This window comes from Mytilus trossulus, chromosome 9 (assembly GCF_036588685.1).
Source record: "Mytilus trossulus isolate FHL-02 chromosome 9, PNRI_Mtr1.1.1.hap1, whole genome shotgun sequence".
Taxonomy (NCBI): domain Eukaryota; kingdom Metazoa; phylum Mollusca; class Bivalvia; order Mytilida; family Mytilidae; genus Mytilus; species Mytilus trossulus.
The window spans coordinates 72,640,152-72,703,863 of NC_086381.1; the positions used below are offsets into that span (position 1 = coordinate 72,640,152).

The 63,712-nt window shown below is 31.9% G+C and overlaps 2 protein-coding genes across 5 annotated transcripts; one reads left to right on the top strand and one right to left on the bottom strand.

The window, feature by feature from the left end:
- Positions 1 to 345: 345 nt before the first annotated feature.
- Positions 346 to 14,880, bottom strand: LOC134683364 (uncharacterized). The gene is made up of 6 exons (XM_063542626.1): positions 14,857 to 14,880; positions 11,733 to 11,825; positions 10,631 to 10,747; positions 9,730 to 10,074; positions 6,583 to 6,719; positions 346 to 1,462 (listed from the first exon to the last, which is right to left on the bottom strand). Exons 2-6 carry the CDS (start codon positions 11,823 to 11,825, stop codon positions 1,360 to 1,362), a joined length of 795 nt encoding a protein of 264 aa, XP_063398696.1. The 5' UTR covers positions 14,857 to 14,880; the 3' UTR covers positions 346 to 1,359.
- A 30-nt stretch (positions 14,881 to 14,910) lies between these two features.
- LOC134683363 (tectonic-3-like) lies at positions 14,911 to 36,145 on the top strand. Of its 4 annotated transcripts, XM_063542621.1 has the most exons (15): positions 14,911 to 15,198; positions 15,873 to 15,993; positions 16,560 to 16,666; positions 18,500 to 18,636; positions 22,083 to 22,182; positions 22,599 to 22,720; positions 23,188 to 23,281; positions 24,363 to 24,434; positions 25,586 to 25,636; positions 27,899 to 28,074; positions 28,748 to 28,873; positions 31,359 to 31,594; positions 32,583 to 32,793; positions 33,186 to 33,332; positions 34,557 to 36,145. In XM_063542621.1, the coding sequence occupies exons 1-15, from the start codon at positions 14,946 to 14,948 to the stop codon at positions 34,809 to 34,811; spliced, it is 2,208 nt and encodes a 735-aa protein (XP_063398691.1). In that variant the 5' UTR covers positions 14,911 to 14,945; the 3' UTR covers positions 34,812 to 36,145. The 4 variants fall into 4 exon arrangements, with proteins under 4 accessions (XP_063398691.1, XP_063398692.1, XP_063398693.1 ...); XM_063542622.1 differs by lacking the exon at positions 25,586 to 25,636; XM_063542623.1 differs by lacking the exon at positions 24,363 to 24,434.
- Positions 36,146 to 63,712: the final 27,567 nt, after the last annotated feature.

The following is a 63,712-nucleotide window of genomic DNA, read 5'->3' on the forward strand; positions in this document are numbered from 1 at the left end:
TAAGATTTTATAAGACTTTTACAAATGGCTCTTAATTATACATGTAAAATATTTATAAAAAGAAAAATGGGGGTCCATGGTCAAATTTTTTTAAGGTATTCAAATGGATAAAACCAGAGGATTTCGAAAATCTGACAAAAACTCCAAAACATGACAAGCAAACATCATTAAACTGGCATATTGAAATATTTTATATGAATTAAACCAGATTTTTCTCAAAATCATAAAAATTAAAATGGCATTTAAGTGTAGAATGACAAAGTCGAAATAATAAATGCACGCAATAATTTCTGAATTTACAGTAAACTGCCCGACAAATGTTCTCGCATAAACAACTAAAACTGCTGACAATATAAACTTTACTTCGTAAAAAATTACAATGAGAACACTAACAATATACAGATCTAACATTAAGACATAACAAACTTTACGAAATTCTCAATCAACAAGAAAATGTATAAAATCTGTTGTTTACCACACTATGAATATATAACCTCAATCTATCAGGCTTTAATGAGCAATAATTATAATGTTTAACACAATGTAGCACTGATTTATAAATATAGCTGCCCCTATGAATATGGCTTAGTGTAAATACAGATTCAGTATAGAACACTTCATTGGATGTGACAACTAGAACATATCAAAAGCTGTAACCCTTGAAGAAGACATTATTAAATGACAGGAAACATATAAAATTTAGTTGCAATGTTATCATGTATAAAATTCCCCTTTATACCATTCATTCGTAAATTAAAAATAATTCAAACTTTTCAATTTAAAAAAAAACATGAGTAAACAAAATTTTAAAAAAAATTCTGAACATAATACTAGAAATATCCTGATAAAATAAAGTTGTTGCATTAAAACAATCTGATAAAAAAACCTAGGTACAAGTATCTATTGAAAATTTACTCAATGAGAACTAGAATTTATGGTATTACTTAAAATTCTATTATTATGTTCCTTAAGTTTGAGCAACTATCCCTTTTTTAGCTTAAAAAAATATTAGGACAGTGATCTTTATTATGTAAAGTACTTCTATCAACTTTAAAAGATAATTTAAACCTCACCAATGAAAAAAACATTGTTGATATATGTATAAAATAAAATACTTTAAAAATAACTAATATAAACCTGCAACAAAATAGTCTTAACAATACGTATACTGGAGAAGGCTTCCATAGGCCTTTGGCCCAATACAATTTTTTTATTTTGAATAAAAAATTACCAAAACTTTGGTAACAAGAATATTGTGAATATATAATGGCAAATGAGACTAAAGTATGGAGTAAATCATGAACACGTGATCATCAATAGTTGACTGCCACATTCAGCTGCGTTTCCACGGTAAATTCATTAATAATAGTCTGACACATATGGTTTCATGTCAAAGGTGCCTTCCCATGATGGCCGACAGTAACACTTCACAAGATCTATAGTAGGTGTGGAATCTCCAACCCTGTAAAACACAAAAACATTTATACAACATAATCCAAACCCTACTGCATTATTTCATTTTATCAATACTATTGGAATAGTTACAATGTATTTTGATATTTAACCATTTTATACTGTATGTAATTTCTCAAATTGTAGATAAGACCAACTGCAACATTTTTTTTCTGAATTCATTGAAAACATGGAATAACCAAAAGACATGCTATGTTCAGCTATCTTTTGTCTGTACTAGTCAGGTATATGACAGTTGTTATTTGATGTGTATGAGCTTTTGATATTGTCATTTGCTTATGAAGGACTTTTCATAAAAGGTAGGTAGTTTTGTTATTTCACTTTTTGTTTCAGGTGTGTATTTGCTTCATCAAACATGAAATTCCAATGATATAAGATTTTATGCTCCATGTTGAAGTCCTTGGTATGACTTTCAGATGAAGAAAACAGCAATAAAATTACACATTCTTCACCTTATGGTTTTTCATATGCAAACTTATGTCAAGAACTCTTTTCCACTAAATTAAATACCTCAAATTCTTTTAACTTTTATATATTAACTTCTCTTTATTATCAAATATTTAACTTCCAAATACTAAAGGTCAAATTAAGGTTCTTCAAATGCTTGAATGGATTGAAAAAAATCTAGAGGTTTTCCTATAAAAATGTAATTGACCATAACTGAAACATGAATAAAATGGTAATATATTTGCTGTTGCTTAATAAAACAACTTGACTATAATTATGAGTTGACATGAGTGATGTGTCCAATGAAGACAAACCACCTATCTGGCTAATCCTCCATTTTAACATTTAACACTCAAAATAAGATAGTTTGGATTTAGTGCTTTAATTCATAACATGACTGGTTGTGTTCAACTTGTAGTCAATATTTATCAAAATAGTGCTGGATAATTATATTAACTGGAACAGGCTGCATGCTTCAGGCAAAGGGTGGAAAAATAATACAAACTATATATAATCTAAATGACAAAGCTTAAAAGTATTGGCTAAGATTGCTGTTTTTAAGGTGATATTTCATTTTATTTATTTCTTCAAATAAAAAGAAAATAGGTTGATTGATTGGTAAAACACCACTCTCAGCACTATAGGTTATTTTGTTGTGGCAAGTTTTTTTATTTGTGCAAGGACCCAGGGAGAACCATTGACCTTCTGCTGGAAACTTTCATATGATAAGGGACAAAATATCAGATTACTTATTATTATTAATGTCTTGATTTCAAAGTAATTATAGAAAAGAAAATAAGTTATATAAGTAAGTGGTTGTAATTAATAATCATAAAACTTGACAGTCAGATACAGAATGCATCTTTGGGCTCATTAGTTGAGATTGGTCCAGCATGATTTTTGTTACAACATCTTTGGGCTCATCAGTTAAGATTGGTCCAGCATGATTTTTGTTACAACATCTTTGGGCTCATCAGTTAAGATTGGTCCAGCATGATTTTTGTTACAACATCTTTGGGCTCATCAGTTAAGATTGGTCCAGCATGATTTTTGTTACAACATCTTTGGGCTCATCAGTTAAGATTGGTCCAGCATGATTTTTGTTACAACATCTTTGGGCTCATCAGTTAAGATTGGTCCAGCATGATTTTTGTTACAACATCTTTGGGCTCATTAGTTGAGATTGGTCCAGCATGATTTTTGTTACAACATCTTTGGGCTCATTAGTTGAGATTGGTCCAGCATGATTTTTGTTACAACATCTTTGGGCTCATCAGTTAAGATTGGTCCAGCATGATTTTTGTTACAACATCTTTGGGCTCATCAGTTAAGATTGGTCCAGCATGATTTTTGTTACAACATCTTTGGGCTCATCAGTTAAGATTGGTCCAGCATGATTTTTGTTACAACATCTTTGGGCTCATTAGTTGAGATTAGTCCAGCATGATTTTTGTTACAACATCTTTGGGCTCATTAGTTGAGATTGGTCCAGCATGATTTTTGTTACAACATCTTTGGGCTCATCAGTTGAGATTGGTCCAGCATGATTTTTGTTACAACATCTTTGGGCACTAGTTAAGATTGGTCCAGCATGATTTTTGTTCTTTGGGCTCATCAGTTAAGATTGGTCCAGCATGATTTTTGTTACAACATCTTTGGGCTCATCAGTTAAGATTGGTCCAGCATGATTTTTGTTACAACATCTTTGGGCTCATTAGTTGAGATTGGTCCAGCATGATTTTTGTTACAACATCTTTGGGCTCATCAGTTAAGATTGGTCCAGCATGATTTTTGTTACAACATCTTTGGGCTCATCAGTTAAGATTGGTCCAGCATGATTTTTGTTACAACATCTTTGGGCTCATCAGTTAAGATTGGTCCAGCATGATTTTTGTTACAACATCTTTGGGCTCATCAGTTAAGATTGGTCCAGCATGATTTTTGTTACAACATCTTTGGGCTCATTAGTTGAGATTGGTCCAGCATGATTTTTGTTACAACATCTTTGGGCTCATTAGTTAAGATTGGTCCAGCATGATTTTTGTTACAACATCTTTGGGCTCATCAGTTAAGATTGGTCCAGCATGATTTTTGTTACAACATCTTTGGGCTCATTAGTTGAGATTGGTCCAGCATGATTTTTGTTACAACATCTTTGGGCTCATCAGTTAAGATTGGTCCAGCATGATTTTTGTTACAACATCTTTGGGCTCATCAGTTAAGATTGGTCCAGCATGATTTTTGTTACAACATCTTTGGGCTCATCAGTTAAGATTGGTCCAGCATGATTTTTGTTACAACATCTTTGGGCTCATCAGTTAAGATTGGTCCAGCATGATTTTTGTTACAACATCTTTGGGCTCATCAGTTAAGATAAGTCCAGCATGAATTGATATAACATATTGTTATAACATGTAAACTTGACCAATATCATTCATAATTTCATGTGACTGAAGTTTTTTCCATGACCTTTCCTTACTTCTCAAGATGTACACTCTTACAACATACCACATTTGACAAGAAAATTAACAAGAGAGAAACTATTATTGACAGTGAAACGTCTGTCCTCCAAGCAAAAGTTAAAAGGATGATTAAAAATAAAATGCCACCACACAGCCTGTAATGTTCTTAAGGACAACATCAAAAGTTCAATGTAGGATAAAAAACTTAATTCACATAGTTTTTTCACTGATCTTAACTTAATTTGGGGAAAAATGATTGAATAATATGGTTATAGGTACATTAAATTTTGGATAAATAAAACTTGCAGCAATTTTGACCCAACTATTTGATTAAGGATTTTCATCCTACACTGATCTTTTGATGTCGTCCCTTATGATACTGCTTAATAAACACCAATATATTTTTGAACACAATTACTCTAAAGTCGAGACAACCATGACTCAACTCAAAAGAACAATTACTAACTTTCAATTTAGTATGATAAGCCTATCTAGAACATTAAGAGGATTTCTTGTTGATAAAACTTTTAAACTATAGAAATAGTATGCATATAGGTAAAGATATATATTATAAATCTGTATATATCATATATATCCCTGTAAACAGTATCTATGGCTAGCATGGAGATGAATGATTACATATTAAAATCAAAACCACTCCAACTGATTTAGAACTAGCAGTGTCCTCCCCAGATATGTAAGTCACCAAGCTACATCTGGTACTTATATTCTTGGCACTCTTTATTTGGTTTAAAAGGGTAAAAAGACAAAGTCTGCATTATCTCAGTTTTACTATGAATTAAGTCTGCATTATCTCAGTTCTACTATGAATTAAGTCTGCATTATCTCAGTTTTTCTATGAATTAAGTCTGCATTATCTCAGTTTTACTATGAATTAAGCAACAGTAACAATATTGAATAAAGCATTCTTCTAATTAATATTTTTCTACAGGCAAATTTGGTGAGGATAAAACTTAGCTTCGTTTAATATGTCTCTTCTACACAAATTCATAAAATTTCAAATCCTTGAAAAAAATGTGACAAATTGCTAGCTCATCTGTTAAGGGAAATGAATGCATATAAGTAATAATGCTAGATGAAATTAAAAAGTGTGGTGCAATTTTTGAACATTTTATCTAAAAATAGATTTGTGCAATGATTTCAGTCTGGAGAGAACACTGCTCTGGTTATAAGAGGTGATATAAGACGACTTACAACAGGAAGTGAGCGGTCACAAACCATGACTGAAATTAAACAACTTATTTGATAGAAAATCTACTTAATAATATGACCAAAAATATTGTTTTATTTGCTTTTTAATCAATGTGCATTAAATATAAAAATATTTTATACAAACACACTTACTTTTGTATTTAAGTTTTATTTCAAGAGAAAGATAAGATTTGTTTTTTGACACAGCTTAAGCTTGTGTGTAATCTTTTATAGCAAGTTATTTAATGTTCACAAAATTTCTTATAAGAAAAAAAGTTGGTTGTTATTTGATTTTGTGAAGTCCCCTTACCATGCACACGTGAAGTCCCCTTACCATGCACATACATAGAATAGCTCTTGTTATACTGTGGATTCAATGTGTTGGGTACTAATTTTGTGATGTTTGGGTATATATATATATATGTTAACCATGAACTGTAATGTTTAATGAAACATCAATGTTCCATAGGTTTGTATGCATACTTTGGTAAAATCATAAAATCAAATTATCAAGCAAATACAATTTTTCCTCAATCAAAAAAAAATTGGTACCAACAAAAATAGTTGAATCCACAGTCTTTAGTCCTAAAACACAGGCAATGATTTTCCCATTCGAAGAATATTTTTGTCTTTTTCAAAATTGATTTATTCTCAAATATTAATATCAATTTTAGGATACTAAACAATTGCATCAAAGTTTCTCAATGACAATAATTAAACATCAAAGATAATACCAAAATACACTTAATAAAGGGCATCTGTAGAGTAAGAGAGAAATGGAAAAGGAAGCTCTTTCTGACCACTATTTCAAAGTGTCATCTGTTTATCCCTAATTCCCATAGAAAAATAAATTATGAACAGCAACTTTCATTTCTCTTATCAAAACTATAATCATGATAATTTTTTGGGAGAACAAGAAATGGAGACCACCCCACACTTTTCCTGATATAGGTAGATAATAAATCATAATGGTATCATGTTTACTTACACAGAACTGTCTCTAGCATTATATTGTTGTTGATCAGGTACAAAGTCTGATTCCATAGAGGTACATGCCATTTCTTCATCAGACAACAGACTTGTACAAGAATAAATCTCTTCGTTTATATTCATGATCATGTTGTTCTGTAATTAACAACAGTACATGTACATAATCTAATGATCTGTCTAAGTTAATATGTAGTTGTGATACAGAATGCCGTATAGGTTAACAACTTGTTTAAATGCTACATAAAACATCGAATATGTCAGTTGTTTTCTTGGAAAACCTTTTATAAATTTTGGGTCTTCATGAATGTGACAAAGCTGGTCCAAAGAGCAGAACACATCAGATGGTTCTTCAACGCTGGCCCTGAAACTGGACCAAAGAGAAGAACACATCAGATGGTTCCTCAATGTTGGCCCTGAAACTGGTCCAAAGAGCAGAACACCTCAGATGGTTCTTCAACGCTGGTCCTGAAACAAAGCTGGACCAAAGAGCAGAAAACGTCAGATGGTTCTTCAACGCTGGTCCTGAAACAAAGCTAGACCAAAGAGCAGAACACATCAGATGGTTCTTCAACACTGGCCCTGAAACTGGACCAAAGAGAAGAACACATCAGATGGTTCTTCAATGCTGGCCCTGAAACTGGTCCAAAGAGCAGAACACCTCAGATGGTTCTTCAACGCTGGTCCTGAAACAAAGCTGGACCAAAGAGCAGAACACGTCAGATGGTTCTTCAACGCTGGTCCTGAAACAAAGCTGGACCAAAGAGCAGTTCTTCCGGGAAATACTGGCAAATACTGGGAAATACCGGCAAATACTGGTCGATTGAAATTTTGAGTGGTCATTACTATAAAAACCACTATCTACTTGGTCAATTATAATTACAATTAATTATTAATTTAAATAGAAAGTGTTCAAATCATTTTTTAATGCTTTCCTTTCTAATTCTATTGTAAATTCAAACAGGGATTTACATTGATTAATGTGTACTTAATATTATAGTAAAAGATAAAAACTTTTTGTCCCTGCTTCAAATTTCCATTTCCAGCATGAAGAAGGTTTTTCTCTCCCAGTTAATATAAATAGCTATAGACAGGAAATATTTTATTGTTTAAGGGATTCTTCATATATCACTTTTATTACTTTCAACCCATGTACTGTCAACTTTTATTGGAGGCTGTTGTTTTAGTAATTTAATTTTCACACCTAGCAATGCCAGGTGATAGGTAAAAAGACCTGTGTAACTCCATTTACCTGTAGTTTTATTTACCTTCAATTTTAATTACCTGTAAAATCATACATTTTGAATAAAAATATATTGATTTAAACATGTTGAAATAAAATATAAATTTGTATATATATATATCTTAAGTATGCAATATCATAATTCATAAAACTAAATTTTAAATCAGTAAGAATAAGTGTTATAAATGAATAAAACATATCAAATTCATTAATTTTATAAGCTGACACATTATATTGGACTTTTTATTAAGATTTTACTTAAATTAATAGTAGAAACAACCATGAAAATTTCAATTGACCAGTATTTGCCAGTATTGACCACTTGGGGAGTATTGTCCGGGGCGGTAAATACCGGTAAATACCACTGGTAAATACCGGGGGTGGTATTTACCACCCAACCTTGAGCAGAACACGTCAGATGGTTCTTCAACGCTGGTCCTGAAACAAAGCTAGACCAAAGAGCAGAACACCTCAGATGGTTCTTCAACGCTGGCCCTAAAACAATAATGTTTACTTCTTCAGCAAAATGGATGCCACATTAATTTCAGAAACAATTTTTATGGCTTGATACATCAAATATTTCATGGTTTTGAAAGGAGTAGGTCCATTAAGACCCTTTTTTGGCCTTAAAATAAAGCAGTTTTACAAAATTGTTAAAATGTACACTTTTAGTTATTTATTGGACAGTAGAATGCTTCTGCTACATAAATAAGAACTGTTTTTGACAATACAATGCACATATATCGGGTACTAACACCATTAAGTCATGCTAAATTACTGAAATCTTCACAATTCTAGCATTTTAGTTAAATTTTAGACGGTTTTCGTGTAAAACAGAAGTGGTCGCCTTCGTGTTCATCCTTAATATTGAAATGTATTTTATAATAATACATAATATATATAAAGGTTGAGGATGAACACAAATGTGGTCACTTTCATTTTTGACAAAAACCATCTAAAAAGTTACATTTTTCAGCATATTTGGTAGATTTTTCATATTTGAGCTTGAATCAGATCGTTTTTAATGACTAAATCAGTTAAAATCTTTCACATTAACCATGTTAACTAATTGTATCAAATGAAATAGACACTAAAGTGTTTAAAAACTGGTCAAAATCTTTCGTCAGATGAACCTGAAATTTGAGGCCAAAATCTGTCCTTACCAGACCTACTCCTTTGTTTTAAAAGTTTTAGCTTAAAGTCATATGAAACGAGTGACAGTTGAAAATAATGTTATTCCAATTTTTGAACCAATGCATACAAACATCATAAACTTAGTCTTCTGTGCAAGATTTTATCATTTTTTTTGCATAAATTGCGTATAATCGTCAAATTTTATTTAATTGGTCAGTGTTGTTATGAAAATATGGCAGTAATTCATTTTAGTGTATTGAAGCCGAAGTTTATTAATTGTCACTTGTTTGTCAACAATCAACAAACAAGCATGGACATTGAACAGGAGTTTAACATGTACCATCAGATAATAGTTTATTTTTAGACACATCCATGAGTAATGCGATCACCATATTTTTACGAGATGGGTCACACTGAGGTCACTTTGCATACGGAAAATATGTTGGGGAATTGTTTCCTGGAAGGAAGCAAAAAAAATAAGGTAAACTTCTTCTAAATATGAACAAATTAAAGAATTTTCTTCAGAAAAAAGTAGATGCACATAAGTTTTATAATGAAAATTATCCATTGAGTTATAAAAAAACATATGCATTATTTTTTTAATTTGAGGTTTTTTATGACTTTAATTCAAATTTTGATGAAAGGCAATCATAGGGACATTAAAGTTTTAAAGTTAAGTGGAACTAAATTTTATGATATGTAAAGACAGTTTCATCAGAACTTTTACACAAAACATCTATGTATTGAGATTCTAAAATTTAAATTTCTAACCTGTTGGTCATGCAGTGATGGAAATTGTCCAGTCTGACTTAAATAATCAGGATTTGATTGATGTGGTAAACCGCTAGAACTAGACTGTTGTAATAAAAGTCCCTGGTGCGATGGTTGTTGAGTTAAAAAACCTTGACCAGAAGGTCGAGATAAAAATCCTTGACCAGTTGGTTGTTGAGATAATCCTTGACCAGATGGTTGTTGAGATATAAATCCTTGAACAGATGGTTGTTGAGATAAAAATCCTTGACCGTCTGGTTGAGATGCTAGGAAACTAGGACATGTCAATTGCTGCTGTCCCTGTAGCCTAAGTACAGTTTGAGATTCTGACTCAGATCTGTCATTCTGAAAGGTAATAAAATATTCAAGTATGATTTGAGAATCAAGTTTTTCTAGAGTTCACAGTTTGAAGCACTTAAATTAGACAATGTTCAAAAACTGTATGGTTTGTGGGAAATAGAGGGACTACTCAAACACCACAAATGAAAGATAATACTTCACAGAGAATTGAATACAATCAACATGAAACCATAAAAAGGGGTGGAGGTGGAGACTTCAAGTGCTCAAGTAGAGAAAGCATGTATCACAATTGTTTCCCTCCATATTACAAATGTCAGTTCATTTCCCACAATGCAAGAAACAACTTTGGTGACTGTCATTATCAGTAATTTCCAAAATCATACATATTTAAATTAATAACTAGATCATTATACAAGCTTATTGCATTTATTCTTTTCAGATTTTTTGGATTTTTTGAATATTTTTTATGTGAATGTATAACCTGTCAAAAACTGTTATGGTCTAAACACATGTAAAGAAAAAAGATCCTGCCCATTTAGTTTTTATAAATATGAGTTTGACAAGAATTCATAAAGTATCATGCTATATCTTTGATGTTTACGTGTAATTGGCTGTTGTAGTTCTGTGATGACATCTCATTATGATTTTCATCGTCCATTTCACATACGTTGAAATCACCAGAAGGGGAAATAACTCTGCATTTTTTACTTTGTTGTTCCTGAAAGGAGATATAAAGAGGTTATTTGGAATTTTAAGGAACATGTAAGAACAAAATTATGGAGGTGAACATCACAAAAGGGAATACATTGTATGTAGGAAATTCATTTGCTTTTGAAATGTACCTTTATATGAGATTCGTACTTGTATGCATTCTATATTGTTCATTTTGTTTAATAAAGGCCATACTATGACCTACAGTCCTTAACTTCTACATCCAATGTTTGGTCTTTTGTGGAGTTATCTCATTAAAAACCACACCATATCTTCTTATTTTCATATCATACATATTTAGTTGTTTGTAAATGGCAGAAGCAAGGTCCAGTGAACTGACAATTTCATTGTCTACTAAGTAGACTAAGACTAATTCCTGCTAAAAGGTTGAAAACAGAAATGTGCTGTCTATGTATATTAATATATTATATACGTATATTACCTTTAAGTACCTATCTACAAAGTGACCAACATTCAGTCCTATTCACTGTGTTCAAAAAATATTTTGTTCTTTTATGCTGTAATACTAACAGATATATTGAATCGACTTGGACTCAAGGTTTTTAAGATATTTCTCTGTAATCAAAAGTTGTACAGTAACAATATTAACTTAAGTACTTCTTTGTTTTGTAATCAAGACTAATTTGGTTTTTCAACCTGTCTAACATCAAGAAGCATAACTCCTTAACAGTAGATATCAAAATTAAATGACCTGTGTTTTATCATCAATAACAACATATAAAATATCTTAAAAGCATTTGGTGATCAGAAAATAAGTTAATATTGCACAAAAACTGTTGGCAACCTTCCTCCGGCCATATTTCACCATTTCATTAACCTGAAATCTGACTTAAAATTTTTCCTTTAAAAATGCAAGCTACATGTATATGAGATAATATGACAGTATGACACATATACATGTATTTGCATGTGTTTTAAAGAATTTCCATTCTCAATTTTATTTCTCACTAACATGACTAATGTGAATTTACCAAAGATTGTTGAGAACAGGCATCACCAGAGATCTTTCTTTTAATTCCATTGGTGTGTGTCTGCACTGACCATATAAAGTCTGATAAAGGCATCTGTAAGCAGATAAGTATATACATTGATTAACTCATATAGAATCGTTGAAGGGACGAAAATCTATGAAATAAGCCTGAATATATTAAAATTGTTATGCCATACACATAAAATGAAATTCTGACCACCTTTATTGGAACATAAATGAATTGTGTCAAATTTAATTTGATATTGCCAACTGTGATGTTTTTTCATCATAATTCAAAGCTGTGATGAACAGGCAAATTCCACTCAGTTATGCCTAAATGAAATAATTTTTATTGTTAGCTTGAATATAAAATTTAAAGGTCAATTGTTCCTTTAGATTTTGATCAGGTATCCAGATGGGTTCACAAAAGAATGCAAGTTCTGATCATGACACTTTAGCAGAAAACTGGGCATCTCATTTCTAGTAGTGTGCAAAAATTGATACAAATAATATATAATGTTCTAGATTATAGCCATTATATTTGGTAAATGACATTTTGGCATTTTCCTGCTTTGAATCCATTTTTAACAAATATATTCCTCTATAGAGGGATAATTTTATTTAATCCGTGGCATAACCATTCACCCCCTTTCAAATTTGCACCCAAAGTCCATTCACATCCTACACATTCACAACAGTCACTCAACCATTTCTTTTTATAGGTTTTGTCTTTAATAGTTTTGTATTCAAGTTTTAAGTGTACTTTTATAAACATGTTTTTCAATTGTTAAAAAAAGTGAGATTCTGAAGTTTCTTTTTGTGTTGGATAACTCCTAATTTTTAGTTGGTTAATTAGTGTATTGTGGGATATATGAAAAAATCACCGTTTCTCAATAAAGTGAGATTCTGACAACAATTTTTTTTGTGCTGTTAAATCTCAAATTATGTTCAGTTGTGGTTAGTGTATTGCTAGAAATATTTTTTTTTCAAAATAATTGTTTCAAAATAAAGAAAGTGAGATGAAAGGGGCCAAGCTGTTAAAAACAATTATCTTTTGTGTTTTTCATTTAAAATCATACATGTACCAAGCTAAATCCATGTGGTATTTACATCAAAGTAAGATGAAACAACAATCACGATTTTCAAACACAAACAGTTATAATAATACCAATTAGCAGTAATCATACATTTATAACATTTAATTAATCATCAAAATTGAAAAAACAAGAATGTGTCCAAAGTACATGGATGCCCCACTTGCACTATCATTTTCCATGTTCCATGGACCATGAAATTGGGTCAAAAATCTAATTTGGTTTAAAATTAAAAAGGTCATAATCATAAGCATCAAGTGTACTAAGTTTCAAGTGAATTGGACTTCATTTTCATCAAAAACAACCTTGACCAAAAACTTTAACCTGAAACTCACACTTTCATTTTTTATGTTCAGTGGACCATAAAATTGGGGTCAAAAGTCTAATTCGGCTCTAATATTAGAAAGATCATATCATAAGCAACAAGTGTACTAAGTTTCAAGTTGTTTGGACTTCATCTTCATCAAAAACTACCTTGACTAAAAACTTTAACCTGCGGAAGAACGAATGGAGGGACGAACGAACACACAGATTAGAAAACATAATCGTAGGTGGGGCATAAAAATAATCATTTCACACAATAGTTTCCCAATTTTTATTCAGGAAAGTATCTAATAATAGACCATTTGCCAATGCACTTAATAGATCCTGTAATGTTAGATCCCTGTTTGGTGCCTACCTTATGACGGACATAAATTTGTATTGACAATAGAGAGCAAGGGGAAAGAGCAAACTTACCTGTAACATGGTAATGTGAGTAACCTATATATAGCTATGAGTTTTTGAAATCTTTTAATAATATTAATTTATATACTTTTGCCACCATAAGTTATGGTTCATGAAAAATAAGACAAACTGGCAATACATCACTTTCAACTTATCAAGCCAATTTTGTCCCTTATAGAACCAGTCTATGAATGACAAAGGGAAGTAACTTGTTTAAAAAGTGTGTAATAACAGAATCAAATTGGTAATTGGCAAAATGACTATTCATGAACTTGTATTTGAATATAAATTTGGTGCGAACGGACTTAGGGGACAAACATGTGAATTACAAACGTTTAGGGTGCAATTGGACATGATGGTGACGCCATTTTATTCCTCTATCAAGTCTATCATGATAGAAGGATTATATAATTATCTCTTGTACTATACAGGTATAAACACCATATGTAGGATTTAATTTCTTCCCAACCTGGTTTGCGTGCATTTGTTTATTACATTTAAATTATTATCACAACTTAGTAAGGGTACATGTATAAATGCAAGTTGGTGAGGTGGTGAAGGTACACAATACACCTTATCCCTAATCCCGGCTGCTTGAACTTTTGACGCAAACAACAATCACTTTTCCATTGTGGCATCAGATATTTTGTTCTATGGCGCCAAAATTTTATGGGAACCTGTGTGATTTCTAGTAATGGTGGACAAATAGCGATAATGTGTATGACATGCATCTGCTATAAGCAGATATATTATCTGCAGCTGTATGGAAGACTAAATTTCGTTGTAATAAGCCAAATTTATGGTTGTTTCAAATTCGTTTCTATACATGACACTATAAGCTATAACTCATTAACTGTAAGAGTTAAATCTTGCCACCAAAAGGTATATTGGGGTTCTTACCCCGCAAATTTGTAGTTACCTACAACATGGATTTCTAAATTCTAAATCGAAAATAGCAATATATATGATGACATCTCAAAGTAACTTGGCCGGTTCCAAATGTTTTATCTTTTAATTGAATAGATGTTTATATAAAATGCAATGTCATTTAACACGCAATTATACCAATAAAATACCACCTTTGTTTACAGTTTGTGTATGTCTGTCGGCTTCTTTTGATTTCACGCGCCGATGATCGTAAGAGGTCGGTAATTTCCGTAAGAGTAGTTTAAAAGATGTACTTCAGTACCAATCTCACATTTTATTTTACTTTTAAATGATTTTTGAGATCATTAAAACCATTAAAATCTTTAGAAAGCATAGAAAATGTTATATTCATATTAATATTTGCCTTAAATTACTCACAACAGAAATATTTTTTACAGTCGTTGCTCGGACTATTATGTCGACTTTTAGTTACACCTCACACCCACAATTCCTTGTTTGTATATATCATGGCGGCAAAAGGCGAACAGGTTCTTGTCTTGGCTTGTCTTCTGACAATTTTTCTAAACCATTCCATATTTGTTTCCTGCCAGACTTCTCCACTTAGCATCGAAACAACAACTAATGATGTTACAACAACTGGAGCCCAGACTACTGTCGAAGAAACGACAGTTACTACAGAAGCAGCCACGACACAGGCCCCAACAACTACCACCACACAGCTGCCTACATTACCACCAACTGTAGTTGCATCTGTCACAGGTGTTCACTTGTTTTAAACAGATATATTGATCATAATGTACTACCAAATCTTCACTGGTGTCTAATCTTTAAGTTTCGAAATCTTGGTCTCAGGTCCGTTCGCACCTCGCATGTACGCACTCTACAGGTTTGCGCCCAATTCTTATAAGAATACACTTGCCAAAACTTAATGACAAAGTTATCAAACACAAAACCAATTAAAATTGGGCGCGAACATGTAAGGTGTGAACAGACTTTGGGTGCAAACATGTAGGGTGCGAAAGTGAAAGGGGCGAACGTGAATGGGCGCGAATAGACTCGGATTAGGGGGAGGGGAATTCATGTTTGCCATTACTATATGTCTTTATACATGAATTTTGAGTTGGTCTTTTCACCACTGAACACAGTTGAATGGTATCTGGTTGTTCTGTCCCCAAACTGAGCTGGCCCGAAGTTGATCCTGCTCAAGTCGATCCATCTCACATCAATCCATAACTTGTAATTTTAATGAAATTTTGCAGTTTATGGTTACATGTATAATCTTGATAGGATAGTCAGAGATTACTCTGACGTCCAACGACTGTTTTGCCAGACAAGCTGGGAGAAAAAGTAAGGACTTATTATTTAACAAAAATTTAATGATGCAACAGATCAGTCTTCAATGTGATATAACTTCTGGTTATTATTTTTTGTAGATATCGCGCCTTGTCCATGTGATCTGACTGGGAATGCTTGTGATGTTAATTGTTGCTGTGATTTGGACTGTACATCAGCTGATAGAGAAGTATTTTCTGGCTGTGTTGAAAGCTCAGGGAAGTAAGTACATGTATAAAGACATTATTGGTTACTCAGTTTTACATTTATTTATGGGTTAGAAATTTGAGAACAGGTGTATTGCTATGCATGCAAAATTTGAAAAAATGAACCAAATTTTTAGCTGTCCGGTTTCCCCATATTCAAAGCTGAAACGAAAAAAGCATTTTATGGTACACAGAAGGTACATGACAGCTATTCAATGATAAAAAAATGTCAATGTCAAATTGTTAGGGATACAGGGATGAACTACATTTAACCAAAAACAATCTCAACTCTTTCCCCTGTAAACAGCTGGAAAAGAAGACAAACAAAAAGGACAAAAAATAATAAGCAGTTGAAAGAAGAAAAACACAAATACAGTTGTCAATGGCTGTATCAACAATACTATATAATCAATTGTATATTATTGTATTACACAATGTCAAATTTCCTAATTATAAGTGCCAATGCACTCTAACATGGAAAACAGAAAATACATTTATGATAGTGGCTGGAATCTATATTTGTCAAAATTCTATTAATTATCTGGTTGTTGACAATATTATTACATGTTTTGTGTTTGACAGTGTTGACGACAGAATCTGTGTACAGAAAGAAATTTTGCTGTTGGAGAATGCACCTTTTCCAAAGAACTATACACAAGATGGATTGTTTTGTATATATTTCGATAATTGTAAGTTTTCAATTTAGTAGAAAAAATGTAAATACAACCCAATATTATTAAGCTAGTATATATATAGCTGCAAATATATCATGCTTATTCAGGACAAAATTCTTAAATAAGTTCCATTTTGGTTTTTGGGCGTGCCCTTTTCTCTGCAAGTACATAAATCATTACAATATTTACATAACACACTCTTTTTCAAGTGGCTGTCCCAATTTTTTTTAAATAGATTGCAAAATATTTCTGAATATAGTTCTAATAATTTATTTCCTGATATATGTATTGTAATAAGAAGATTGGCTAGAATACTTTTAAAAGGTTTTTAAACATAAAATGAATTTGTTATGCATGTATTATTGTCGAGCCTTCGACTTTAGTCGAAAAAGCGAGACTAAGCGATCCTACTTTCCGTCGTCGTCGGCGGCGGCGTCCACATATATTCACTCTGTGGTTAAAGTTTTTGAAATTTTGATAACTTTCTTAAACTATACTGGATTTCTACCAAACTTGGACAGAAGCTTGTTTATGATCATAAGATAGTATCCAGAAGTAAATTTTGTAAAAATAAAATTCCATTTTTTCCGTATTTTACTAATAAATGGACTTAGTTTTTCTGCGGGGAAACATTACATTCACTCTGTGGTTAAAGTTTTTAGAATTTTAATAACTTTCTTAAACTATCCTTGGTTTGAACCAAATTTTGACAGAAGCTTGTTTATGATCATAAGATAGTATCCAGAAGTAAATCTTGTAAAAAAATAAATCCATTTTTTCCGTATTTTACTTTTAAATGGACTTAGTTTTTCTGAGTGGAAACATTACATTCACTCTAGATCTGTGGTTAAAGTTTTTAAATTTTAATAACTTTCTTAAACTATCCTGGGTTTGTACCAGACTTGGACAGAAGCTTATTTATGATCATAAGATAGTATCCAGAAGTAAATTTTGTAAAAAGATAACTCCATTTTTTCTGTATTTTACTTTTAAATGGACTTAGATTTTCTTCCAGTTAACATTACATACAGTCCGCAGTTAAAGTTTTCAAAACATTAATTAGATTCATTAACTATCCTAGATTTTTACCAAACCTGGACAGAAGCTTCTTACAATCAAAAGATAGTATCAAGAGGAATGTTTTTATTGATTTTTTTCCTCATTTTTTGTTGAGCCTGTGATTTACAGCAAAAGTAGGCGAGACACTGGGTTCCGCGGAACCCTTACAAATTTTTAGTTACACAGTGTGCAATTGTCCTAATATGAGAATTTATCGGGTCAATAAAATTCATGTGAGGCGAAGCCAAACCCGATATTAATTTTTTATTGACCATATAAATATCGTATTAGGACAATGGAACACTGAGTAACAAATTATCCTGATTTTGTTATATTACATATTATTACATTTGTATATTCAAATTCAAAATTAGGACAATATCAATCAAATATACATTTTAGATATTTAATCTAAAACTGTGAAAAATAAAAAAAAATATAGGAACTTTAAAGCAACTCAAATTTATTTGTTTATTAGGTCAATGGTATAAGGGAGATAATTCCAACTTGTTATGTAAGAAAATGAACAAAACACAACTCTGAGAGATCACATACATTTGACCTTCACATGTATGAATCTGCTTATAGATTAGGGGTCGTTTCATACAAACATACATAAGGATCATCTCATAATTTCGTATATTCTTTTAAGTGAAAATATAAAAGAAATTCTTAAATGACCTCCATAGATAATTCACCTGTTATATAAGTGCCTTCCCTGGGTACCATGGATGTTTTGATAGCATCGCCCTTGTCCTTTATTAAGATTTAACAGAACTTATATTTCAGATGATAAGAGGAATTATTACAACATACCAAGTTTAATCACAGACACAACAATATTTGAAAACTATGTCAGTAAATATGCTGGATATAACTATGCCACTCAACAAACTGGACAGTCAGCTATTAATAACTTTTACAAGGTATTTAACTGTACAGTTTAGGTGCTGAAGGACATATGATATCATGTGACATGTTCAGGGTTTCCCCATGGTCAATTTTCTTTTTTTCACCATCCTCAATTCCCAAATCAAAATATTTCGCCGCTTTCACTTTTATTTTTCACCAACTAACATCTAACATAAACATATTTTTCTATAAAATTTTCCTTCTTTCTAGCAAAAATTAATAAGTTTGTGCCATTGTTGTCTATAATAATTCTTCAAATTCCTTTTTATGCCCCACCTACCAGAGTAGAGGGGCATTATGTTTTCTGGTCTGTCCCTCTATTCGTCCGTTCGTTCATTTGCTTCAGGGAAAAGTTTTTGGTCGAGGTAGTTTTTGATAAAGTTGAAGTCCAATCAATTTGAAACTTAATACACATGTTCCCTATGATATAATCTTTCTAATTTTAATGTCAAATTAAAGTATTGACCCCAATTTCATGGTCCACTGAACAAAGAAAAAGATAGTGTGAAGCTCAGGTTAAAGTTTTTGGTCAAGGTAGTTTTTGATGAAGTTGAAGTCCAATCAACTTAAAACTTAGTACACATGTTAACTATGATCTTTCTTATTTTAATGCCAAATTAAATTATTGACCCCAATTCAGAGTTCGCGAAAACTTCGTTTGATCGGTCGGTCATTGGACCGACAAAGCAAAATTATTTGTCAGTCCTACAAAATGTTTGCCAGTCCTAAAAAAATCTGTCAATTTGATCCTAATATAAAATAATAACATATTTTATCCAAAAATATCTTTATTATTATTTTTAGCTTTATTTTTTCACAGCCACGGACAAATTAATAATGAAGGACACGTTCTGTTCTTCTGATTGTTCTTATAGTCATCTTAACTATCAATTTCATCAACTGAATCATTTTCTCAGTATTTGTTATCTCCATCTTAGATTTCAATCGCCGATTGTTTGCCAAGAACAAATTTAGCAGGCCACGTGTAGATCGGCACTAAGTTTTCCATAGGTTTCAGCTTGTCTATAATAACAGGAATCCAGTACCGGAAATAACCTGCAGGTACATCTGAAGACCGATGTAAATACGTATTGGAATTAGTTGCGATACAACTAATTACCGATAAAAAGGGAACTACAACGGCCGTTTTTACATCGGTCATCAGGACCGGCACTAGGTTTCAAAATACTGGTCCGAGTCTCATCTTGGCGGTCAGGACCGACAGGACCGACCATTTTCGCGAACTCTGCCAATTTCACGGTCCAGTGAACATGTAAAATGATAGTGCGAGTGGGGCATCCGTTTACTATGGACACATTCTTGTTTTAATCTGCATTGTAATGAATAACAGGGCTCACGCTACCAGGCGACTTGGGCGAAGAAGTCGCTTTCCCGACCGTCACTTCACTTTCCCCAACCCCCAAAAGCGAAGACAAGTCGCCCTGTTGTTTACGATACTTGCTTTCAGTGGCTTCCGTCATCGGACATTTTCAATTTTTACCAAGCTGGGAACATCAACTTTTTATTGATAATTAAAGAAATTTAGACATAAACGATTAATAATCCTATGAAATGAGGTTGAATCATCGTTTTCTGCAGTGTGTAGCAAGTTATTTAATAAAAATACAACTTTTTATCACTGGGTGCACTTCCGAAAGTTCCGGTGCTTGTTACTCGAAAACGTACATCAACCTAACTTTCGGCTGCAAAATAAGTTTGTTACTTCATTTAAACTTGATAAAAGTTGCCCCCAGTAAATGTTCAATCCATTTATTGCATTAAAAACGTCATGATCCTTTCCAAATAACTTGTCAAACATCGTTTATTTTTGTACATTTTCTTGCAATCGTCTGCCATTGTCTGAATTCTAAAATACGAAACGGAAACGGAGCAACTATGACCGAAATCCGTATTTTTACAAAAATTACTACAGACGCACGGATGGAACAGCTGACAGAAAAATATTGATCCCAAAAGGAAAAAATTACGCATTCCACACACATTAAAAGACTTTTGGTTACATCTAAATAAACTCATCATTGATTGGTGTATATAATTCCCTATAATTCATATGGATTGTTGTAAACTATTGTAAAGTTGCTCAACTCTTAGACTATTACACTAACATCAATATATTATGGCCCAGCTTACCTTAATATATCTTTTGATGAGAAACACTGATTTCATACACAGGATAGTTTTTATTTTAATTGTAATTGATATATATAAATTTACCTTTTTTTAAAAAAAAAATTTTTTTTTTAGTGCTAGACATTTAGTTGGTAGTTTCCCACAAGGACCATAGTAAAATTTAAACAACTTTTAATATGAAATGTTACTTCAATTGAATATGAATTGAACAATATAAAAAGAACATTATTTACAATTGACCTTTTATACTACAGTAAAATCCAAACATTGTAGCGCACCGCACGAGTGAGCACTTCTCTTTCAAATCTCACCACTTCTCCCTATCAGTTTCAAAAAGAGAAGTCACTTCTCCCTATAATTCTGAAGTAGTGTGAGCCCTGGAATAAATTGTTTTATTTCTTTCAACAATAATGAATTAGATCACAACAACTTTTTATGCCCCACCTACGATAGTAGAGGGGCATTACATGTATGTTTTCTGGTCTGTGCCTCCGTTCATTCATCTGTGCGTCCGTTCCCTTCAGGTTAAAGTTTTTGGTTAAGGTAGTTTTTAAAGAAGTTGAAGTCCAATCAACTTGAAACTTAGTACACAGGTTCCCCATGATATGATCTTTCTAATTTTAATGTCAAATTATAGTTTTGACCCCAATTTTATGGTCCACTGAACATAGAAAATGATAGTGTGAAGTTCAGGTTAAAGATTTTGGTCAAGGTAGTTTTTGATAAAGTTAATTATATATAAAGTCCAATCAACTTGAAACTTAGTACACATGTTTCCTTTGATATGATCTTTCTAATTTTAATTCAAAATTAAAGTTTTGACCCCAATTTCACGGTCTACTGAACATAGAATAAGATAGTGCGAGTGGGGCATCCGTGTACTATGGACACATTCTTGTTCTCTTTCTCAAAGTGTTAAAATAGCAATAGCCAGCAGAAACCCTCGACATGTTTGTTTTCAATAGTTTGGTTTGATTAATACTTAAAAAATCAAAGATTTGGCTAGTTATAGCTAAAAGGGAAGAAGGTTCTATAAGGATTTTCTACATTTGTAAGACCTTTCAGATGCCAAAACATTTTTCTGACAGGAATAAAAACAGTTAATTAATTTGCATAAATATCAGGTAATCTCTTGGATCTTGTGGTATATATATTTAATAGTTCCCTCCGAAATAAGTATCATTTTACACTAAGCCTCTTGCTGCAAGTCATACTCAATTTGTGCATTGTTTACAGGTTAAAGATTCTGATCATCTCTACCTTACACAAAAATGTTCCTCATAAAAATGATCTCATTTCTGTTTTACAGGTCGGGGATCCAGTGTACATTGTTTATCAAAGTCTTACCACTGGTTTTCTTGGACTTCCTAGCTCTCTTACATCAACAGGTTGTTCCAATAGTCCATTAGGTAAGTCCAGCGTTGCAGATAGTAATAATAGTCCAGTATTTAAGTCCAGCGTTGCAGATTATTATAATAGTCCAGTAGGTTAATCAACTGGCATAATAGTAAATTGCCATTCATTCACCTCACCTATCCTCTTCATGCCGGTCGGCATTTAAGGCCCTGATACACTCTTTCCATTTTACACGGTCTTTAGCTGCTGTTTTGCCATTCATTAGAATCATTATATGCAATCTGAAAAGGACCATAACAGATCAAGCTAGATTTGTGACCATCTTATGCTATGTCTTTTTATTCTAAAATCTTGTCATTAAGCAAATACATTATATTTTGGTTGCCAGAATATGAATGTCACTTTTTAATGGTAGTTTGACAAATCATGTACTGATTTGGGATAACAATGTATTATGCACTCATTTCAGCCTATTTGAAAGATGAGACATCTTCCTGTGTAAGACAGTTTACCACATTAGACCAGACTACCTGTGAAAGTACAACATCATTGAGTGCTCTGTCGTATTATACAGGATTCAGGCTTGTTACAGTAAGTCCACATCTTCTATTTTTTTTTTATCTTTTTAGCCTATTGTAACAACATTTATTTATGCTTTCATTTAAAAAATGGGAAAGATTCACGATGTTTCTTAGTATGTGGTTTAAGAGTTTTATTTTTCAAAGGTCAGCTGAGGTTTGTGGACCAGCCTTCGTGGACCAAAATCAAACTGACTGCTTTGTAATACACTATTAAAGTTTTCATTCATGTTAAAAGTAAAAAGTTTTGATATATTTCAGAAGTAAAATAACACAAAGTCTGCATGTTAAGTAACAAGTTATTAATTAAGATTTTATTTCTCTTAAAAATCAGTGTTGAAATTTTTTATTTGTTATAAGGCAACATTTTAATCAGTATTTCCAACAAAAAACAAAAACAATGTATTCTGTTACAAAATTAATCACTCTCCAATCTTGGGGAATATTGTTCACATATGTTATCTGTTTATGTGTTTTCAGACTCCTTATTTATTTACGTATATTGTAAATGGAACAGTTATTACAACAACTACACAACCTACAACCGTGACAACCACCACCCCGTCACCACCAGGTACGTGTAATTACACAACACATAACATCTATTTTTTGTGTATTTGATACACCAGGTACATTTAGATACACAACACATAATAATTCATTTGTTTATTTGTTAGACCATATTATATTCTTTATAACGAATTTGCATGTTTCAAAGTTTTATTTCACTCTTTCTTCAGTTTAAATAGTTTACATTTATTTTGTAAAATTGATTGATATATATGATAACTATAAGTCTCATAATTGAATTTTTATCTTCTAAAGTTATCTTGCTTCATATATTTGAAATATGGAAAGTTGACAAAGTTTTTGATATTTACTTGGTATTTAATTAACAAACGGAAAAAAAGTTAGTTTATTCAGAATATTAGGATAACAATGATAAACATATAAGCCTGTTTGAGTATATTATATAATACTGCTGCTAGACAAAGGAATAAATTGGAACTCAATCTAAATTCATTATGTCAGCAAAAAATCAATGTAAAAATTTAAAAAAAAATAAAGTTTAAGTATTTGAGCATTTATTTTAAGGATGTACAATGCATGTGTTTGTATAGAGCTTTGGCTATTATTTACATGTATATATATATATATAATTATTACACTGTGCATGATTTGCATGTTTTAAAATTTAATAGCTTTTTCTAACAAGTGAAATAAGGATCCAAAATGTTTGATTTTCACATGAATTCCATGAAAAAGATGACAATGAGCTTTTGAATATTTTTCTGTTGGAAACAAAAAGGTGTTTAGTTTTTTCATTGAATGAATAGGGGGAAAGTAAGGAATTTCCATCCCAACAAACAATAAAGTAATTGATTTGAAAAAAGTTGGGTGTTCATTATGCTAATTAATTATTTGGTGTGTATCCAAACATTAGATCTGTGTGCATTTTGTGTGTGTGTTTTTTTGTTTGTGTGAATCCAAACAATAGTTATGTGTACATAGTGATTTTGGTTTTACTTGTTTGGTGTTATCCAAACAAGAAGTTCTGTGTACATATTGTTTGGGGTGTGTAACCAAACAGTAGACCTGTGTATATAGTGTATGTGGTTTTGCTATTCTGTATTTTATATTGTGGTGATTTTCAGTTTCAACCGATAATTCAACATCAGCTGTGACAGTTCCTACAACCTCGACTACTGCTGCCACAACTACAACAGGTAACAGCACTCTAAAAAACACATATGAGTGAACCCTGCACATAACAATGATAATATACCTAATATGATGTTTATGCTCAAATTCAGCTGATTTAATCGATTGAAGTCCGTCCATGTACATAATCCACGGTGAAGGCATGTTACAGATAAACTATAGAATTTGATGTTTACCTGGTCTTTTAAAACATCTAGGTACAAACATCTGCTATTGAAAGAATTACAGTAGGGTAGCTACAAATAAGTTTATGAATTTTCTACCATAAAAACAGGAAGTTAACAGAATTTTCTCCCCTATTACACTGGACAATAAGCAAACAACACACATAATTTTGATATTATCCACAGTTAAAACCTATTTTCAGCAGACCAGTAGCTACAAATATAATCACATGCATGTGCTATGCTAGTTTTTGTTTTTGTTTGATATGTCACAGCCTGTGTTAATATTTAGCATAGTTCAATTGTAGATTTTTAGTCCTCTTACATGTAGGTGTACATACACAACAAAGTTTCAGTAATACTGCATAAACCATTTATGATTTTTATCTTTCTTAATATAATATACTAAGATTAGAAGTATAAATTTAATTGTTTTACATAGGAGCCAAATGAATGTTTAAGATCAATAACTCTTTGTCATTGCATGAAGGTGTGAAAGCAACAAGTTATATCCACTGAAAAATTCTGATTATATGTATGGGAATACATACACAAATAGTACATATTATTAATTTGCATGCATAGTTTCATAGATACAGAAGTCCATTTCCAGGAGAGATGTGCAACCTTCTATATATAGTAATAGAGATAACAATATACCTTTATCACTGTGGTCAGAAGAGGTTCTTTTAGATTTTTTTGAGATACAATCTAAATTCTGTCATAAATGGTGACATTGTGATCTTTAAAATCTCTAGCACAACTTGTTTATTTATAGAAATGAATGAAATTTCCCCGATATTACAGACAAAATAATAATAAGGCTTTTGGACAGGGAAGCTGCCAACAAAATGTCTAAATTATTCATTATGTTTTATGCTGATTTTAATTTAATTTTTAACAGTCTAATTGCATGCAAGAAGTGTTTACATATGATATAACTAGTGGGAGCAGGAACAAAACTTATTATTTATGCCCTTTAACCTTTGCAGATACTAACATTACGACTGTAACTATAGTAACCACAGAACTACCAACAACAGGTTTGTAAGGACAGTAGATCGCTAGCATGCTTGTCCTTACCTTGCCTAACCCAAAGCTTATTATTCACTATCACATGTACTAATTTACATTCCACCATCAAATGTACTAATTTACAATCCACCATGAAATGCACTAATGGCTATCTTTATTTCAGCGACATGTGTACATTCAGTTTAAACAATTAAGATTTTAGGTACAACTGGTTTAATCCCTCAGCCTTTTGTGCCTGTACTATGTACAGCTATCAGAGTATCTTGAGTTTTTAATGTTGCTTGTTTGTTAGAAGATCTTTTTTTATGCCTCACCTACGATAGAAGAGAGGCATTATGTTTTCTGGTCTGTGGCTCTGTTCGTTCGTCCATCCATTAGTACGTTCGTTCGTTTGTCCGCAGGTAAAAGTTTTTAGTCAAGGTAGTTTTTGATGAAGCTGAAGTCCAATCAACTTGAAATTTAGTGCACTTGATGCTTATGATATGACCTTTTTAATTTTAAAGCCAAATTAGACTTTTAATCCAATTTCATGGTGCATGGAACATGGAAAATTATAGTGCCAGTGGGGCATCTGTGTACTTTGGACACATTCTTGGTTGGTGGAGTTTAGTGTGTGTGGCTTGTATGCAATGTTGTTTTGTTGAATATTTATGTTAGCCATTTATTTTGTTTAGTTAGAACATAAAATCGAACGTAATTTTGATTATAATTTCCTTGCTGTTTTCATATAAAGTTTCTATTTAAAAATTAATCTATACCCAGAAAATAATTGATTGAACATTTAAAAAAAAATTGGGTTAACAGTACACTTAAAAATTATACCACCATAATTGAGAATAAAAAGAGATGTGTGCTAAGCTGTTCTGAGCAAGCAACACAACATCACAACCAAACTGAAGATAAAGAGATCAACACATACATTTCATCAAAGACAGTCATTTGACTTATCAAACTATGATAAATTCAATAAAAACTACAAGAAATCTGCACTTTATTCTGTATTTCTCTGGACATACTTTGGACTATTATCTGTATTTTTCTGGACATACGACTTTGGACTATTATCTGTATTTCTCTGGACATACGACTTTGGACTATTATCTGTATTTCTCTGGACATACGACTTTGGACTATTATCTGTATTTCTCTGGACATACAACTTTGGACTATTATCTGTATTTCTCTGGACATACGACTTTGGACTATTATCTATATTTCTCTGGACATACGACTTTGGACTATTATCTGTATTTCTCTGGACATACGACTTTGGACTATTATCTGTATTTCTCTGGACATACGACTTTGGACTATTATCTGTATTTCTCTGGACATACGACTTTGGACTATTATCTGTATTTTTCTGGACATACGACTTTGGACTATTATCAGTATTTCTCTGGACATAAGACTTTGGACTATTATCTGTATTTCTCTGGACATACGACTTTGGACTATTATCTGTATTTTTCTGGACATACGACTTTGGACTATTATCTGTATTTCTCTGGACATACCACTTTGGACTATTATCTGTATTTTTCTGTGCTCAGACTTTAGAACTCATACCACATTTTCTTATATCTATTAGGGTAATAATATGTATTTCTCTCTACTAAAAATACTTTATTCTGTATTTGTCTCTACTAAAAATTGTTAATCTTTGTTTTTTTCTCCACTAAGACTTTTCAGTGACTAATCAGTATTTTGATTCTCTGCGCTTAAACTTGGGATTTAATCTATTATATTGAAATGTATTATGTCTTTTGGCTAAAGTCTTTAATTCTCTTTTCTAAGACTTTTGACTATAATAATATGTCTCGTTTCTAGAATCCATAATTACTACACTTTCAGTTAGACTTTTGAACTATAATTAGAATTTCTCTGTACTGACATTAGGGACTAAAATCTGTATTTAACCTGAAACTTTTGAGAAAAGCAGTAGTAACAAATGGCTACCAATGGTATTTATGCCTTATTTCAATTTAAGTACATGTGAAAAAGGGGATAAATGTTCATAAAATTCATGGCTTATCATACTTTTTTTGTTTTTTTGTTATAGTGTTCTATCTGTACATTGTTTTCACCTTTAAATTAAATGTTTAACAATTTATAAAAGTTTTCTGCAGGACTGATTACATACATTTTATTTCCAGGTTTGATGTCTTTCAATCAAATCAGAATTTTGTTTTGAGCTCTTTGTGGCTATAGAAATGAGTCTAGTAACATTTTTTTATCAATACCCTGATTATGTCTTTGTATGTTTTCAGTGGCTCCATCTCCAATTGACCTGTACAATAACACGTACACAATAGATATAGGACTATCTACAGTACAGTGTAGAGACAGCGCTGGTAACAACATCACTTGTCCCTTCCCCACCGGGTCAGTACCAGCTCCAACATACAATACTGGTACATCAACTTGTCAAAATGTTGTTACACAGGTAATATATATTATCGCTATTTTGTGCATTTTTCCTTTGATCTTTTGTTGTGATAATTTTCATATCATGCTCCTCGCTTGAGATGGAAAATTATTGCTAGAAACTAAGCATGCACGTGGCGTTGCTAACAAAATTGACATGAAATTGTCAATTGGTAAAATAGGGATAAACAGATTATCATTGATCATGTCAACTCGATTGCCTTTCTTGCTTTCGCCGTCCCGGCTCAAGCGAGAATATCAATCTGGTTGAGATGATCAACGATAATCTATAAATAGGGCTGATATAAGTGTCTTCAACTGTCTTGTTTAAAAAAATGCCCTAAGTGCAGCAACAGGCAGAAAAATTTTGAATAATATACAATAAATTTGCAAGGGTTCACAAGGATACTGGTATTGACAGACATATTCAGTAAAATACTTTTTGTACCAGATATAATAGGTGACAAAATGTTGAATAACTAATGTTTCAGTAATTTCTTTCTACTGGTTGAATGACTTAATTGATTTTCAGTAGTATCTTTAAAATGCTTGAAAGACTTAATTGAAGTTTCAGTAATATATTTCTATTGCTTGAATTAATTATTGAATGTTCATTAGTATCTTTAATAGAGGCGATTTTTATTTGATTGTAGTACAAATGTACATGCACAAATGTTTACTGTTATTTATAGGTTAAATATGAAATGACTTATGATGGGACTAATGGTATATCAACAGCCGATGTGAGATTTGTACTACAAGATATTACTACTACTAATCTACCACTCTTCCAGACCTTTACATCAAAGTTTACAGGGGTATGTATAACTTAAGTTTACACAGATATTACTACTACTAATCTACCACTATCTCAGACCTTTACATCAAAGTTAACAGGGGTATGTATAACTTAAGTTTACACAGATATTACTACTACTAATCTACCACTATCTCAGACCTTTACATCAAAGTTAACAGGGGTATGTATAACTTAAGTTTACACAGATATTCACTTTCCAAGAACTTGAGGACATAGCTGACCTAGGTGTATATAAAAAAACTTTCATCAAAGTCTGTGTTTTTACCTGTGTTGCTTACATGGAAAGCATGATTATCTAGTATCAACATGACTTTCTCTGTCCATCCGCAAGTTAGAATGACCTTAAGCTTTTTGGAAGGGAATGGTTTTATGTTTGGTCTGAAACTAAATGTTGATGAATTAACGTTGAAGCATGTAAGCAATTGTTACATCTGCTGTGCAGCCTTTTCTTGTTTTACTTATTCATTGTTCAAGGAAAATTTTCGTCAATGTTTTCTTGGCTTCAATGAAAAGGAATTATCAGTAATATATACATACAACCTTGATTAATGACATGCAGCTATCCAAGTCTAGCACCTGTATTGTTCTTGTATTCACTGCCTATTCTAGACCTTTAATGCCATAGTTAATAAGGGTTGCAATAGTTGTCCAAAATAAGTCTTTTTATGTAATACAGAAGTTAATCTTTCTGTGTATAAGACATTTAGATTATTATTTAATACTCTATAGACAATCCTATTAAAAAAAACTCTGGAAACAAAGTTATGCAGCTATAAAGTCAACAATTTTGTGAAAAAGGTGACAAGCCTTCCAAACTTTGAAACTACATTTTTTTTGCTGGACTGCAAATAACTTTGTGTCTTTCAGTGGACACATATTTATGAAATGACAAAATTAGAAGTTCATTGCATTAGTAAGCTAGTGTGTGTTATTAGAACAGTATTTTTTTAACTATTATCTCCCTCCAAAAATTGTGGAATGATCAGCAGAATATGTATTGCATTTAGAACTATCTAAACAAAAATAACTATTTTGAATATTTATATTTACAATAGTTTATCCAGGTGGAACAAATGTAAGGAATGTAATCATCTCATTGTCATAGATCTTTGAAAATGTTGGGTTTCTGTAATCTTTTTAGTTCAACCTTGATCTTTAAGACTTACAACATAAAATTAATGTAAAGAAAATTAGACATTTTAGTATGTGTACTATTGTTGAAATTTTAAGTAGTGTTGGATAATCTGTTGAAATTACCAACCGATTATCTATTACAATCAGTTGACAGCAACCAACCGACTATCAGTTATAATCGGATCATAATACCTTGCCCTTTTTTTTTTTAAAGGAAATTATGCATTTAGTCTCATTGTACATGTCTAATGTGTACATTCCATATCATTGCAGAGTTGATCATTTGTTTCCTTTTCATATTCTTGTGTAATAAATTATAATCCTGGTACCTTTGATAATGATCTATTCAGCAGTAAAAACAATGAATTGATAAGAATCAAGATTCATATTGAACATATTTTATCTCATAAATTACAACATTAATTACCAACAGTGACACTAACATTTCTAAATTTCAATGGTGTAACTCACAAAACAATTTCAATAACATAGCTGTATGAACATTTGAATGCTTCTAATTAGGAAAAGATATATAGAGTTTTTAACTTTTAATAATTTAAAATTAACACAAAAAAATTTAAACAATGCATTTGCATTATAATATATACAGTTAACAAAGGGTATTAAGCCAATGTCTGTTAATTGGTGTAGAACGCTTTTTTTCACTTTTGTGATCATTAATTTCTGTCAATTGTGTCATTAGTGCATCTGAACTTATAATTGCAAGATTGCGGAATTATTACATAGTTGACCCGTATCCGATTTGTAATTCTTATATTTTTATAAATGGCGGACAAATTTCGGAAAATTTACAAAAATAAACGATGTTTGGCAAGCAATTTGGAAAGGAATATGACGTTTTTGATGCTACAAATGGATAAAACATTACGAAAAGGCAATTTGAAACAGGTTCTAATGAAGCAACTAAATTATTTTTTGTCTAAAATCAGAATGATTTGTACCGCTCTCAAGTAACAAGTACTGGTAATGAAAGAAAGTATCTCATACAAAGTTATTAATGTTAAATAACATTCCATCAATCTGCAAATGCTTTTGTCACGTTTATTAAGAGGGAAATTGGTTACTTCTTTAATTATGGGATGTTTGACATTGTTACTGTCATCACCGACTGATATTTTTTGTTAATATTGTTTGACTGCGCATATAAAATGCAAACCGTAAACACTAAACAGACCGGAAGTTGATAAGCTAAAAGTCCAGAAACTTTAACGACAATCGATTGAACAAAATCCCAATCGATTATCGACATCGCAAGGCCCAACCAACTGATTTCTGACTTATTCCGATCATCGGAACAACACTAATTTTAAGACATTTCTTTTTTGTAGGTAAATGACGTTAATGTTACAGAAAGAAGTGGTAACCCTGGTTACATTGTTGGTAAACCAGTTCGAGCTGGTATCCGGTATATCAACGAATCATTTGGTAACAGGAATATCATTGTTGAGAACGGGTATGACTTGTCGTTAGTTAAGTCGTCTGCTACAGGGACATGTCTGACAGATGCTGGTAACAGAGTACAAGTGAACTTTGGTCAGGAGATGAGATCTGGATGTCTTATAAGGTAAACATTTCAACATTCTGTCATGTTTGTTCTTGCACAATTCTTTTAAATTCATTAATTATTGAACAAATCAATTATTTCATTTTCAGCCTACAAATGACATTTGTGCTAATTTGAAATTGAACTATTCCAATTTTGATATAGAAAATACACTTTGATAATAAAAAAAAAAGCATGTTGATAATATTTTAAAGTATTTAAGGAGGCTCAGAGGTAAAATTTTAAATATTTTTTTTTTCTTATAAATTTTATTTATATAATTGTTACTTGTTGCTGATATGGTTCAATAATCAACCCAAAAAAAATCAATTCCCACAGATGACTTTGTTACTGTGTATTTCATTGAAAAAGCTCCAAACTATCTCGCTTTGGTGCAAAAATGCCATCCATTGTGTAGCATTAAAATTGAAATATCTTTTTTAACTCATCAGTGACATATATCTTTTATTATTATTTTCAAATAAGCTGTACTTAAATTAAGGGAACTTCTGCAATTAAGTTCTTCTTTCATTGGATACAACCTTTTTTTCTCCTACAAGTTCAACAGAAAAAAAGTACCTTAACAAAAAAGAACTTTTTTGCCATTTAATGACCCATAAAAGATAATTTTTTACAGAAGATGGATTTTAGCAGTTTCCAGCATTATGAGTCTCTTGTTGACTTTCCATATTATATCCTCTGCCTTTTATTATTTTCAATGCCAGACTAAAGTAAACTAATTCTATGTCCTCTGTTAACTTTATCCATCTGAGTTGTCTTTCTTTTAATCCTAACTTTTTGATCGATCTGTATCTGTATTTTGTATGAGTATAATACAAATATAAAAATCAGAGAGTTTTTTTTATTATTTCATTATTTATGTACAGGTATACAGCTATTTCTTGGAAAAAATGTAAATGATAAAATAATATATGTAGCTCACTTACAATGTTACAGTGTATATTTACTAAAACAAATGTAAACTGAAATGAACCAATTCTTCTTTTAGGTTTAACCTAGGTATGACAACTATGGCAGACTATTGTACTGCTATGCAGCAAATTATCAACGTTGCTTTAGAAGGAAGTGATGATTATGTCAATACAGAACCTATTAAAAATAGATATGTAGCTACATTTGGGAACTCGGAACCAGAACAAACTGGAGACTGGGTTCCTATTTTACAGTTTCCAGCAGGAACAACAGGAGCTTCACCAGTAGTAAGTATAATGGGGAACCAGAAATGACTACTGACTGGGTTCCTATTTTAGATTCCAGGAGGAATCACAACTTCAGCATTAAGCTTAGAATTTATGTATCAGTATTAGATACAGTTCACTCTAATTTAAGTGGCTATGTTTGGTGTTAACATATTTGAATAGAAAATGTGTAATTCAAAGTTCATTACAAAAACTTATTGTCAAGTCTTGTAAACTGACAAGGATTTTACTTCATGAATCAATACATACCGGTAAATTACAGTCCTTAAAAGAACATATGCAAAGAAGTGTTAAACTGACATTTTGTAGTATGCTGGACATGAACGTCCTAATGACCTATGTGTTTGTTAGCACATTTATATTGTACTAATATTGTACTCAATTTTTTTCAGCAAAATTTGGATGGTCCATCATGTCAGTTATCTATGGGAATGCACATCCAGGTGGTGTATTCAAGTCTTGGTTCTAAAGCTAATCCTCAGGCAAAGATACTGGGAGTGGCTTTCATCTATGAGAAACTACAAACAATTACTTACACTGTAAGTATTATTACTTCCATTTAGTCATAAGATATTTCTACTTACTTTTATTTCACCTTTACAATTGGCTGTTTGGGTGATCACCTTGATTGCTGGACCCCATCGGGAAGCAATATTCAAAAGACTTTTAAATTGTTAATTGGCACATAATAACAAAACATGCTGTTTTACGTAGTAAGAGTAAAGACTTGGTCAGTAAGCGGTCCAGGTGAATTCTTCCAGTGGATTGTTACCCAAGTAAACTTGCTCATTTTATTAGTTTATCACATTGTAGGATATATTTATAAAGAGATTGGATGTTATTGATCAAAATAATTTCCGAAGAATTTAATCAATCAGTCTTTATCTTTTTGTTTTCAATCTGAACACACTTTATAAGAAATATTTAAGTAAAAAAACCTGCATGATATATTGTTTGTATTGGTAACTTTGTTATTTTGATACATTTAAAATTTGCTGAGAAGAAAGTAAAAAACATAATTTATCGATTGGCAACTTAAATCATTTTCTAGTGCCTAAATTACATCGTCATTTTTCAAATTTTTATGAAGGTTTCCACTTTCCACCATTGTGATCCATAAGAACGCCTTTTGACGCCACCCCCTTACTTCATCAGGATGGCTTTTGACGCCTGTGTAGTACCTCAGTTGAAACACTTTGACTACAAACTGTCTGCAGCAGACTTATAAAATTTGTAACCAATAAGAAAAGGAATATCATAGGAATATCTGACTTAAATTTATTTGATAAAATAGTTGTTTTTCACAATGCCTTAATACTTTAAAGAATATGTTCAGCATTTTATAAAAAAAAATCCTATGCGAATCAAGTACACAAGAAAAAAAATTTCAATGGAGGAAAGGGTTAAAAAAGGATCTGGGGTTCGTGGTATAGAGACCTTTGTCACTATAGGTAATTCAGCAGTTTTGTTTAATTTATTGAATTTAACATTGTAGCCAAAGATGTATATATCCTTTTAGACTATGCCTGTTTAATTAGCAAAGTTCTGGTTTTTAAAAATTGAATATGAATATAGATAAACAAATTGTAAATATAAAAAACAAATATGCCAATCCATTGACACAGGAAGTTAAAAGACATCTGTTGTCAACATATCTCTTAAAACAATGACTTAACATTTCAGCAAATCATTTTATTATTACATTTTGTTTTTAATTTGCTTAATGCAGCTATTGTTTATAATGTGACTTTTCTACTTGACAGTGCTCAGGAAGTAGCTGCCAGCCAGGGAATGCCAATGTAGATCAGTCGTTTGAGATCAGTCAGTCCGTCTCTTTTGTAGACGTGTCAGCCCCAGCCACTGGAGCTGTTGGTGATGCCCCTATATTTATTGCTAAAATACCAAATGATTTCTTCTATCCTTTTGGTACTGGTGCTGGAAGTTCCATCAGACTTGCTGGACCATACTTGTTTTGTATAGCTTTACTTACAATTATTGCCAATGCAGTGTTTGTGTAGCATAAATAGAGTTTAGTTTTTCTGTTTCCATATTGATCTGTGATATCATGAATTTAACCATTATAGTGCAGGATACTGTGGATGCATGTATTTTTGTAGGTACAAATTTTCGTTGATTGAAGAAAACTTGCATATTCATGGATATTTAATTTCATGGTTTTGGCAAAGTCAGAATACATTCCTTTAGAAAATTTGTAATTCGTTGAACATTTAAATTTGTGGTTCACCTGTACCCACGAAATCCATGAAAATTAGCATCCAATGAATGTTAATGAATCCACAGTAATAAGAACTTTCATAGATCATCAATCAGAAAATATAGTGATACATACATGTTGGTGCTTTTTCAGCAAAAGTTAAAGACAAAATATCTGTATGATTATGAGAGGTTATATCTGTGTATTATAAGAAGGAGTCAACTCTGTGTATAATATGGAATTGTTGTCAATGAAAACATTAGATTTAAGTATACCTACATATGAGATTCCAGTACTAGTATGAAGATACGAAAGCATTTTTTAAGAGATGTCCTAAATTATGTCCTGTGAAATTGTTTTGTAACAATCTTTGTAGACTTTGTAATGACTAATTTACCAATAAAAAATGATTGTCATAAATGGACAGTTTTAATTTAAATACCAATTAATAAAATTTGAAATATATAAGCATAAATGTGTTAGATGACATTTTAATGATTTGACTGTTTGGTATTCAGATGTTCTGACAGTAAATTGATGTACCAACTGCTGTCACCTCTTCTTGGATAATTTTTGACAATTTGTGATACTATAAATTCAAAATGAAAGCATACATGTATAATGGTGAATCCCAGAAGACATCTCCAATGTCAGATAAATTAATGTAAATTAATGGGATTTAAAACTTATACTATGCCAGACTTAATTTCAGAGAAAAAAAATGTATTAGAATATATCAAAAGAGTTTAAATGTACCATTTTTATTATATTCTACAGCAAGGTTTTGGATACATGACCAATTTTTGTTATTGCCTTGATAAAACAATTTTTCAGTTTCAGTGAAGACTAGTTTAAGTATTGTAAAATTTGAAATAAAAAGAATATAAGGTTAATATAAGTGAGAAAATAGAATCTTGTATTAAACATATATTTGGTATAAATTGTTACCTTTATTTTATATTTTTCGATTTGAATACTGTTTTTATCACAGATATTTTTAAAAAAAAGCAGCAGAAATGTATAATTTACATATATGTATGTGTATTGAATTATAATGTGAGTGAGTGCTATGTGAAAATGTTATTAATTGTACATATACATTTATATTTATTCTTTATACATGTAATGCAGCATTTTGTAAGTGTTTTAATTTATTGATCTGCCCCAAGTTGTTTTTTTATTTATTGAAACAATGTCAATGTTTACATTTTGTGGATGTGTATGTTATTTCACATCTTCTAACTTAATTACAATATTCCTAATATTCCATGACATATCATTTAAATTTGAAATGCTTATTATCAAGTTATAAATGGTATTTGGTATTCCCCTTAAACCATTTCTTTTCCCACAAACTGGTTAAAACTGAGAGATTGTATGATCCATTTGATATTACAGAGGATAAGGCTATGTTATGTCATACAAAAAATGGAGCATTTAAAAATATTAAGAATTGTTAAAGTATTTTCTTCGTTGTCATTATTGTGTAAGATAAATGGTGAATAATGTTATTTATTGCAATTGTGTAATGTATAATCCGTCCATATTTGTAGTTGATATATTAATGAATGAATAAATTTTTTTTTATTTTGTATAAATGGTTTCTTTTATTTTTGAATCATAAAGACGTGTAAAACAACATACAAAAAGTGATAACATTGTTGATATATATCTTTATTTCCTCCAATAATGAAGAGCATTAGTTAGACCAAAAAAAGAATTAGACTTTCATACTCAAAAAGAAAGGAAATTGATATCTTCAGTAGTCTAATATATCAGTCAACACACATTCAGTATTTATAAATTCTTTACTGCCTGGAAAGTATTGTCTATATTTATTTAAAAATCTTAAACAACAATACACAAAGACTTGAAAACAGATATTTAGACTATGAGACCAAAGTGATTCAGGCCATAACAATGTAATTTAAAAAGAACTGAGAATTGAATTGATAATGAATATGGCACTAAATAAGAAAAGGTTAGAGGGTCCTGGCTTGGAACAGACACAAAAATGTGAAGGGTTAAACATTATTTGTGAGATCTCAAACCTCTCCCTATACCTTTAGCTCATGTGGTTAATGCAACCATAGTTTACATGTATGTAATTTGGTTAGTACAAGGGGAAATACAGGTGGCGGTCAATGATATTTGGTATGTTGCTGTATCTCTTGTTCTTGTCCATTCGTTTTTTATGCGTTTTGATATTTGATTTTGCCATGTGATTTTGGACTTTCCGAATTGATTTTCCTCTAAGTTCAGTATATTTGTGATTTTACTTTTTTCTTTTCCATGACCTGTCCGTAATGGTCTGAGTTTAAGATTTTTACATTGTTGAAGTTAATCATAAGGTCTGTTTCAGAGGAACCACTAACAATAAGTCAATGATAGTTGGCATACAGTTTTATAAGTATTTGCATGTCTCATTTCACTGCAGATTAAATTGCAGCACGCCCTCCTGATATTTTATTGACTTTGAAACTTGTGCATAGCTCACATGTTAAAGTTTGTTTAGATTTATTAAAAAGACCATCTCATGGCAAGTCATTATTATTTTCTATATAGTTGAATCACCGTTGGCATTTGTAATTTCCATGGAGGATTTTTGTACCTGTACCTTGAGTCATAACTTTGACTGTTTTGTATACTAGTTGATTTCATGTATTGACATTTTACTTCTTCCATTTGTATTATGAAAACAAAATAACATATTAGCAAGATATATCCCAATGACAAAATAATTTATATATCTTTGTTTGTTTAAATATCAGAGATTATTGTATCTGGAATATAATGATAATTTTAGGCTAGGACACTATCTTCAGGGGGAACGCCATCAATATCTTAGCCATTTCCATCACTTTTCCTCTTGTACTCTAATCTGCTGTTTTAGAGTATCGAATTCGCACAACTCCCACACAGATGTAAACTAAAAGGTATACAAATGAAAAAGAAACTGCTATATAAAAATTTATAAAAAATTGAAGGACAACGATACAAGTATTTTGTCTTATGGAGGGATAAATTGTACTTATCACTTACTCAAACAAAATAAATTGATTTATTAAGGTGATTTATTCTTGATTGAGAGACAACTGTAATGCTGCGTTTGGAAAAGGTGTTTTTTCGATGGGAATAAACTGTTCTCCTCTTCTTGTTCATTTATTCATATTACATGAGCTTATTAGGAAAATAAGATGTAGGCATTATCCTTTTACTACACTGGCGTAAATACAAAATTTAATCCGGGTATCTATGATGAGTTTATTTTCACCTATGTTATTGCTGTCCTCTCACTACATCGTCCAAAGTTTGTTGACAATGTTGAACGCATCAAAATTGAAATAAATGATACAACAGATTCATTTAAGTCTTTCTGATATCTTGACATGATACATCTAGAAATTTACAATCATGGTCGGTACAAAATAAAATACAAAAGAGATGACTTTATCTTCCCCATTGCTAACTTTGCATTTCTATGTCTATGTCGCATCATTTAAGCATATTAAAAGTCAGAGTTGGTCCCCAGTCAAGGAAGGCTTCATTTTCTAGGAGAGAAAATAATAACCCATCTCAATTTCGTGAATCAGTTTTTTCCAGTATCAGCAGTACCAGTCCTTGACTGGGGACCAACTCTGACTTTTAATATGAAAGGAGAAGTCAACAGTCGAAAATCGTATTTGATCTCCTAGAACGGTAAGGGACATATTCTTCAAGACGGAATCGTCTAAATAAAATGGATGAAAATTGATCGGCCGTACAATTGTCAAAATACTTCTGATAAAAACAAATGTGAATTGAAAGGCGAAACGGAATTGCTTTGAAGGCATACACTTGGTCTTCCCATACAAACTCTATGAACATGCAATATCCTTTAATATGAAATGGATGTGATGTATAAGCATTTGTCAGATACAAAAACGTTGTCCATATACTAGTAACCAAATGAATTGAACCCATTAATGACTGTTGGTTTCTATCTTTAAATGTGACACTATTAGCACAGGCCTATTCAGGAAGGAGAGGTTTATTACATACAAGAATCTAAAAGTGGAGTCAGAGAATAATTGAGCACTCCATAGAATCTTTCAGTAGAAATTGTGACCCTCTTCTGTCGATCTCATCAAGATATTTATGTCTGTATTCGTAGTCATTGACATGTGATTATGAAGACTAGGCTTTGGCTAAATCTTTCTCCTGGGATGACGTCACGGCACAAAACCCCAGGCATCACTGATTCCACAACCAATGAATTGTTATAGCGTTTTGTGCATTTTATACTTCTCAGACTCTTGCTTTGGGAAAAGGACATAAGAAATATGTTGACCACTACCATTAAACAGTGATGTAACAGCACAACATAAAGACAAAATGTAAATGCCAGATGTAAATGGTTTTATAAAAGAGGGCCAAAAGATACCATAGGGACATTTAAACCCATTGATCAAAAATAAACTGACAACATCATGGCTCAAAATAAAAAGACAAACAAACAAAATAATGGTACAGTCACATCTATTTCCGTTATTTTTACAACGATGCGTGAACAAAACAGACATAATCGGTAAAACAGTCAAAATATGGTTACAGCAGTCATCACTGTGTTACAAAGCACAACCTAGAAAACTTAAGACTAAGCAACACGAACACCACCAAAAACTGGTGCTGATATAAGGTGCTCCTGAAGTGTAAGCAGATTTTGCTCCACATGTAACACCCTTTGAGTAGCTTATGTTAATACAATCCCGGTAGATAGTTTAATTCGGAAGGTTATATCCGCGAAAAGGGAACCGGATTGTAGTAACAACAAAAGGAACATATCCGATATCATCTGTGAAACGGATATTCTATAACGGTCAAGCAACTCGTTGGTGGCGTCCCTAAAATTTACGAAGGGAATCAAGGAAATCATGATAGGAAATACAAGCCCAGGAATGTCTTATCAATTGGGAGATATATACTCCGTATGCAGGCGCTACTGGAATGTTGATATATAGAAATGGAAAGTTCACAATTGAGAAGCTGAACTCATCTCTTTTGTCGCAAAGTTTTTTTTTCAACCGACCCTCATTGTCAATTGGTAAATGTAAGTAAAGGTAGGAGACAGACTTAACTGTATCTGTTGTATCCTTTTTAACTATAGTTTGATGGGATAGATGCGTACAACATAGTCACCAAATTTTGAATTATTTTGACGGAGAACTGCATTTATATAGCGGAAAGTAAAGTTAAAGGATATAGCTAACTACTTTTCTTTCTTCTTTAGAAGTTCCTGTATAAAGTAATCTTCATAAAAATAAAGGAACAAGTTGTCAAGAAGAAGGGCACAATTGATTACCTTGGGAATGCCGATCAGGAGTTTGTTGAAACACACGTCCTCCAAACGTAAGAAATATGCTGTCAATCATGAAATCAAGCTTCTTGATAATGTCAATTTCAGAATATCATCTCATCAAATCGACACGGTTTATAAAATATGCCATGCCATCGTACATATACTACAGGGAGATAACTGTGTAAAAGCAAATATAAAGCTGAACGTTTCATCACATTTTATTTTTAAGGAAATATTAAGCTTTACAATGATCAAAATTAGTGTTTGTCAAACTGCTATATATCCAATAAAAGTGTTCCTATAAAGTGTGTGGTTCAATTCTTTTGATTTTTTCATATTTTTGTCAAAGGGTAAGAGCGCATATTTTATAAATTTTTTTATGAAAATTAAACGAGCCAAATTAATAATTAGTCAAGATGTTTGGTACCACCTTAATTTCTATGTCAAAAGCAATATTCAGGTTTAAGACTTAGAGTTTCTGGTATGTCATTCCCCGGATAAAAAATGACGACACAAGGTTGACTCTCATTTTGGAGAATACAAGAATCGTGTGTAGCATTGCGTCTATCCTGTTTAAGCGTGATAAGAATATATACAAAGACAGTTAATACAATTAAATACTTTATCATCAGTTAAAAAAAATCAATGTTAACAAATGAGGAACGATCTGATAATGTCATTTTTATTGTTAAAAAGAAATGAAAAAGACCCCTATCACGATGCCAACATTATATAATCGTCATATATTTAAAGCAAGAAACAAATTAATAGATCGGAAGTTTTTCTTACATGAGTTATACATATGTCGCTGTCACTTTTGGGAAACACACAATAGATCAAAATGACAATGAAACAATACCTATATAATGTATCACATTTTTTGGCAATTACAAAAGTGCTACAAATCCTCTTTTCAAACCACCTTTTCTTTTAAAGTACACTTGAACTATACTAAGGCATATCTAGGACTTTAATACTTATAACTGTATCCCGAGCATATTGATTAGTGAAAAGGTTCGAACGAAAAATGTAAGAGATAAAGGCAACAGTAGTATACCGCTGTTCAAAACTCATAAATCCATGGACAAAATCGGGGTAACAAACTAAAACCGAGGGAAACGCATTAAATATAAGAGGAGAACAACGACACAACACCGAAACGCAACAAACACAGAAACGGACCAAGCAACAGACAAAACACCACGAGAATAACAAATATAACATCAAAACCAAATACGTTACTTAAATTTTCTTTTTACGTTCCATCTTTGAAAACAAGATAGACGTATGAGATATCTTTATCTCAACATAAGATCGAAAGGATGGGATACAGAAAACAAGATAGACGTATGAGACATCTTTATCTCAACATAAGATCGAAAGGATGGGATACAGAAAACAAGATAGACGTATGAGACATCTTTATCTCAACATAAGATCGAAAGGATGGGATACAGAAAACAAGATAGACGTATGAGACATCTTTATCTCAACATAAGATCGAAAGGATGGGATACAGAAAACAAGATAGACGTATGAGACATCTTTATCTCAACATAAGATCGAAAGGATGGGATACAGAAAACAAGATAGACGTATGAGACATCTTTATCTCAACATAAGATCGAAAGGATGGGATACAGAAAACAAGATAGACGTATGAGATATCTTTATCTCAACATAAGATCGAAGTAAGGGATACAGATAACAAATAGTTTATGCAATTTTATATGAATTCACATTAAATTACCATCCAACCTTCCGTTCAAAAGACCTCATTTTTTTCTTGGCTTCTATTGAAAGAACTATTTCATATTTGGTCTGCAATTTGATAATAATGAGTTAAAGACTAAAAGCATTTTTTACATCTGCTGTGCAGCAAATTTATGTTTTCCGATAGTTTGAAATTTTACAATACTCATTGTACAAGAAAAATGTCAAAAGTTTCCTTGACTTGTATGGAAGCTAGGGAGTTAATTCATATTTGGTATGTGGCTAGCTAACAATGTAATCCATTTGTACATATGCCGTGCAGCCACTTTCTGTTTGTCGGTAGTTTGAAATATTCAACACTCATTGTGCAAGGGAAATATTCATCCAAGTCTTCTAATTTTCAATCAAAGGTGATCCTTCACTATACATGCAGCCTCAACTTCATTTACATGCAGCAACGCAGTTCCAATCCGGAATTGGTGTTAAGGATGTTTGCCTGTCATGTTTTGGAACTTTTGTCAGATTTTTGAAATCCTCTGGTTTTATCCATTTGAATGCCTTAGAAAATTTTGCCCATGAACCCCCATTTTTCTTTTTATAAATCTTTAACATGTATAATTATAAGCCATTTGTAAAAGTCTTATAAAATCTTATTTATTTTTAAATAGTTATTGAGAACTTCAACTGGTCAATGATAAAGCTATGAAAAATTAAGAGAGAACATTTTCCCGCCAAAATTCCAATGGCTTATATCTCGAAAACAAGCACATTGACCCCTATATTTTTTTTGCTTTTTTGATTTCTATATTAATCCCCTATCAATATATACTAGTTATATGGAAAGTTATTTATTTTGAAACTGAGCAGCAAACATCCTTAAATATTCATTTATCGGAAAGCCTATGTATGTTTTAACGCAAAAACTGACAACATATTTTTTTATGTGCAAATATCAATCCATTTCACTGATTTATGAAAACAAGCTTATATGTTCACATTGATTGCTGTAGTACCTTCGTGTTAATGAGTATGTTCCTCAAATCCTATACTAGAAACTTGTTCTGCATTGCACGTCAGAGCTCAGCTTGCCAGCATTTTATGCAAACGTGGTTAATGTGCAATTAAAACAGAGAACTCTGAGTACATTTTGATTGAAGAAGATATTTAAAATCTACTGTTTTGAGTCTTGAGTTTTGAGATTTTTTGTTACATCAATACATGCACATAAATTGGTATACATATATAACATGTATAACCCATCTTCAATGGGTACAAAATCCTACCGGTTAATGGGTCCAATGTCCTTATTGATACGAATCTTAAGGTCGTCAAAAAATAATAAAAAGAGGCAAATGAGAAATTAACAGGTGATTATTTATTCTTTTATTATTTTATTAACATAATTAGTGAAAAGAGTTTTATAGCTAATTTCCCAAACACATTACAGTGTGTAATTATGCATGATAAACACAGAAACTATAATTCATATATCGGCAGGGAGGATATATATTATCTACTTGTTTATCTATTTATGTTTTATGTAATTGTTAGACAAAGTGAATGTATATTTCAGACGTCATGATAATTACAATCAAAGGGAATACACAAAGGCAAATGTGGATTTCTGGAATTTATAGTCGATGCTGGAATGTTTCAAAACATTTGCATTCGTAATTCAACTTGAGAGAAATCAATGCACGTGAAGCAAGACTTAAGTATATATGTACAATTATGTAATATTTTCTTACTAATTACATAATTTTATTCTTAGTCACTTGAAGTTAATTATCTAACAATATTTAGTAAATAACTAACAAAATTCTAAGAGCAACAATGAAAATGAAGTAAAATTTCACTTTGTATAAGTACGTTTGTTTTTGTCAAAACTTTAAGGATTTTTTGGTCTTTACTGCTCCTCAGCTTCGTATTTTATTTGGCCTTTCAAACATTTTTTGATCCGAGCGTTACTGATGAATCTTTTGTAGACAAAACGCGCGTCTGGCGGTAATATAAAATTTCAATCCTGGTATCTATGATGAGTTTATTAATTCTATATGATCTTAAGAAGTTTGCGTTTTGTTGGTAGAAATTGATTTTTTTGCCTGTCAATCAAAATATGAATAACCACAAAATTACTTCAAATGGTTTCGTATTCCATTTAGTTAAAATCAATTCAGCGGTTTTTTTTTTGTACTTGGACAGAATTGAAAATGAGTATTTTTATGTCTGTCAATATATAACTGTGGTAGTCTGACAAGAATTTAATTAACTTGTTATGTTTACATGATTGGTACAATGAATAGTTTACTTGTGTTTCCTTATATAAATATAAGTAATACATCAATTTGACAAGAGCTTTCAAATTGACTAAAAAATCATTCGCCCAAAAAGATGATACATTGGAATAAAAAATTCTAGATCTATCAGACTTCTATATTCTACATAGTATTTATATATAAATGACAGCAATGAAAAGTACATTACAGGGTAAACATTCTGGCTTTCAACCTTACACCAAAGACGTCTCTTTTAAAAAGTACATTACCAGGTAAAATATCCAGAGTGTTCCTCTTTACCCAAACGTCGGCTCTCCCAAAAAGTTCATTACAAGGTAAATACGTCCAGTGTTCCTCCATACCACAACGTCGGCTCTCCTGAGAAGTACATTACAAGGTACACATGTTTGGTGTTCCTCCATACTACATAGTCGTCTTTGCTGAAAAGTACAATACAAGGTAAAAACGTCAAGTGTCCCTCCCTACTACAAAGTCGACTTTCCTGAGAAGTACATTACAAGGTAAAAACGTCAAGTGTTCATCCATACTACATAGTCCGACATAGTCCATACTAGTAGTTCATATATACCGTTTACAAACATGGAGCAATGCTAAGTCAATCTTCATTTTTGTTTTTGTTTTTAATTTTGTTATCTGTTTATTTATTGTAACCCTGCCGTGCAATGTTGTCATTTTAATGTTATAATTAACACTGCCATTAAAGCGAGAGGTTTGGCATGCCACAAAACCAGGTTCAACCCACCATTTTGTTCATAAAATGCCCCGTGCCAAGTCAGGAAAATGGCCATTGTTACATTATAGTTCGTTTCTGTGTGTGTTACATTTTGGTGTTGTGTCTCTGTTGTGTCGTAGTTCTCTTATATTTGATGTTTCCCTCAGTTTTAGTTTGTAACACGGATTTGTTTTTTCTCTATCGATTTATGAATTTTAAACAGTGGTATACTACTGTTGCCTTTATTTAGACAACACACTTTCTTTTGTCTTATTCGTGATAAATAGGACGAATCAGAAATAACTAATTCTTATAAATCGGTCCTTTAGTCTAGTTACATGTCTTGTCATTTTGTTCAAACTTTAAAGTTTACTGTGCTCTTTTGCATTTGTCATGTGCTTTTATTTATATCTTGAATTCCAAAACACCTTCTGATAGGCTAGTTCATCTCATTTCAATCAACGGGATTATTTAGAGAGAAAAAAAGACGGAGTATTATTCCATCAAAGTCTGCCATAATGTTTGCTTCTAATGCAGCTTGACATGTATTATAAAAACTTTGTCATAGAAACTTTTGACACAGTTTTCGACGGATAACGGTAAACGGGTCTTAATCTGAAAGCTTTCAAGATAAATATGATTTATAACACCGATAAAATAAAATAACAATAATAAATCTTGACAGGAAAACTGAACCACTAATATAATTTAAATGGCAACTATACCACGGCCATTAAACTGACTGAAATCATTTCTATAACTGTATAAAATGCCATTAGTACCGGTACAGTTATGTATATGCGGTAATAATTCTATTATAACTCGAGACGTGATACATAATTTACAAACATACATTTTGAAATGAGTACTGAGAACTACCAGAGTAAAAATTGAATGTACATATAAAATGTGACATATATTTGGATATACAACTTAATTACAAAAAAGGAAATTATGTGTTTTAGATTAAATTCTTGTTCTATCCAAACTTTTACTTTTCAACCCTGTATATAAACTCATAATAGATACAAGGATAAAAATTTTGTATTTACGCCAGACGCACGTATCGTCTACAAAATACTCATTAGTGACGCTCGAATAAAAAAAGTTAAACAAAAAAAGGCCAAATAAATTACGAAGTTGAAAAGCATTGAGGACCAAATTCCTAAAAGTTTTGCCAAATACAGCTAAGGTAACCTATTCCTGAGGTAGAAAAGCCTAAGTATTTCAAAATTTTAAAAGTTTTGTTAAAAGTCAATACATAAATACGACTATATCAATGATAATTCAAGTCAGCACATAACTGTGCTACTGGGCTGGTGATACCCTCCGGAATTAAAACTCCACCAGCAGTGGAATCGACCCAGTGGTTGTAAATAAACTCATCATAGATATCAGGATTACATCTTGTATTAACACCAGCACACGTTTCGTCTACCAAAGACTCATCAGTGACGCTCGAAACTAAAAAAGTTAAAAAGGTCAAATTAAGTACGAAGTTGAAGAGCATAAAGGACAAAAATCCTAAAAGTTTTGCCAAATACAGCTCAGGTAACCTATTCCTGAGGTAGAAAAGCCTAAGTATTTCAAAATGTCAAAAGTTTTGTAAACAGTTAATATACAAATACGACTATATCAATGATAATTCATGTCAGCACATAACTGTGCTACTGGGCTGGTAATACCCTCCGGAATTAAAACTCCACCAGCAGTGGCATCGACCCAGTGGTTGTAAATAAACTCATCATAGATATCAGGATTACATCTTGTATTTACACCAGACGCGCGTTTCGTCTACAAAAGACTCATCAGTGACACTCGAATCTAAAAACGGTTAAAAACTTCAAATTAAGTACGAAGCTGAAGAACAGTAAGGACCAAAATTCATAAAAAAATATTTTCAAATACAGCTAAGTTTATCTATTCCTGAGGTAGAAAAGCCTTAATATTTCAAAAATGCAAAAGTTTTGTAAACAGTTAATTTATAAATGTGACCATATCAAGGATAATTAATGTCAGCACAGAAGTACTGACTACTGGGCTGGTGATACCTTTGGGGAATTAAAACTCCACCAGCAGTGGCATCGACCCAGTGGCGGTAAATAAACTTATCACAGATACCACAATTTTCCATGTGAAATTGAAAAAAATGTCTAAAAGATTCAACCCAATGCTTTCCTCATAAAAATGGTATCACATGCTTTACATTCATTACTTTAGAACACCATACTGTATTTCTTTTGTTAATAGTAACAAAATATTTTAAAAATGAAATACAGAGGAACAAGTGACTAATATACGTTGGAATTTCTTATTGACAACATATTTGTTGAATTTGGAGGTAGGCTTTTTCAACCAATTGTCGGCTTTCCTACTGGAACGACTTTTTCGCCTCTCCTTGTCGACTTCTCCTTATTTTCATACGAGTCTAGAGTTCCTTCAGATACTTGCAAAAAAAAAGCCACATTATTCAATTAAACATTCATAAATATTGATGATGTTTTTTTATTAACATTCAAACTTTGCTGATAGGGTTCCATTTACATATTCCCAAGATCTAGAAATTAGAGAAACAACAGACACTGCTTACTCTGCCTCATTTTTAGATTTATGCCTTACTTCCCCTACTTATGGGATATATATTTCCCAACTCTTTCTGTATTCAAGAGCTTGCAGCTAATACTCAGACTTTATAAAAACTTCATCAGCAGAAAGTTGATGCAGGGAAATATCGAAGAACGTCGCGTCATTTTCTAAAATAAAAAAACGTTCATTGGAAGATACCAAGACCTTGTTGATAAATATGCCTTTGTCTTTATACATATTAAGTATGCCTTTTTGTTTTTATTTGTTGACATATTTCGTTGTTTTAATAGACTATTAATAAAGATATAAAGATTATAACACAATGTTAATGCCCTATTTTAGACATTTTAAACAATTATGTCTGGTTGTCTTACTTCACTCATTGTTGTCAGTATAATGGAATATAAGAATGAGAGGTTTGGCTAGCTATTAAACCAGGTTCATTCTATCATTTTATACATAAGAAAATATTTGTGCCAAGTCAGGAGCATGCGTGTTATCCTTTCGTTTGATGTGTTTGAGCTTTTGATTTTGCCTTTTGATGAGGGACTTTCCGTTTTGAATTTTCCTCGGAGTTCTTTTTTTTTTGTAATTTTACTTTTTACATACCACCCCTTACAAACATCACACCAAGTCGCCAGCATACACGACTATAATCTACGTACATCATTACGTGGTATGTATAGACTAATCCACAATTATAATCTACATCCACCAACAGAGTCCCTCGTAAACAAACTGTGTTCTAATCGTTATAGAATCAGGAACAAACTGTGTATACTTGTTCTAATCGGTATAGAATCAAGGCAATTTAATTTGATTACTATTATTAAAAAAAACTTGATACCAAAGACGTAGGGCCAATTTCCCAAAAAGTTATTCACAGAAGGGTCAATTTCAAAAATTGCTGAAAGAACAAAATGATCAATATCTCAATTTTCTTATAGCAAATGTGCGATAAATATTTAATTTAACCCTCCAAAAAGGATGAAAGTCCAATATGCAGAATTTAGTTGTTTTTTTAATTTGTTTTAAATTATTTCACATTTGTCATTTTGGGGCCTTTTGTTGCTTGCTAGCGGTATGGGTTTTGGTCATTGTTGAAGATTTTGCTGGAAAATGTGTTTTAGTGTATACGTTATTTACGCCTCTGAAGATACGTTGTCTCATTGGCAATCACACCACAACTTCCTTTTTTGTATTGTAGTGCAGATATAAAACGTGCTATAAACTCTTGATCGACAAATCGCGTATGAATGACGTGAATAATAATATCCCGGTTCATTCGTTCTCTAATTTCCATATTCGATTTCAAGGAGTTTACATATAAAACGTACCCATTACGACCACATTACTTCATTACCTAAGGTAAAAAACGTGACTTATTGCAACTTGATATTAAAAACGATCTCATTGATGTTTGACAATAAAACAATATTGAATGACTTTACTAATACTCCTCTTTAATTGGTCGCGATCTTCCTCAATTTCAGAAAAAAAACACAATGTCAAATGAGAAAGAAAAAAAACATCTCTATATTGATATTGTATGAATAGAAATTGCACTTGTCATAACTGTATGAGTCCTTAACGACCAGTAAAAACAATGATATGACAGAATCTAATGTCAAGTATTATATTGGATCCTAATAGTGTTATAAATGCAAAGAAGTATTAAAATCTCGTTTGTTTTGATTGAACAGAGAAATTGTTATTGTGTTGTTGTGCGATATGTGAATATACCATTACAGTCGGAAGTCATAAGAATGTCAAGTCAATCGACCCAGGGGTTTAGTAATGTATGAATTCTATATTGAAATAGAACTATAATGCTCATATTATCCGATGTTATAGTAAGCTTTAAGGGAGGGGCTCACATGTCGGGTCCTTTTATAGCTCTCTTTATGATATGGAATTTTCTCATTGTTGAAGGTCGTGAATAACAGTTGCTTACATTCAATTCATTTGAACTCTGTTAATTGGCAACCATACCACATCTCCTTATTTCTATAAAGGGAAAATGACAAATGTATGTAAATACTTGTACTTCTGATTAAGGAATAACTGTAATATATTGTTATGTCTATGAAGAAATAACATGAAAAATGTCGTGCACACTGAATAACCCGCGTGGCGTGTTATTTTAAAGTGTGCACCACATTTTTATGTTATTTCAAATAGACAGATAAAATGTTACAGTTATTTCTTATAATTTAATTATAAATTCTATTTTAGAGTAAACCATGCAAAAACGTTAATGACGTCACGGTCACATGGTTAAATTATGTCTATGAGCTGATAAACAAAACGACGTCAGCCAATCAGAAGATGTGTTACATCCAAAATTAAATTATTTTCCTATAACATTGACTTAAATATTTCCAAGGATATAGAGACTATAGAAAAATAACAAAAAATATTGCATGCCGCTACGTGTTCATATAAAGGTGCATGGTGAAAATTAATTCAAAGTTTATCTATATAAAATTTGATTGCATGTCAACAATAATTGTATCATTTGTTATTTAGTTAAAGGTACAACAGAGACCATCAAATGAATATCATTTTCCCCAATGTTTGTATGTTAAAAACTATATGCATGTGCCTGTCCGTCAGTACGGTGTTTTAATGTCACATCTTCATGTCTTTTTGTTTTGTTTTGTTCTTTTCGGATTTGGTGTTGTCGACAGATTTGAAAAATTGATAATCCCTGTTTGATATTTAGATATCGGTCCTTCTTTAAACAGACTGGTAGCCAAAAAGGATCCTGTGAGATTGCAGTGCATAGAAAACACTTATTATAGATACCAGACGTATAATTTGGTGATACCAGACCAGACAAAAAAAATGTGTAAACTATAGACGCGCGTTTCGTCTACACAAGACTCGATCACTTGAATAAAAGACAAATAATGTACGAAGTTGAACTTCAAGACCAACAATTCTAAAAGGTTTTGCAAAATACAGCTAAGGTAATCTATTCTTGCATGGGTTAAAAATTTCTATTTGTTAATGTAAAGGTCATATCTTTTCAATTATGCAAACTTTTGGCGCCTATATGACGATATTTATACTATTCTGACAATAAAAGGGATACTTGAGAACTCATTCTGAAATTTGTTATTTCCGGTATCTATATATGGTTTGAATAAATGATTCCAAATTCTCATTTATTAATTGAGGTATTAATTTGTTAAATAGAACTTGGTTTTTTTTCTCTAAATATCGTGATTTTATGACAATTTCGCATATTATTAATGATTCTCTTAAAAGCTAACCATGAAGTTTGTAAGAAAATCTGTTAGGTAGATATTACTGGAAATTTCTTTGTCTATCGCCGGAACTGACATTCAATTTCTAATTTCGCAACTTCTTTGATTAAATCATTGAGTGTGGTTTACCTGTCTTGCAGTTAAAAGACTTAAAAAGAGTTTGGTGAAGAGCTAGAAAAATACTTTGCAATTCAATTTTGAAGGAAATTATTCTACAACACATCTTTACAATATACCAATTACGAAATTTAGTAATTTAGATTATTTCAAGTGCTTGTCCAAAACATTCACTGAACAAGAAGTCTTCAGCTGTTAGTGCAAAACAGACGGAAACAGTCTTACTTTGGTGGATGTAGTTGTCTCATTGGCAATCATACCACATCTCCTTATTTTCATTTTATGCACTATACATCTTCCTTTCTGATTTTTCCCAACATGTAACAGTCATACCAGTCAGCTAGATAATGAATGGTGTACTTCTATTTAAAAAAAGACAAACGAGCTGTAAATTCTCTGTTTTGAAAACATGTACGTCCATTACATAGACAAAGTGAAGATGATTAATTGCCTGCTAACATGCCCAAGACACCGTGTTCCAATAAGTCATTCACGCTAAATTCTGTGTGATGAATTGCCTAAAGACTTGATTTATGGAAATAGAATGATGCAAAATTAATACATTGGAAAAGAAACTGATCGAAATTTACACTGAATAAAGAATTTTATGGATGTTACTAATGCTTCCATGACAACGATTCCTAAAATTAAGCTGTAGCAAAACACATCATAGATTTCCATAAGTGATTAAAAAAGGGAAGAAACTGAACCACAAAATATAGAAATGGCTATATAATTTAATTTGTTTCAATCATCCGAATATATGAAGCATTTAAGAACTATATATCTATAATGACAGTGTCAGTGTAAAAAGATTTGTATACAAGACTGGGTGCGATTATGGGCAAACCGTATCACATGTTACTGCCGTAAGTCCAGTAAAAAGATATTTTCTTTAGTTTATTTACAAGACTAAGTGCGATTAGGGAGAATCTGTATCAGATGATACCGCCGTTAACAGACTAGACTTAGGGCTATTATAAAAAACTTGTCTCAAAATTGCCAAAGGAGATTCACACCATTATAAAGTAAAGACTCCGAGCAAAAAGAGAAATAAATATAATTGACGTCTAGAATTTTTTTTTTTTTTTGTGTTGTATGGTTGCTCTCATGTTGACGTCTATATCATGATTCGTTAAGGGGTCAAGCTGGGAAATTGGTGGATTTTAATTGTCTTTTCTCCGTTATACTTTGTATTTACATAATAGCACATTTTCCTCTGAGATTATATCACACAAAGTCTTGCAAGCGTAACTGAGATTTATAGCGGAATATGTGTTTATACTTAAAAGTCTTACACATTTTTTGTTTTTTTCTAAACAGGTCTTGAAGAACGCCGAGTGTCTCGAATCGTGATTTGAGAGAATTTGGCAAATTTTGAGTTTTTTATTTAAGAATTGAATGCTTCTTTTTGTAAATTTATTGGGGTGTAAAAGCGTTGACAGAAGTACATTTTGTATGAAGCCCATAGTCAAAATGTTCGCACGATCAACGCTTTTACAACCCTATAAAGTTACAAAAAGAAGCATTCAATACTTATAATAACACTTTTTTAGCTATGATCATGAAAACACGAATTTTATAATTTTTGTATTTTATTCACCTGTGCACTTAATTCTGGGACCACGTGTTATCATGAATGAAAAGTTTTATTGACTGATACAATTGCTTACGGAATAACACGTGATGTGCAGTTAGCCAATCAAAATAAAGTATTATAATGAAACATACATCTAATGTTATTATTTATCTGAAATATTATGAAACTCAATAATGCTTTTGGTTAACGCGATGTCCTTCAAATCATAATATATATAACAAAAAAAAAATTAAAATGTTTTTAACGGCAACATATATGCGCTGATTTTCTTTTATCAAAATAAAAAAAAAAACCCACAGTACATCATATACTGAATTGTAGTGTTACTATAGGTAAGTCTGGCGATAAAAAGCATCACTCGACTCAGGAAAGATATATATTTTACATGCATAGCCTAGTTTACTGGGTTTTTCAAATGGTTAGACACGTACAGTGCATACAGGCGGTGCTACGATATAACAGAAGCAATAGTTCAAATTCCGCTTAGAGTAGAAAAAAAACCCAATACAAATGTGCAAATCTTATACATTGTTTGGCTAAAGTAATTGACGAAGTATATATGCAATTTGTGATGTAACCCTTTGTTATGCCATGAGGATGTCACTGAGACAGTAGTATAGACTTGTAGCATAATTGGATAATCTTGTATGCACAGTTCGACACTTTTAACTCTATTCGGCCCTTCCTACGACACAAAAGGCTAACTACACGCCATAATAGTTGTTTCTCCGATAATTGCTCCGTTTTTTCTTTTTCTTTTGTGAACAAAACCATTAGTATGTTACTATTTACATTACGCCATCTAATGGGTCAGTTATCATTTATAAATACACAAATTTAATATTTCACATCTATTTGAACCTAAACACAATGTTTTCCGCTATGTGTATGCCATTTCTTAGGTACGAACATTATCACATATTTTATCTGTTGTCATCTTTAAGTGTATTGAACAGGCAATTAACTTTTTTGAACTCGTCAAGGACTTTCAGCTGTGAATCAAGAACTCAAGACAAGCATCCGATTAAGAATAAGAAATTCTCACATTGATATAGCCTGTTTCAATATATATAGCATATGTATAGAGATGCTTTAAGATAATAACATATTGAAGATAGAAGAAAAGAATTACTAGTACTTGTTTTCGTCTTGGTTTTAACCATGCTCGATTGTTCTGGGTGTCATTTGACATTCCTTGTTTCCAGCTGATAGATTATAATGTATTAAATTCCTTTTTATTGATATGATAACAAAATTATATCAAGTTAAAGGTAGTATGACTGCATTTAATATGTAGGTTATAAATCGCTATTTATGAAGTACGAATATGCATGTTGAAAGCAAGTGAAGAGATACAACAAATAATACAAAATAAAAAGACAATAAACAAACAAACGAACAAACTAACAAAAACAAAACTTAACAAAACGGACTTCTTTGAACTAGACCTGACACCTGCAGGGAAAGGAATTGCTTGAAGAAATTCTTAGGAAACATAAAAAAAAAATGAGAGACAACTGACAAAGAAAGATTTACAAGTTTTCTCTATTTGCTCGTTGACATTAGTTTTCAAGTTCAACATCACCTTTTAATTTAAAATGTAATCTCTGGTATGAATTGCACTTTGAAGTCTGGTTTCGGGATGACAATCACGTGTTGGCAAGTCACAGAGCGAGCAGAATATAAATCATACTTTTAGAGAAAACAAAATCATATGAAAAGTCTACAGAAAGCTGATTTATGTCTGAAGTATCTGTATGTAAAATTGCTGCTAAATCTGAACACGGATTTCTTCCAATTATCTTTTTTTATGAAAACTAAAATCTATGAACATTTTTGTGGTTTCTTTTATCATATCCACCCAGACGACATTAATATAAGTGAGACTTTTTGTAATAATGGTAAGTGTATACACTTTCCTTTAAAAAGTTTGATAAATAAGATATAGATTTCTTTTTTTACAAAATACGAATTCACAGAAAGAAACTTTCTTATCAGACGAAAAGATATCAGAACAATTGTCTAAGAAAGATATGCGTACAGAATATTTCTCAAACTTTCCAACTTGGACAATAAATCTAAACTACTTTTTGTATAACACTTTTTGAAATCTGAAAAAAGCTAGACACAATTTATCAAAGGAGACCATTTTTCATATCAGTGACAATAACTTGAACATAGATTTAGAACGATGAATAGTATTCCAGGAGAATACAATCTATTATATAGTTGTAATGAAGATGAATTATATCAATATCTTTCTGCCTTCATCGTTATTCTAATAAATAATTAAAAGATATAATTTATTTAAAGAACTTTGAAAAAAAAATGAATTAAGAGATGATTTGTCAAAATGCACAAATACATAGAATCATAAGCATTAATTTAACCTTGTCGTGATGTCTTCGACTTTATTAAGCATATAATAATGAAACTTCAGTCCAAATAGACCACTATCTGTCAAAAGACCAACTATTCAAAACGCTGTAACTGTATACGTGTTTATTTATAATACGTCACTATAGTTCTGATCAGTTCTAGTACCGATAAAGACAAATTCAAAGATCTACATCGTTTTCGGGAATGGTTGATTTAAACAAAGGACCAATAAGTTTATATATATATGGATGTTTCATAATTAATGATCTCTTATGCTTACCATCATCGTAAACTGAACAAAGAAATAACACGACGGGTGCCGTATACGGTGCAGAAAATGCTTACCCTTCCGGAGCACCTGATTTCACTCCCGGTTTTTAGTGGAGTTCGTGTTGTTTCTTAATCATTATTTATAACTGCTGATGTAAATGTCCTTTGGTTTTGTGAGTCTTTGTTTACTTCTTGGTTTTGATTGTTATTGTCTTAGTACGTGATATTCAGATTCAATATATGATTTGAAAATGTTTTCACTATGGTACCCTCAATTGTTTTTTGCATTAAAGCCAAGACTTTGACACAGGAAAACACTCTTTATAGATTAACAAGAAGAGGAAAACTTTCTTGTAACTTGTATGCGCAAGGAATGTTTGCTTAGAAATTAAAAGTGTTGATTGAAATCTCAGGGACTCTTAAAACACATGGAATTATGAATTATCGTTGATCATCTCATTGAGTCGGTATGACGAAAGCGATAAAAGCAATCGAGTTGAGATGACCAATGATAATCTGTTGATCGTTATTTTACCTATGACGACGGTGTCAATTTCATGTCAATTTCATTAGCAACGCCACTTCTAGGAATAATTTTCCATCTCAAGTGAGTAGCATGATATGAAAAAAAATCTTGACAAAAATATCATAGGAAAAATGCACAAAATAGCGATCTTGGGTCGTGTTCAATAGAAGCTGCTATGAATATCGATGTAGAAACTAGACTAGCTACACGTAGCCGCTACGACATTGAACGCAACCCTGTTGAATGTTGGAGAAAATCTTTTATTTGAAATATAACGGTTTGAAAGAAGTCCTAATGGAAAGTAGATTTGAGTTTGTAACAATCAGCTAGATGATACAGAATGTTCTTAGCTCACTCTCTGGCTAAAAACGTAATACGTTTGATATTAATCATTGATCTATCACAAACATGTCAATCACAGAAATGATTTGGCTTCAGATTTTCATCTCTCTCGCTTCAGAATAACCCTCGATCTCCCGCCAAAGTGACTAATCTGTACAAACCTGTATTAGATATCGATTTTCTGTTAAATCAGTTACAATATCAATGGGAATTCATCAAAAACTACTCAAAGACGAATTGCTAAAGATGACGGATCGCCAGAATCCCTAATTGATTACATTAGTTTATTTATTCGTAAGAATTTTAATTACACCATCCACCTTGTTTAAGTAGAAACCAATATCTAATTAATAGATACAACCTCCGTAGAGTAAATAACCGGTGCACCTAATGAATACACACGAGAATTTTCATTATATAGATAAAAGATAGGAAGACACTAATTGATTCATTAAGTGGAGCAACCTTGATTAACATTTTATCTACAAACCTGCCTGAACGCAGCAATTGTATATTGTAGTTAGGATTTCACATATTGTCACGAATTCATATCATTAAAGTCCAGTAAAAGCACAATTTTGACTCACCGAATATATCTAGTGCATGCATGTTATTTACATTGTTTTGTGCGTCAATCTATTTAAAATATAGAACTCTAGTTTCGTTATATACTATATTTTAATTAGATTGTTTGTGCAGTCAATGGACATGTCTTGGTTAAATTTCACCAGGAGAGGTCACCAAGAGCCAACAGTTTGGATAATTAAACGGGGAGGACTGTAAAGAACATAAATGGCCATCAAATAACAACAGTCGGAGGTAAAATCAAGTTCAAAAGAGTATTTTTTCTTAATGACACCTTTAAATGTTAGTATCCTGCGTTTTGATTGGTTGATAACCACTGTATTTTTCACTAATTTACTGTTATCAAATGAATATCGTTATATTTTTACGCCGCCGGGGTATATGCAAAAAGGCTATGCCTTTTTTACCCTCTCTGCCGTGGTATTTGCCAAAGAAAATACTCTATCCGACTGGTATCTGCGTATAATATCAGTCTTGAGAATGAATCTCCCTGGCCTTACGACTCGTGACATTTAACATACTCTCGACTGGTATTTTTCGAAAATACCCCTCGTCAACTATACGTCTGTTAAAATAAAATTGAGAAAGGAAATGGGGAAGGTGTCAAAGCGACAACAACCCGACCATAGAGCAGACAACAGCCGAAGACCATCAATTGGTCTGCAATGTAGCGAGAATTCCCGCACCGTAGGTGTCCTTCAGCTGGCCCCTAAAACTATGTATACTAGTACAGTGATAATGGACGTCATACTAAACTCCGAATTATACACAAGAAACTAAAATTAAAAATTATACAAGACTAACAAAGGCACGTGAACAAAGGTCATACGCTCCTGACTTGGGACAGTCGCAAAATTGTGGCGGGATTAAACATGTATTAGATCTCAACCCTCCCCCTATACATCTAGCCAATTTAGAAAAGTAAACGCATAACAATACGCACATTAAAATCCAGCTCAAAAGCAGTCCGAGTCCGATGTCAAAAGATGTAACAAAAGAAAATCTATCAACTAATCTTGTGAATTCTAAAAAAATGTACGAAGTACATCATTGCTAATTCCGGTTGTAAAGGGACATCGGTGACAAACGTGTGTTTAATAAGCTTTATATATATATATAGAAAAAAGAAGATGTGATATGATTGCCAATGAGACAACTATCTACAAAAGACCAGAATGACACAGAAGTTAACAACTATAGGTAACCGTACGGCCTTCAACAATGAGCAAAGCCCATACCACATAGTCAGCTATTAATGGCCCCGAAGTGACAATGTAAAACAATTAAAACGAGGAAACTAACCGGCATAATCTATGAACATAACATGAACGAAAAACAAATATGAAACACATAAACAAACGATAACCATGGAAATTACAGGCGCCTGACTTGGGACATACACATACATATAGAATGTGGCGGGGTTAAACATGTTAGCGGGATTCCAACCCTCCCCTCACCTGGGACAGTGGTATAACAGTACAACATAAGAACGAACTATAAAAGTCATTTAATAAAAGCTTAACTCATCAGATGGATAGAAATACAAGTGGACGTGGGCGGGTACTTGTACATCCCAACATCAAAAAGACACAAGGTTCAGATCTCAGAGTACTCGAAGTTAACTGACAGCTAGTGCAAAGCCTCTAACAACTGATAAAAAATCATGCATCTAAGACTAAATTATTAATTCGTGCACATCCAACATCCAATGGATTTCGTGTAAAGACATCATAAACAGCCATAGAAAAACATGGCCTTGTGTAATGCTAAAAAACAGGTATCGACAGAGTGTAGATCCATGAATGTGTGTATGTAAATAACATACCAGTAATATTTAGTTTGCTTTTAATTTACTGATAACAAAATCAATATTTATACCAATAAAAACAATATTTAGTGATCTGCATGGTTGTTGGCTTGTATATTTTGGCACGATTCTATGTCACTATGATACCAAAACATCGACATCGATGTCTGAAAAACATTATTGATGTTACGTTTGGTTAAAGTAAACGTATATTAGTTAATTTCAAATATTCTTGTAAAAAAACAGACATTTCAAACGTCAAACAACAATTATTGCAGGCAATGTCACAGATTTCAGCAAGATTTTGTTTTTTCAAACTTAACAACATGAAAAAAACAAACATTTATCTGTTTATGTATAAACCATTCCAACTTTTGTGATTATTGATTGAAAGTTGAAACGGCTTCACAGCGTTACGGCGATACGCACATTTCAACATTTTCTCCTATGTTTCCTCCTTGAATGTTTTATTCGTTAAGAATGATCCTGATTACCACACACATTCATTTAAGAAAATGTTGCATTAGTGTCATTACTAGACAAGCTAGGCTTTATTTAATGATCATAATTTCGCTCGAATTAACAGCACTGTCATCTAAAAGTGATATTATGACATAATCTTGAAAGGGCTGATCACATTATTATGATTATCGCGGAAAAATGGGTGTTTTAAGATATTTGAGAACTTGCAAATGTTGAGGATTTTGTTTATTTCAAGTACTTCAAACTGATTTTTTTTCAGGGAGCTGCAATATTTCTGTTTCAATTATTTTACTAACTGATGACTGACCTTTTTATTTTGGAATATACTTTAGTATCATAAAATAGTCGTAATTGTCCAGAATGGTAAAATGTTAGCGAGCGTAGCAAGGTATTTTTTTATAGCGATTCTATGCAACAACAAAAAATCCGTACTGTCTCTATATATGTTCCTTATAAAACCAGCACATAAAATGCGCCTATTAAAAGAGGGACGATAGATACCAAAGGGACAGTCAAACTCTATATCTAAAACAAACTGACAACGCCATGGCTAAAAATGAAAAAGACAAACAGAAAAACAATAGTAAACATGACACAACATAGAAAACTAAAGAATAAACAAAACGAACCCCACCAAAAACTAGGGGTGATCGCAGGTGCTCCGGAAGAGAAAGCAGATCCGGCTCCACATGTGGCACCCGTCGTGTTGCTTATGTGATTAAAAATCCGGTAAATAGTTTAATGCTTTTTATGGCCATTGTTTTCCTTTGTAATGAATATAAAGCTGAATGTCATATATATACAAATTTATATATGGAATCATAAATGTCTGGATTGATATTGGAAAATATGAGTGAAGGGTTGCTTCAAGTTATTGTATTTTGAACTTTTGGGTCCAGTTATTACAAATTACATGATTGTTCATATAATTTCTGTTTTTTCGATTCTGTTACTTTTTTCCTTCTGGAGTTCTTCGTGATATACATGCATTTTTCATTTGGTTCGAATTACAGACATTAGATATGTACATATGGAAAGTACATATTCCATCTTGTATATATAGGAGATTGTTGATTAACATCAGTTATTCTGAATTGTCAAAGAAACACTGGATTTTAACACCTCAACATATTCAGAATATTCAAACATGTGTGGGATAATGATAAATAATGATAGATTGGCAACGCTGCATAAAAAATGTCTTTGTTTTTATTTAGTAAGTGATAGTTTCAGGAAAATATGATACCTATGTATAGACGTAGATATAGGAAGATGCGGTATTAGTGCCAATGAGACAAGTCTCCATCCGAATAACAATTTATAAAAGTAAACCATTATAGGTCAAGGTACGGACTTCAACATGGATTCTTGGCTCACACTGAACAGCAAAGCTATAAAGTGCCCCAAAATTACTTGTGTAAAACATTTCAAACGGGAAAACCAGCGGTCTAATCTATTTGAAAACGAGAAACGAGAAACACCTATGAACTACATAAACAGACGACAACTACTGTACATCAGATTCCTGATTCACAGTTTAGAATAATACTACAGTTTCTTTAGATACTGGAGATCTACATTTCATTTTATCAGGTATATTTTGGAGAGATAATACTTTTCTCTTAACATTGAAATACTAATGTTATATTACAATGCGTAAATGAAGTTATATATGTTAAGCTACAATAGTCATATTCACAGTATAGGATTGTGAGAGATGATAAGTTTAATCATATTAAAAGTTGGTGAGACGGGGAAAAAGACAATGTAATTGGAAGTGAAGCCGTGGAAAATATTGTGAGAAAATGTCTTGAATCAGAAATATTTATACCCCTTGTGTCCGCATGTCGTATAGCATTTCATTATATTTCGTGATTCATTACTTTTTTCTTGAATCATTCATTGTCTTTTAGTTTAAATTTATACATATGCATGTTCCTGAATTTAAATCAGTTCTATTTGCCATGGGGAGTACTGTTTTTAATATTATCTTTCTTGGAATAGCTAAACGTTTGTGTAGACATATATGTTAATAACGATGCTTTTGGGGAAACAACTAAATAAAGACAAGCATGCGTGTGATATTTTGTATCTTATAAATGTGATTATTTATAATTAAGACTAGAAGGTGTTGTAAAGAATAAAAACAAATTAAGTCAAATAACCTGTTTCATAAAGTACGCTTTAAGTGCTGTGACCACGTTTTAGACTTTTGTGTGAGGTAATAAATATTTTAGGTTCATACAAACCTCACATCACCGCTTAAATAACTAGCAGAGAGATCAATGCATATACCCTTTATGCTTTTGGTTTTGAAAGTACATTGCATATTATAATACATGTCACAAACTTACCACTCGAGCGTTAAACTCAAGCCTAAAAGCACTGACAAGAATCATATATGTTACGATTCGATTTTCTTAGAATGCCACTTTTGGTGAAAAAATAATTAAGTTTTCTTAGAGTGAAAGATTGCAACTAATAAATAGTTTTGTGTATCATATCACTGGCAAATATTTAATAAATAGTAAGTCGAGAGTGCCTATAGTCCAAAGACTGTAGCTTTGTAACAGTATACAGGTATTCTATTTCAGTTTAAATGTACATTGTCACATATAGAAGTGGAAATATAAACGTACAAGAGTATGAAGAAAATGAACGGTCTCTTATGGATACCCCAAACTATTTCATTGGAAAAAAGTGTAAAAGAAAAAATGAAAATTACTTTATTATCTCAGATGGTGTTAATAAAACAAAACACATAACATATTTGCATGGGAAATGAAAGAAAATATTCTTCCAGATTGTCTTTCAGTTTAATTGTATACATATGCATGTTCCTGAATTTAAATCAGTTCTATTTGCCATGGGGAGTACTGTTCTTACATATTATCTCGTCTGGGAATAGTAACACGTTTGTGTAGACATATATGTTAATAACGATGCTTTTGGGGAAACAACTGAATAAAGTCATGCATGCGTGTGATATTTTGTATCTTATAAATGTGATTATTCATAATTTAGACTAGAAGGTGGTGTAAAGAATAAAAACAAGTTAAGTCAAATAACCTGTTTCGTAAAGTACGCTTTAAGTGCTGTGACCCCGTTTTAGACGTTTGTGTGGGATAATAAATATTTCAGTTTCATCCAAACCCCACATCACCGCTAAAATAATTAGCAGAGAGAGCAATGCATATACCCTTTATGCTTTTGGTTTTGAATGTACATTGCAACTTAAAATATATGTCACAAACTTACCACTCGACCGGTAAAGGTTAAAATTGACGTTCAAGCCTAAAAGCACTGACAAGAAACATACATCTTACGGTTCGATTTTCTAAGAATGCCACTGTTGGTTCAAAAACAGTTAAGTTTTCTAAGAGTGAAGGGTTGCAATAAATGAAAAGTTGTGTGTATCATATAACTGTCAAATATTTGATAAACAGTAAGTCGAGAGTGTCTATAGTCCAAAGAATGTAGCTTTGTAACAGTATACATGTATTCTATTTCAGTTTAAATGTTCATTGTCACATATAGGATCCTCAATGCTCTTCAACTTTGTATTTGTTTGGTTTATTACTATTTTGATATGAGCGTCACTGATGAGTCTTATGTAGACGAAACGAGCGTATGGCGTACTAAATTATAATCCTGGTACCTTTGATAACAATAGAAGTGAAAAATATAAACGTACAAGAGTATGGAGAATAAGAACGGTCTCTTATGGATACCCAAAATTATTTCATTGAAAAAAAGTGTAAAGGAAAAAATGAAAATTACTTTATTATCTCAGATGGTGCTATTAAAACAAAATACATAACCTATATGCATGGGAAAGAAAGAAAATATTCTTCCAGATAAAGTAAATTGTATATTTTTAAAAATATGTTAAACATTGTTTTATCATGCAACAAATGACCTCAGGACAAAAGTTGATGCACGGGTTTATTTCTCGCACAGATCAACACTTTATGCATTGTTGACCATCTGCTTAACTTAAACGCTTGAAATAAATTAAATAACAAGCTCTCTCGGTTTAAATACATATAAATATTTAGCAGCTAGTGATGGCAAAAATGTTTTAGTAAGAACGTAAATTTATCTATTATTTCAACTAAGTGCCCATCAAGGACAATATGACATTCACATTAACAAACACTACACTATAACTTTACACCATGACATTCACAGTAACAAACACTACACTATGACTTTACACCATGACATTCACATTAACAAACACTACACTATGACTTTACACCATGACATTCACATTAACAAACACTACACTATGACTTTACACCATGACATTCACAGTAACAAACACTACACTATGACTTTACACCATGACATTCACAGTAACAAACACTACACTATGACTTTACACCATGACATTCACAGTAACAAACACTACACTATGACTCTACACCATGACATTCACATTAACAAACACTACACTATGACTTTTCACCATGACATTCACATTAACAAACACTACACTATGACTTTACACCATGACATTCACATTAACAAACACTACACTATAACTTTACACCATGACATTCACATTAACAAACACAACACTATGACTTTACACCATGACATTCACATTAACAAACACTACACTATGACTTTACACCATGACATTCACATTAACAAACACTACACTATGAC

What these genes read in the sequence shown, in the direction of transcription:
- LOC134683364 (XM_063542626.1), bottom strand. Translation starts at nt 11,825, where the DNA reads ATGCCTTTATCAGACTTTATATGGTCAGTGCAGACACACACCAATGGA. An exon ending in CCTGTTCTCAACAATCTTTG is followed by an intron (nt 10,748 to 11,732) that starts GTAAATTCACAT and finishes ATCTCCTTTCAG; the next exon opens with GAACAACAAAGTAAAAAATG. An exon ending in AATGCTAGAGACAGTTCTGT is followed by an intron (nt 1,463 to 6,582) that starts GTAAGTAAACAT and finishes TGTGTTTTACAG; the next exon opens with GGTTGGAGATTCCACACCTA.
- LOC134683363 (XM_063542621.1), top strand. Translation starts at nt 14,946, where the DNA reads ATGGCGGCAAAAGGCGAACAGGTTCTTGTCTTGGCTTGTCTTCTGACA. An exon ending in TGCTGCCACAACTACAACAG is followed by an intron (nt 24,435 to 25,585) that starts GTAACAGCACTC and finishes TAACCTTTGCAG; the next exon opens with ATACTAACATTACGACTGTA. An exon ending in TACAAACAATTACTTACACT is followed by an intron (nt 33,333 to 34,556) that starts GTAAGTATTATT and finishes TCTACTTGACAG; the next exon opens with TGCTCAGGAAGTAGCTGCCA.